At 35.6% G+C, this 72,089-nt stretch overlaps 3 protein-coding genes and 1 long non-coding RNA gene across 6 annotated transcripts; 2 read left to right on the top strand and 2 right to left on the bottom strand.

Moving 5' to 3' along the window:
- The first annotated feature begins 12,511 nt into the window (after positions 1-12,511).
- LOC104118259 (sulfite exporter TauE/SafE family protein 3-like) lies at positions 12,512-17,471 on the top strand. The gene is made up of 10 exons (XM_009629470.4): positions 12,512-13,126; positions 14,544-14,703; positions 15,003-15,268; positions 15,635-15,748; positions 15,828-15,914; positions 16,038-16,088; positions 16,190-16,411; positions 16,531-16,624; positions 16,823-16,963; positions 17,049-17,471. Exons 1-10 carry the CDS (start codon positions 12,911-12,913, stop codon positions 17,132-17,134), a joined length of 1,437 nt encoding a protein of 478 aa, XP_009627765.1. The 5' UTR covers positions 12,512-12,910; the 3' UTR covers positions 17,135-17,471.
- Positions 17,472-25,144: 7,673 nt separating this feature from the next.
- On the top strand, positions 25,145-31,152 carry LOC104118260 (8-hydroxygeraniol oxidoreductase-like). Its single transcript, XM_009629471.4, has 7 exons — positions 25,145-25,276; positions 25,546-25,688; positions 25,930-25,967; positions 27,885-28,287; positions 29,213-29,452; positions 30,476-30,634; positions 30,806-31,152. The coding sequence occupies exons 1-7, from the start codon at positions 25,240-25,242 to the stop codon at positions 30,914-30,916; spliced, it is 1,131 nt and encodes a 376-aa protein (XP_009627766.1). The 5' UTR covers positions 25,145-25,239; the 3' UTR covers positions 30,917-31,152.
- Positions 31,153-37,657: 6,505 nt separating this feature from the next.
- On the bottom strand, positions 37,658-48,350 carry LOC104118261 (transcription factor MYB3R-1-like). 3 transcript variants are annotated; one of them, XM_009629473.3, is made up of 12 exons: positions 48,264-48,350; positions 45,773-45,967; positions 45,106-45,154; positions 44,110-44,167; positions 43,412-43,506; positions 42,962-43,065; positions 42,217-42,345; positions 40,359-42,090; positions 39,328-39,644; positions 39,030-39,144; positions 38,701-38,898; positions 37,658-38,089 (listed from the first exon to the last, which is right to left on the bottom strand). In XM_009629473.3, exons 2-12 carry the CDS (start codon positions 45,844-45,846, stop codon positions 37,964-37,966), a joined length of 2,997 nt encoding a protein of 998 aa, XP_009627768.1. In that variant the 5' UTR covers positions 45,847-45,967; positions 48,264-48,350; the 3' UTR covers positions 37,658-37,963. The 3 variants fall into 3 exon arrangements, with proteins under 3 accessions (XP_009627768.1, XP_009627769.1, XP_033517709.1); XM_009629474.3 differs by having other exon boundaries at positions 45,773-45,962; positions 48,264-48,338; XM_033661818.2 differs by lacking the exon at positions 37,658-38,089 and adding an exon at positions 38,456-38,581.
- Positions 48,351-52,080: 3,730 nt separating this feature from the next.
- On the bottom strand, positions 52,081-54,073 carry LOC104118263 (uncharacterized). Its single transcript, XR_691233.2, has 3 exons — positions 53,943-54,073; positions 53,525-53,613; positions 52,081-52,545 (listed from the first exon to the last, which is right to left on the bottom strand). It is a non-coding gene; the product is annotated as an uncharacterized lncRNA (long non-coding RNA).
- Between the last annotated feature and the right edge of the window lie 18,016 nt (positions 54,074-72,089).

The raw sequence follows: 72,089 nt of genomic DNA, 5'->3' as shown, positions 1-72,089 counted from the left end.
GCGTGAGGCCGCCCAGAAATAGCGGATAGAAAGGTATTACAATAAAAGAGCTAACCTCCGATACTTCAATATCAAGGACTTGGTGTTAAGAAAAGTAACATTGCACACCCAGAACCCGAATGAGGGGAATCTGGGGCCAAATTGGGAAAGACCATATCGAGTCATCGGGATTAGCGGTAAAGGCTCACACAAACTCAAAGTAGGAAACAGTGCACAACTACCGAACAACTGGAACGTGACGCACTTATAGCGGTAATACTTCTAAGGTACGATCTCATTCACCTTCTTATAATATTGTGAATCGGACTAACACTTGCAGGCAACAATCAAAGCAGGATAATGTGACTATTAGGTCTGAAAGCACGTGTTGCACTCTTTTTCCCTTGAACCGATTTGTCCTAAATGGATTTTCCGGTAAGGTTTTTAAAGAGGCAATAGTAAATCGTGCTAACTTAGAATCGAAGATCGATTTTAAGTCGGAGTGAATGGTCTCATCAACAGTATTCGAACCCTCTCATGATTGACCTCGAAAATTGGGGGCCATCACCCTCGGGTCAAGTTTCTCAGCAAGGAAAGAAGGAAACTTTGTGCTTGAACAACCTAGGCTCGGTGGTTAGAATTTATTGTAAGGTCCAAACGGTTAAGTGAATCGTGTCCGCGTAGGCCACCTTAGCCATAATATAAGTTTTTACACGCTTTCAGTCTTGTACTTTACACACAAAAATGAGAAAAAGTTTCTACCTTGCTATTACATATTTTTGCCTCTTAAAGCACCGAGCCTAAGGGTTATCCCTACCCTGGGAATATCAAGTCCAAGGGCTACACCTACCTGATCCCAAGGGCAACCCTCACTCGGGGACTGTCATCCGAAATAAGTTCGGGCAACTCGGGTTATAAAAATCCAGAAGCACAAAACCTATTAGGTAGTGCCTAAACCTAAAATGCTTTGGCCGCCCTAAAAACGGTTCGAAGACGTCCGAAGCCCGTAATCAAAACATAAAGCCTTCAATAAATATTCAAAACCCGCTAAAAGGTTATCCTCGGCAAAAGCATCGCCTAAGAAAACTTAAGTATTTTTGAACAACTTCCGGTCACTCCAAGTTTTTAAAGCTTCGAGCAAATAAAAGCTTGCATCGAGGTCAGGTTCTGTTTGGACCTCCAAAAAATAGATGACCTATTACTATATTTGATTCTATGCTAAGACATCAGAATTATTTGCAAGAATGGAAAATGTGAAAAGATGCTAAAAAGTTAAAATTGCCAAAAGGAGAAATTTTATATATTCAAGAATATCTTTACAAAGGCCCAACAAAAATGGCCTCAAAATGAACAAAATATATATACAGAACACAAAAACTAAAAACCACCTATGACATTCATTCATGATCTTCACCGGAGCCTGATTCGTCACCAGAACCATCGGGGCCTTCAGATTCTTTGGAGCCTTCTTCACCTTCAGGTTTTGCTAGTTTCTTTGCCTCGGCCTCAAATCTTTTTTCGTCCTCGATCTCGATAGACAGGTCAAAGCCTCAGGCATGAATCTCTTCGAGGGTCTCCCTTCGAGCGAGATGCCTCACGTATTCGGCATTAGTCTTTAGGCGGGCCTCGACTGCTTCGACATCAGCCTTGTATTGGGCCACCATCTCTTCAGCATCGGCCGAGTTTGTCTCCAACTTGGACCTTGTTGCTTCGAGCTCTTTACCAAGGGCATCCCATTCTGTAATGGCCGAGCCCAGCTGTGCTCGGAGATCCTCATTTAGTTGAGCTCGCTTATTAGCTTTCTCCTTCGCCACCCAAATTTGAACCATTACTGAAGATAGCTTCGCCTGGGCAGTATCCTTCTCTGAGGCCAGTAGATCCATCTTTCTCTTCCAACCACCGACCATGACTTGGATCTCATCCATCTCCTTTCGGAGTTGGTCGATCTGGTCGATCTTTTGCTAGACCTGCGAGGTATTGTCGTTAGCCACTATGACGAGTTCCTTATTTCTAACTTCAAAGACCTTTACCTTTTCAACCAAGACGGCATGCTACCGCCTTAGGACCGATGCTTATTTCTGAGCCTTATCCAGCTCGGCCTGAAGGTTCTTAATGACCCTTTCTTGTTGCTCGCTGAGGAGCTTGTACATATCCCTTTTCTGGGCCAGCTCCTTGACCTAGAGCTCGAGTTGATTGACCTCGACCCGGTACCGAAGGAAGCTCTCGTGATGAAGTACCGAGACCTGCAAAAATATGAAAAGGTGAGAAATATCAAAACCTAAGTAAAGTTCAAAGGGACGTAATAATGCCTTACCCGGTTCAGCGCCTGCCGCGCCACATTGAAAAGGCGCAACACGTTCACTTCGTTCATTTTTTATTGGTCCTCCTCAGTCACCAGGCATCCAAGGTAGCTAGCAATCCCAACAGGAGTAGACAGAAATTGAGCATCCTCCGGGACAGTAAGAATAACCGATCTCTTGAGATCGGGGTCCACACTCGGAGCATGGAACTCAATAATCAATTTTGGGCTCGAACTCAGCCCGCCAAATTCGGAGGGTGTGTCCTTTTTTGGAACTTCCAGGTCACCCAACCCAGAAAAATCTTCCAAAACGGACAAGTCCACGCCATCGAAAAAGGAATAAAGGGGATCGCCCGTGCCATGGACCTCTTCATTGGACTTCTCCTTTCCCTCTTGAGCCTCCTCAATCATGGACTCAGTATAGGAGGGCGTCCCTATAATTTTTATTATACCAGGCGCTTCCTTCGAAGCAGAGATGATGTCTTGGAAAGTCCCACCCCGGGTCTCCATATCGACCTCTCAAGTCTGAGGGAGGCCAGCCTCACGAGTCTCTCCCTCGATTGCCTCCTGCCCCCCATGAAGGGTCATTTCGTGGGCGACGAAAATGAGGTCTTCTTCCGGCTCGTCTTTGAGCCGGAGAAGAGAATCAGAGTCTGGCACTCGGGAGCTAGAGCTCTTCCTGGACTTTCGAGCCACCCTCTTCTTTGGTTTCACCTCAGGGCCCGGGAAGCCCGAAGGTTTTCTCTTCCTTTTTTTCTTTTCCTCCACGGCATCCCCGGGCTGTCCAGTAATAAAGGGATCAATGGACAAGGACACGTCTTCGTCCCCCTCTGAAGGCCTAAGTTCGATGGTCTTAGGCAAACCTACAACAACAAAGGGGAAGGAAAGTCAGTATGATGAAAGTTAGAAGCATATTATTAACTATTCAGAGAGAGACCTTACTATGAGAACGGACCTCCTATCTTCCCTTCGAAATCTTGCGCCATGAGCGCTCAGAGTACGTCATCCGTGTACATATGCCCTCGATCCATTCTTTTAGCTGGGGGACCGCATTCGGAACCCGGGCGACAGCTACACAACCACAAATATGAATGAGAAGAAATAAATTGAAGAAAAACATTGGCGCTTAAGGAAAGACTACACTTACGAGATGCGTTCCACTTCTCAGGGAATAAAATGAACTCGGGGGGAATCAAGACTTCGGTCTTCAACTGATCGAAGCGTCCCTGCCAGCCCTGGTCTTTATCTTCATCAATGCTCGAAAAAGGGGCCTTACTGGCCCGACGAGCAAGCTTGATCAGTCCCCTTCGAAAAATTCGGGGACTATATAAATAGAGTAGATGATCGATGATGAACTGACGAGACTCGATCTTGTTCACGAAGTAACGAAGGATGATCACGATCCTCCATAGATATGGATGGATTTGCCCGAGGCACACCTCGTACCACTTGCAAAAATCCAGAACAATCGGGTCCATCAGGCCTAGCGTGAAGGGGTAAGTGTAAATACTTAAGTACCCCATCCACGTGGGTAGTAATGGCGTCCTCGGGCCCGGGGATTACTACATCCTTATCTTCCCAATTGCAGTCCTTTCAAACCACGGGAAGGACGTCTTCGATCACGGAACATATTTACTTTGATATTCCTTCACCCCGGTCCTGTTTGTGTGAGGGTTTCTCGACCTTAAAGTCGTTTGCAATTGAGCAATCCCTGGGAATAAACATTTTCAAGGGAGGCTCGAGGCCCAGTTCGTCGGCAGTCACCTCGGGAGAAGCCATTTCGAGGGCAACTACTTCAGGAGCAACCACCTCAATACCGACGACCGGTTAGGAAGATGAAGAGGCAACTTGTTGAGGAATAATTTTGGATGTTTTAGCCATTGTTATCTAGAGAAGTTTGAAATTTTAAAGAAAAAATACGAAGGTTTGAAAGAACGAATTTGAAGGATGAAGAATCGAGTATGGAGATTTGAAGGAAATCTGGGTAAAAAAAATATGGAAATCACTATGAATGATGAAGAACAAAGATGAAGATATGAAGGTTTGAAAGAAGTTTGATGATAAATGGGAAGCTCGAAGGAAAAAGCTTGGTCGAAAAGTAGAAAAAGAACAAATGATGGAAGCTTTTATAGCGAAGCAGGCGACACTTCGCATTTGGAGGCAACCAGCCGATGATTGACATCTATCGTTTTCCATCATTTTGGCAAACTTACTCTCTGAGAAATAAGGGGACTCTCTGTAAACGGGTAAAAATTGAGGCTGGTGAGTACCCTGATATACTTGTGAGGCAAACTAAGTAAGGACATAACTGCGGGGAATCAGAATCGAACCCAGGAGCCTCTTACATCGAGGCCCGAGCAAAACACCTGCCCTCAGAACCATCGAGACTGCGCCCTCCAGGTTCGGTTCGAGTCCCAAGACCTCGGGGAGCATTACCGAACGACCACACACGATTAACAAAGGGCCGTGATATCCGGTTAGACCGGATATCACGGCGTGAATCTCGGTCCGTATCAGCGGTAGATCATCAATTAGCGAAGAGGAAGATTTTTACCTTGTTTAGAATTGTACTTAGGGTAAAACTCCCCTACTATATATAGGGGAAGCTAATTATTTATTAGACACATTGTAACATGCATACCAAGGCAATATATATATATATATATATCTTTGTTTCTAAAGGTTGTTCAAAGTTCTTATTTTGATTCATAAGTTCTTCATAAACATAGGTTCGGAACCGAAGGCGAGCTTCTTGTTAAGCCTTTAATCGAGCTCGGATTCAATATCATCGTTGGTTTGGTTATTTACTCTGTCTTTTATTTGCTTATCTTACGTCATATATCATTTGTATTGGATTAATCCACATATTCCTAAAATCACGTATAAATTCAATTGTTATCCATTTTTTAGAGTAAACAATTATATTATCTCAATATTTTAAAATTAAATTTAGATATTTGAAGAGTATACTAAAAGTACTATAATTTGCAATAGCATATCAATATGATGAAAAATATATATTTTTATTGATCAAAGTTCACATAATTTGACTTTTGAATTGCGATTACTAGACGAAGACGGTGACTAAAGGAGTACTATCTAAAGGAATATATGATATGATGGCATAAAAATGCATATATATGCATATATAGTCTCTATAGAAATTTAAACCTCGATCTCTAACATTTACATCATTTTATTGACCATTAAATCAAACGTGCTAGTTCTACATGTTTGAAGCAAAAGGAAAGCATTTGTCATTTTTATGGAAATTAATAGAGGATATATGAATATTGAACAAACTTCAAAGTGTATGGAACTTCTACAGTGTGTTTATTTTTTTAATTCTCTAATAGCTCCAAAATGGAATCATTTCACATGTAGGAAAACATTAACAAAGACAATAAAACATTCACACATTCACATGTCTAAATTTTATATATATTACTAATTCAACTCAGATTCAAATCAAGAATGACAGGAAGGTTGGTCAAAATGTTCCATTTCCTAATAAACAATTACAATAAACTATAAAATTGTTTATTTTTGTAGGTCCAAACTTCTAGTTCAAACTTTCCAACCTTACACATTAGGATGAATTGCAGTCTCATCACCATTTATCTTTTTTTTTTGTCCAAAAGAAACTAGTTATATTAAGATAAAGAGTGTGTAATACAAGGAGCTAAAGTTGACATAGGCACAAGATACGACAGACCTGCATAAGTAAAGAACTACAGGGACGACCTCCTTGTGGGTCGTGACAAAAAGAGGGGAGGGGGTTTGAGCTAGAACTAGTTAAATCCTCGAGATGGGGTTTACAAAAAGAAGCGTCTGAGCAATACGTGTTACATACGGTAGCAGGTACAATGTGTCTAACAAAAATATTCCTAGCTTGTCTTCTTCCAAAGCCGTTTGTACTGAAATTGGCGGGTGTGTAAAGGTAGTGAAATCCGCAGAGTTGTCCAAAGTGCAACCAAAATTTGCAAGTATATCAGCCACCCGATTTTGCTCCATGTACGTGTCTAGTACGATCGGATCATCCAGTTGGCGAAGAAGGTACCTGCAATCCATAATAATATTGTTAAATAAGGGGTGGGAGTTGGATAGGAGAGGGAGTATTGGGTGATACCATTTATGCGATAAGAATGTGTCGCCTAGACTTAATGGCACATTATATAGGGTGGTGGTTAGACCGCCTATATTGTATGGAACTGAGTGTTGGCATGTCAAAAAGTCCCATGTCCAGAAAATGAGCATAGCTGAAATAAAGATGTTTAGATGGATGTATGGACATACCAGGAAAGACAAAATTAGAAATTAAGTTATTAGGGACAAGGTGGGAGTGGCATCCATAGAAGACAAGTTACGGGAATTGACTCTGCGATCGTTTGGGCATGTGAGAAGGAGAGACATATATGCCCCAGTCAGTAGGTATAAGAGGTTGACTATGACGACGGTGAGGAAGGGTAGGGGTAGACCAAAGAAGTATTGTAGAAAGATGATTATGCAGGACATATCGGTGCTTCACCTAACCAAGGACATGACAAACGATAGGAAGGTGTGGAAGTCGATGATTAAGGTGGTGAGTTGACATGTAGTTATGAGTTTCTCCTAGATTTACAAGTAGTACTAGTAATATTCTTGTTGTTGGTTGAAATATACTTTCTTTTAGTTTATTATTATATCTGGTACTTAGCAACAACATCCATTATTTTTTAAAATTGCTACCGAAAATATTTTCTCCCTGATTGTTACTATTTGATGTTATTTTTTTCCCCTTTTATTGAAATTTGTTGCTCCCTGATTGTTACTGTTTGATGCTACCCTCCTCCCCCACCTTTTCCTTATCGTCTTCTGTATCCCTCTTCTGTTTTTCTTCCCCCCATTCTCCTCCTCCTCTTCCTCCTTCTGCTCCTTCTCATTCTTCTTCTTCTTCTTCTTCTTCTTCTTCTTCTTCTTCTTTTCTACCTTTCTTGAGTCGAGGATCTATCGAAAACATTCTCTCTACCTCTCCAGGTAAGGGTAAGGTCTGCGTACACACTACCTTCCCCAGACCCCAACAATGAGATTATACTGGATATGTTGTTGTTGTTGTTGTTATTGTCACTTTTAACATATCAAGAGAAGACATTTTTTTCCCCGAGTTATACCCACAATATTAACTACTCATTTTAAATTATTTTCTCAAATCCATTAAAAATATGCATCAATTAATATGTGTATCATGGTAAATTATGCACTTTATTTATTATTTCTTAAGGGGTGTGCAAAGTTAATAGTGGACAAGTAAAAGCGAAAGAGGGAGTACTTGTCACTTTTCGCATATCAAGAGAAAAATAATATATTTTCCATGTTTTGCTCCTTAACATTAATTACTCATTCAAAATCATTTTTCAAATCCATTAAGACTATACACCAATTATATAGGTATCATGGTAAATTATGCACTTTATTTATTATTCTTAAGGGGTGTGCAAAGTCAATAGTGGACAAGTAAAAGTGAACGGAGGGAATATGAGTTAGGTGTGTCTTAAATAAAAAACGCTCCAAAATGATTACAATAATTCTTTAATACGTATGAAAACAACCAAAAATTCAATTAAAGTGAATCAGAGGGACTACGATAATTTGTTTGATTCTCGAGAATATGCTCCTAAAATAAATAAATAAATAAATAAATAAATAATTCTTACTCGTATTTATTTGAATTAATTAACCTAGGTATGTGTGTCTTAAATAAAATTGCTCCAAAATGATAACAATCACCATCTCCAAATACCTCAATAAGTGGATTTATTACGAAGCTTTGATTGTCAAATCACGTGGGCGACTTGGATCATCATCATCATCAGGTTTGAACGGTTGGATCTGGTAAGACTCGTTAACTTTGGTATTATTATCACTTTTAATCTGCGTCAGAAATTATTTATATTTGGTAGCCGTAAAAGTATATAAAATTTATATAATTTTGTATATAACATAAAGAATGTGTATATATACAAAAATATACAAATTTTATATATTATTTAGACAATTATTTTTACAGCGGCTATACAATGTCATTTTTCTTTAACTTTTCATAATAATCTTAATTAAAACATTAATAATATATTATATATAATATAATATATAATTTCTTTTTATCTACCTAAATTTTGGTGGATATATATCTGATATCTGTATATATTATGCACTATATAATATTAATTTTTTTTCTGCCTAAATTTTAATGGAACAATATCTATATTGATTTGTAGATACCATTTATCAAGTACTCGATAAAATATTCGACATAAATACAAGATGAGTCGAACATCCTCAAATATAGCACTAGCACGTAACTTGCATGTACAAGTTTTCGGTCAAATAATTATATAAATATGAATAATGGAAGGCAAGTTGATGCAAAGGCTTCTAGATTGAATTATAAGAAAAAATGGTACGTATATTTTTCAGCAAGTTGTCTCGATCTTAAATCTTTATATTACAAAATAAAATAAAACCTGACTAAGATGTGTTCGTTCAAACGTACGTAGATCTCAGTTAAATGAATATCTTATTAATAAAAATGGTAATATTATTCTTTTTTTCTCATTGCATGTGTCTAGATTCATGGGATATCTCCATATGGACAAGATCATTTTGATGCCACAAGTAAGGAAGTAGTATCCAATGATAAGTAACCAAAAAAGGGGGGAAAAAAAGAGTCCAAAATTATATATCTATTTTTTTTAATAATCTGTAAGCTGTATACGTCATCACTTTTAAGTAAAAAATTACTGTTCAAATCTAGAACAGGTACACTTAATTAGAAGCATCCAATAAGAATCAAACAAAAAAATGCAAGTTATTCTACTACGTATATATTATTGTCCGCTGCTTATATTAAACCTTGATATATTTACTACTTGATACAAAGAAAATGACAGACTAACTAAAGCTATTATCACTTTCATATATTTTAATATAGTTTTCTTCTTTTTATTTCTCTGATATTAACTTAGAATTTCAGAATTTTATGCACATACTTAAATGATCATTTTTCAATAATAGTTGTGAATATCGATTTGAGGTTGTTCCTTAAATTCTTGTCACATAAACTAATCTAAATCCTAACAACGAAATTCAACTCTATTTTAGCACATGAGAGGAGAGGGGTAGTATCATGTATCTCAACTTTAAAAGAAATTATAGTTGATTAAGCTGAATTTTATATTGTTCGATCTTCCTCAAAATAGTTTATTTTTAAAAGATTCAGTACGAGTGCAACGGTACTTTTCAAAAATCTGAAAAACATAGAAGTTAATAACTCTCAGTGGTAGTAAGTGAAGTCATGTGAAAAACTGTTTTAGCAGAAATAATAAGGATGCCACTGTCAATGATCATCTGCATTCCTGTTGGCTTGCTAAACTTGGAAAATTGGTATTCCTTCCGTCGTGGTTACTAAAATTAATCTATCTCAAATTATTTATCATTTTATAAGTTCAAGATAAAATTAATTTTTTTTTCATTTTTTCTCATAGTAATAATTATTCTTGAAGATAGAGATAACACATAAATATAATAAATATTATGAAAAAAGATTATATCTTAAGATACAAATAAGGATAGAATAGTCTAATTTCTTTCCTAATTAATATTTCTTAAGGGGCGTGTAAAAGAGAAACACGACACATAATATGAGACGGAAGGAGTATTGTATACCGGATGAAAAATTAATTTTTTTTTTGAAAGGATAATTGAGCTAGCCGAAAGTGAGTTTAGGATTTGGACTTTATATTCGGGTTAGAGTTTCATACCACGATTCATTTGATTTATTTTGGTTCAAAATAAACTATTGTATTTATTTAGTTAATTTTTCAATATAAATATAAGTTCGAGTCAAAACTAATGAATTTGGATGCACACATAACTTATCCATCTGGGGAGCTAGGTTCACGGGCTCTCACACACACACACACAGATATATATATATATATATATATATATATATATATATATATATATTTATTTATAAAGCCCAAATAATTGATGGACATGAAAAAAACTTACAAAGCAATCTTTTATTTATTTTGGCAAAAGATTCTAACATTCGTATAATTATTATCAAAGAAAATTGAAAAAGAATATTTTTACTTTTGGGCATAGTTAGTACCTAGTAGTAACATTTAATAAGGGAATATAAGGATGACATAGCTAGCAGCAGGTGAAAATGAAACTCGATTTTGAACAGTGCAATTTGAGTTATAACCTCTTGTCAGCTAAACTATTTTCTGTTAAATTATTTAATTAAAGAGAAAGATAAAAATGAGAGATCTGCCGTTCCGAAAATATTTATGATGATCATTTAATTTATAGAACCGCAAATATAATGATAGATGAAGCGTGTAGCTCTACCGCTAAATTATCACTTAAAGTTAGGCAATAATGGAGTTTTTTTATATGCATTGGAGTGATTTAGATATTATGGTGAAGCGGTAAACATTCCTTTGTTTTTAATTAGAATTCAAAATTTGGATACAGAATCAAATAATTATCGAATAACATCAGAAAAAAATATATAAAAAGGGGTGGGGGGTGGGGTGGGGATTGGAATCAAAATAAGGATTCTATGATTCATTAACAAAACATAAAGTGGGAAACCTTTTAAATAGAATCTTGGATGGAGAAAAAAGAAAACAAAATTAGTCAAACTGTATTTGTTAAATAAGATATTTTGATAATTTTCATATGTCAAGATCTAATTCAAATGTGACTCGACCATTACGTGTCTTAGCCAATTTATAATATGTTGTTTGTTGACTAAAAGTTGAACCACTTTTTAAGGATCCTGATCTCATTTGTAATTTGTATATTTACAAAATAAATTTAATAAAGTTAATTAGCTCACTCTTTCTTTTGGCCTTCTGCCTTTCCTTTTTTCTTTAGTAGTAACATCTCCTTTTAATTAGTTTTTGTTTTTGTTTTTGTGTTACGCCATTTTTTGAAGGTTTTGCATGTCTTATAAGAGTTATTTAATAGTATTATTTAAGAGTATTTATCTAAAAAAATTCATCTCGCCTAAAACGTGTCACTTAATTAATAAATATTTACTAATTGAAACACTAAGAATAGATTAAAAAAGAAGAAGATAATGAACAATTTTCTTAAAAAAATATCAAATATTTTAAAACAAACGCAATTTGTCAAAAATATTGATATTTAGCTCCGAAGGAAGTATTTCCTAGAAGACGAAAAAAAGTAAAAAAAAAATACTTTCGTTATCATTACGCTTTTTATGAATTTATTTTTATTTTTTTTTTGGTCAAAACTTTTTATGAAATTTCCCAAGTGGGGTGAAGTTGATAAGCTTCCAAATTTATGATGTTTCGTGATAAGGTCCATAAAAAGAGGCCTACTCCAATGATTCTCCCTCATCTATTACTCTAGATCAACTCCAAGATGTGAGAATTCAATTTTTTCCCCAACCAAAGGAGAAAAATAGTTAAAAGGGTTGAACCTTTTAACTAGTTGTACCTTTTAAAAGAGAAAAAAATTGTGGATCATGAAAAATAGTTGTACCTTTTCTTTTTTGGGAATATTTCTTAGAACAAATTTTGAGGAGGAGCATGCAACAACGGTAAAGTTATCTCGATTAATTAATATGTCACATATTCGAGTTGTTGAAATAGTCATTATATGCTTGCATTAGAATAAACTGCTTACATAACACCTTTGGGGTGCGATCCTTTCCCAAACGCGAGATACTTTGTGTATCGGGTTACCCTTATTAGAATAAATTTTCTTACCTTTTCTATTAAAATAGAAAATAAATGTGAAATTTGAAATAAGTGTGATTAATATAATCTACATAGTTTGTTCACCTTTTTCCTCTATCGATCACAATTTACTTGATATTTTCTTTCATTAAAAGTTAAACTAAAGTATAAAGCTGAATTAAAATTTTACATATCGAAATATATTAAAATAATGACAATTAGAAATAATTTAATAAAATATTAGCCAATTCTTTTCTTAAAATTGTCATTTTCAAAAACAAATAAGTTGAGACAACAAGCACTTGCAAGCCACTTACAAACCTTGTTGTTTAATGCACTTGTGAAGTTTCAATTCTTGTCCTAATTAGTAATTACCGCACTTTGGAATTTTTTTTAGGCAAGGCCAAAATCATGCCTCTCTTTCCTTAATTTCTTCATATATATTCATGCATTCGCTTCATTTCATTCAAATTTGACACTCAGAAAAAGACCAAAGATCCACCCTTTTCTACTCCTTTTCTCCTTCACCCTTTTCCCCTCCATTTTCTCCTCCTATTTTTACTCCCTTCTCACAATACTTCACTTTCATTTTTGGTTTGTAACTTCCCTCAGCAACCAATCAAATCTTTATTAATCCCCATTTTCCAAGTTTTTTTTTGTTTGTTTAACATACATTTTTCATTTCAAAATTCAATCTTGAAATTATAAGAAAAGAAAAGTTGAAAAGGGAGAATTTTTAAAACTTTTTTGCTTTTTTACTTTTTGGGTATTTTGAGTGTGGAGAAAATCTTTGCTTGAAAAGGGAGAATTTTTTTAAAACTTTTTTGATTTTTGGGGTTTTGGGTGTGGAGAAAAGGTGCAATCTTTATTTGGAATGGCGGGAGTTGGAGGAAAATTGAAGATTTTTAGGCCACTTTTGTCAATTTCATGGAGTTTTCTCTTAGCTGCAATATTTGTTTCAGCAGAAAGAAGCTTAAGAAGAGAAGCTATAGCCCAAAGTGCAACTGAGCTTTCAGATGCAGATTACCTTTCAACTGTTGTCAACTTTTTATGGAAGCCTAATGAATCTGGTTACCATCATGTTTGGCCGGTAAAATTCTGAATTTTTTAATTTAACTTTTTTTTTCCATGTTGATTTATGCTCTTTTGGAGTTGTTGTGACTTTTATAGCTTGAGTTAAAACTAACATTCATTTTTATGACTGAACAAGTTTTTAAGTACCTTTTTTTTTTTAAATAAGCTCTTTAAGTTGTTGAGGTCGAGAATTAGTCCTACCGGTAGTATTCCTGCTAGTCTAGTATTTTCGTATTCCTAGATCTTTGTTATTGCATGTTGTGCCACTTGCTTCTGTTGTCCTATTACCTTGTTGTTGCTATTATTTGTCTATTGCGTCCTTTTCACTGTTCTTGAGCCGAGTGTCTATCCTCTCTACCTTCATAAGGTATGAGTTAGGAGTAAATTATGCATACACATCACCCTCCCCAGAGCCCACTTGTGGTTTGTTGTATAAGCTCCTGAAGTCGAGCTAGATATTCTGACAAGGGGATTCAAAAAAATCTCAAAATGCAGTTTCCTTATGCTAACGGGATTCAAAATTTAGTATTATGTATAAAAAATGTTTTTACTATTTACGCAGTAACTTGGCGACGAATCATAGTATGTGGCTCGGCCACTGATAAACTCGAGACAAATTATTGGGTATTGGAATGAAACTGGTTACAAACGAATTGGAACGGATATTGAATATTCATATAGTCGATGTCAACTAGTTTGTGTTTAAAGTGTAGTTGTTGTAGCGTTTGTGAAATGTTGGTATCATATTTATTTGATCCGCAACACTAATTAATAGTTAGTAGTTGATGATTGTATATGATCTCATTTTATTGGATTTAGGTGGTCCACTAACTGATCAAATTATTAAATCTGGAATTTGAAGAAGATAAGCTCTATGAGCTACAAGAGAGTGAATGCAACCCATAACCAAACACATCAAAATGCTTACCGCACGGTATTCATTTCCCTTTTCTTCAGCAGGCATGGAACATGCATGTCACCTTACTCAACATCAAAAAGAAAGAAAAGAAATAGAGAATATTACTAGGATGTTAAAATAGAAATGAACAAAATTAGGAGACGACACATAAGGAATGAACATACATGTCACTGCACCCGAGGGTGTGGCCTAGTGATCAATGAGGTGGCTTTGAGAACTATAAGGTCTCAAGTTCAAATCCCAACGGAGGCAAAAAATAGTATGTGCTTTCTTTCCATCTGTCAAATCCTTGGTGGTCAGAGTTACTTGGTACGTGTTGCTGGTGGGAGATGGTATCTCGTGGAATTAGTCGAGGTTCCCGCAAACTAGTCCGGACACCATCGGACTAATAGCACTTTACGTTTATAACCTCCTTGAGCTCTGTGATATTTACAATACTCACATTTTTGCTTTTATGCAAGTGACTATGTTGTGAAATGGACATTTTTGAATATGTACTGTGGTGTCATTGCAGGATATGAAATTTGGATGGCAAATTGTTCTCGGTACCCTTATTGGATTCTTGGGCGCAGCATTTGGAAGTGTAGGTGGCGTTGGTGGTGGTGGCATATTCGTACCCATGCTTAGTCTTGTCGTTGGATTTGATCCAAAATCGTCTACGGCAATTTCAAAATGTAAGATCAGCGACTAATTTACATGACCTTTAGGAAATTCGTTTTCATGACTTGAATGGATTACTGAATTGCAATACTTACTGATTTCCAAATAAAGAAACTCACACAATATTAGCAGTAAACTGTAGTAGCAAGTCTTAATTTATGAATGTTCATCTTCTGTTATGAACATCCTACCCTCCCCAGACCCCACTTGTGGGATTATACTGGGTGGTTGTTGTTGTTGTTGTTGTCATCTTCTGTTATGAACTGTTTTCTCCTAGTTAAGGAACTCGTCAATTCTTTTTCTGGTTTTTCAGGTATGATTATGGGAGCTGCGGTCTCTACTGTTTACTATAACTTAAAGCTCAGGCATCCCACAATTGACATGCCTATTATCGATTATGACTTGGCTGTTCTCATCCAGCCAATGCTGATGCTCGGCATTAGTATCGGAGTTGCTTTCAATGTGGTATTTGCTGATTGGATGGTTACAGTTCTGCTAATTGTTCTCTTCCTTGGCACATCAACCAAGGCCTTTCTAAGAGGGGTTGAGACGTGGAAGAAAGAAACTATTATTAAAAAGGTTATCACCTTTATATTGTTGGAAGTTTCCTGCTTTTGAGATACTGTAATGTGTACACTACTTTGTGTTCTTCTCTAGCATGTTAGAATCTTTATTATTTTTTTTCCTCTCCATTCTAACATATGGATGCAAGTATCCAAAGATGATTTATCCGGCCGGATTCTAGCAAGACAATGTTAAATAAGTCATGCATGTGAATCTATGTTGCTTGGACTCTCCAAAAATGTCGCTGGGTGTGTGTCACATCCTCCAAAAGTAGTGCATTTTTGGAGGATCCGACACGAGTGCGACAACATTTAGGGGAGTCCGCACAACAGAGATGTGAATTGTTGGGTTTTGCTAATCATCTGTTATTTCTTACTTCAGGAGGCCGAGGCAGCGAAAACCTCAGGGACTGGTGAAGAAGCAGAATACAAGCTCCTTCCCAGCGGTCCCGCTAATGGCACTGAAAAGGACGCCAAGGTTTCTTCCGAACGAGAGGTGACTTTTCCTAACTCTGAAAGGAGAATATTATGCTTCTCCTGATTTCATAACTCTAAAAAATGCCATGTCATTTTAGGTTCCTGTTATGGAGAATGTTTGCTGGAAGGAATTCGGACTCCTCTGTTTTGTTTGGATTGCATTTCTAGCGCTGCAAATTGGAAAGGTTTTCACTTCTTATCTTTTTGGTTCAGTTCCCATGTATTACTTAGGAGGCGATCTGTAATTTTTGTCATTATTTTGGTTAGTGTTAATCTGTTAACTCACTGGCCTTGTGTGTTTGAAATAGATTTACACAGCTACTTGTTCGGTGTGGTATTGGGCGGTGAATTTATTGCAGGTTTGTATTTGGTTATGTCAAAATTATGTTTGAAGCAAACTTCAAAAGATCACGAAGTGATTCTAGCAATCCCGTTATGAACTCTTCTATTTGTTCTGCAGATCCCGGTTTCTGTAGGGGTATCTTCATTTGAAGCTATTAGTCTGTACAAAGGTTGGAGAAAGATTCAATCCAAGGGAGAAGACGGCACCAATTTCCGCGTGATGCAACTGATTGTTTATTGCTTCTTCGGTATACTTGCTGGTCTGGTTGGCGGACTTCTTGGTCTTGGCGGAGGGTTTATCATGGGTCCGCTCTTTTTGGAGCTCGGTGTCCCTCCTCAGGTCAGTTTGTGTGCTGTCGTGGCGTGACCACCCGTACGTCTGCCTTTTTTATTCACACCTTAACATGCAAAAATGCTACCAACTCACTGTCATTTCCCTGCTTGTGTTTCTGGTATTAGGTCTCAAGTGCCACTGCCACCTTTGCGATGATGTTCTCCTCATCAATGTCCGTGGTGGAGTATTACCTTCTAAAACGTTTCCCAGTTCCTTATGGTATGTGGCCATTCCCTTAAGTTAGTGAACTTAAAAAAAAAAATAGATTGTTCGGTTTCATTCTTTCCTTGAGCTGAGGGTTTATCGTAAACAACTTCTCTACAGACATCACTCGTAGGATTACTCTTGGATTTTTGTTGTTGTTGTTCGGTTTCATTCTTGTCTATGTCAGAACTGACAATTGTATGCTTCTTACAGCACTCTACTTTGTTGCTGTGGCAACTGTTGCTGCTTTCGTTGGGCAACACGTTGTGAGGAGGTTGATTGTTGTACTAGGACGAGCGTCTCTTATCATTTTCATCCTTGCCTTCACCATTTTTGTGAGCGCAATATCGCTAGGTGAGCATCTAGTTTCCCTCATTGGCTGCATTATGTCTTCTCGTTCGAATAGCTAAGTATTACAATTGCTTCTTCGTTTTTACAGGTGGGGTTGGAATCTCAAATATGATTGGGAAGATCCAGCGCCACGAGTATATGGGATTCGAGAACCTATGCAAATACGAGGTTTAATGGTGTGAAGCAAACTGGTCCTAATACATTACTGCTTCACTAATTTGAAGTCTCGGCCTCAAATTGGAGGCAAATTCTGGGCTTGGTGAATGGAAAATAACAGTCACCTCAAAGTTAGTTCCATTCTACATTAGCTATAGACCAACAGTAATTTTATACTGTTGGAGATTTTGCTCTGTAGCAAATTATGGGAATTAAAAGTAGAAATCTTGTTGTTTATGGATTTTTGTCGTTTTTCCCCTGTAATTCATTTTTGAGTTTCTCTATTTTCATGCTTTCATCAATTGAAATTCTGGAACATCTTAACACCAGGAATAATGGAGAAAAGATTGGAATAGGTTGATTTTTGTTTTGGTTATAATATTGTTTTGTTCACTCTGCCAGCAATATTAGTGAGCTTATTCATTCGTTGCTCTTTTTCTTTTCTTTTTGTAGAAATTTTTGTATTAATGTGTATAGCTATATATATGCATATAAAATATTAATGTGTACACCTTTTGTGTATAATTTTGGAGTGTGGCCCTGCCGGATCCTGCGTCAATACGGGGTGCTTCATGCACGGACATGTAAAAGAAACCTACTAATATGGCGAGTCATCACCTAACATTGGTGGTGACTCGCCGTATTAACTATGATCTTTTCTAGTAATTTGGTAAGGAGGCAAAGGTTGGGTAGCAATATCCAAGACCTGAATATCTTGCGAGTAGGGGTAAATCGATTAATCTTGTCTTCAGGCCGGATTTCTCTTTTGCCTGAAGCAATTCTTTTTTACTAGCTTTTTACAAGCTTAATAAAGGATAAATTAATAAAAAGAGAACGAGCGAGCTATTCTTACTCCATGTGTAAGACAAAGAAGTAAAAAGTGGAATCACAAAATCTTTGACTTTGCATTTATAACTATTGATAATATTGTTTTGTCCACTCTACCAGCAATATTGAGCTTATTCAATCATTGATTTTTTTTTTTAACAGAAAGTTTATGTGTATACCTATATATATATATATATAGATGCATGTAAAAGATACCTTGGGTTGCTGACTCTTTTCAGAATCTTGCGCACACGCGAGATATTTCGTGTACGGGCATATAAAAGAAACCTACTAATATGGTGAGTTACCATCTAATATTGGTGGTGACTCACCATATCTACTGTAGTTTTTTCTAGTAATTAGGTATGGATGCGACGGTTGGGTAGTAATAGCCAAGATCTGAATGTCTCGCACATAAGGGGTAAATCGATCAATTTTGCCTCAGGCCAATTTTTCATGTGCGCGAGATCACTCCCTTTTATTAGCTGTTTACAAGCCCCATGTAATTCAATATAAAGAAAAAAAAAAGAAATTATCCCTAATCCATATGTAAGACAAAGAAATAAAAAGTAAAAGGAACCATTAAGAAATGTTTGACTTTGCATTATAATAATAATATCAACATTTTGAAAGATTGGTCTTCTACTTTCTATTTTTTTAGTTTATGCTAGTATCCATCTCTCGAAAGTTTGAGGATATATAAAAGGACCTAGATTTTCATGATTTTTAGACGTTCCAAACTTTTGGTATACAGGTGTGAAAACAAAAATTTCTCAAAATTTTGTTCAAACATCATTTGAGTAAATTAATCAGACCTTTGTACTTTGAACTATGTCACATAATATGAAATGTGAGTAGTATGAATTGGTTAAATGATCTTGTACAAAAGGTAACATATAAGACATACCGTTAAATATTGTGATTTTAGACATGCTAGTCATTTGTAAGATGAAATGTTGTAACAAATACATGCTAGTAGGGGTGTTCATGGTTCGGTTTGGGTCGGGTTTTCCCTAAAAAGAAACCAAACCAAGTAAGTCGGTTTTTCAAATATTGGAACCAAACCAAACCAATTAAGTCGGTTTTTTATCGATTCGGTTTTTGTCGGTTTTTCGGTTTTTTCGGTTTTTTGTCGGTTTTTTTCTTAAATATGAGACATACACTACCAAACGCATATTCCGGCGAGTACATTTTCAACGTAACTCTATCAAATCAATTGCTCTTTGAGAAATCTATCATTTACCAAGATATATTGATGATAATTGACTCAAATAGTGATGAATAACTTAAGTACTCAATTAAAAATTGATTATTTTTAACATGAAATAAATTCTTGTACTTAATAAAAGAAAACTACCAATCAAACTAGAAGGCACAAAATTAGATTATTATAATAGCAAAGAACTAGACTAAAAATACAAATGACTAATATGTACCATAAAATTTTAGAAACTTTATATAAAAATATACATATATATAGGTGTAATAATAAATTTAAATAGCTACTTTTATAGTCGGTTTGGTTCGGTTTTTTTCTTATTAAAACCAAAACCAAACCAAATTTGATCGGTTTTTAAAATTTAAAACCAAAACCAAACCAAACCTAAAAATATCGGTTTTTTTGGTCGGTTTGGTTTGGTTTTCGGTTTGGTTCGATTTTTCGGATTTTTATGAACACCCCTACATGCTAGCATGAAAAATAAGTCATATAAATTGAATCGAGGAGAGTAGTTAAATGAGAGAGACCTAGATGGTAAAAACTTTTGTGCACCGGCTATTTATACCAAGCTATTAAGTACAAACATGTGTACTATATATCATTAAACCATCGTTAACTAATATGCATTTTTTATATGTGGGTAAATATTTACGGACCTAGCTATTGTTTCCATGACTTTCTTTTCAAAATTTAATTGTATCTAGCGAAAAGATTTTCTATGTATATTTTAGATTTGAAGTACAAATCGAAAATCTAGATTTGTGAAACGTTTGCCCCATATTTGGGGAACACTCATATAATTAATAGCACTATCAAATCCTTTCTCTTCTTAATTTAATGATTTGAAATTGATAGGTAGAATGATATTTGAAAGAAGAAAACAATGAGTTTTACATGTTTAATGTTTTGGCCCCTCAGTGGCCACTCCTTTTTAAAAAATTCATTTTAATCCTATTATTTTTTTAACACGTTTTAATAACTAAGCGCTATTATTACAGTCATGTACCTTTCTTTCAATTTTCAGCCACTATGTTTCTCGTGTCCGGGGGAGCCCCATTGCAGAATACTACGAATTCGGTTAAACCTAATAACTTTGATTTTGAGTTATGTATTTATTTTAAAATAATTTATTAAATATATATAAATTATTAAAATTAAATAACTTAAAATGATTAAAATCCTGTACTAATAAATTTGAAATCCTGACTCCACATCTGCTCGTGTCTCTTGCAATATATTATCCTTTTAAGTGAAAAAGAAACAAAAAGGGTGACAAATAGGATTATGTGAAATTTCGGATGATATTTTAATGATGACATACTCAGCGATATTCCATAAATGGGGTCTGGGAGGGTAGAGTGTATGCACCCTATCTTGTGTGAGATAGAAATGTTGTTGCTGATAGACCCTCGACTCAAAATTTTTTTTTAAAAATAGGTTTAAAAATATAAAAGTAAAAAATATATGATAAAAATATCGTATAAAAGAAAAATATTGACAACAAACATAGTTAATACGGACAATATTTGAGTGGACAAAATATGGACATGAGTTCGTGAAAATATAGCATTTTCTAACCTACACAGTCGTACTCATTTGTTTTTCATGTTAGGCCTCTCAATGTGGTCGCTTATGAATTTGCAAGAGTGAAAAAAGACTTGGTATTTTAATACTAAAGCTCACATCACTTTCTTTTTATTTAGAAAATAATAAGAATTGATACTATATATATATATATATATATATATTGTAACAAGTATTGATAAAAAGAAATAACTATTCATAACGAATTATTTTATTGTAAAATACATATTCACATGTTAAATTTATTATCCAAGTTTGCATTTTATGATATAAATTAAGATAGATAATGAAGAAGATCAATAGTGGAGCCACTTTTAGCCTAGAGCTAAATAATTTTTTTATATGTATTATCGTTGGATACTCTTTGCTTTTTCATGTATTTAATTTTTGTATTAATGCATTCGAATGTTTTTTTAAGTAGTTGGTTTATTACATTGTTTTTTTCATTTGCTTACTTTTCTCATATTGACATCGCCAACTTACAATCCTGTGTATCTTCTCCTATAACGAAGTGCCTAAGATATGTGGGACCAAGGTGATCTCTTGTTGAAGAATTTACACTGTCTAGTCCAATTAATTAAGAGAAATTACAACTAACACTAGGGTTGTTCAAAACGTAACCGTACATTGACCGAACAATAAAATTGACTTATTGATTTAATGGTATCGAGTTATCGAAGTAATAGTTGGTGAACGAATTGAGATTTTATAATTAACGGCTTAACAGTTTGGGGTCGAATTACTCAACTTCTTTATCAGATAAACTGTTAACCCGTTAAGAACTTTTATATTTACACTTTTATCTCTATATATATAAAGTATTATTTGAAACCCTATATCCATTTCATTAAGAATTTATGGGGAGACCAATAAGGATGACACACAGTAAAAGATTTCTGAGAGGAGAGAAAAAAGAATTTCCAGTCCCAAGAATTATCATTTGAATTAATCTCTGTGGCAGAATAAGCCAAAACTGTTGGAATTTGAAAGTTATTCTTGTGAGGAAGTGAGTTTCCATGACCCTTTGTTTGTATAGTAGAATCTAGATTGATATCTTGAAAACTTTGTGTATCAGAAATTTTAATATGGCTTCATATACGTTCCCAGTTTCTTTGTTGCCTATATTATCTTTGTTGCCTATATTATCCAGATCATGTTTCTATTTCCTATCTCTTCTTTTTGTTTTGTGGGGAGGACAAAATGTTTAATCAGGTATAAGTTTCAAGATAAATGTTCACTATGGTAATTGAATACAATTCAAAGATGACATATCCTAAATTTTTTTTTTATCTCTAATTCTCTAATTCTTTTTCATTGTCTAATTGATTTAACCGATAAACCGTCCGATAATCGCTAATCCGTTACCAATCATTTGGACCAGATTTTGTGACTTTTTTATTGGAGAATGAGCCTCAAACATTTAAAGAAGCTATGACTTCTTCGGAATCATTATTTTGGAAAGATGCAGTCAATAGTGAAATAGAATCAATATTGAACAACCATACATGGGAATTGGTTGATCTTCCTCCTGGAAATAAACCTTTGGGTTCTAAATGGATTTTTAAGAGAAAAATCAAAGATGATGGCACTATTGATAAATTCAAGGCAAGACTCGTAGTCAAAGGGTATAGACAACGAGAAGGTCTAGACTACTTTGATACATACTCTCCAGTTACAAGAATTACGTCCATACGGATGTTAGTAGCATTAGCTGCAGTGTATGGTCTTGAAATTCATCAAATGGATGTTAAGACGGCCTTCTTAAATGGAGAGTTGGAGGAAGAAATTTACATGGAATAACCTGAAGGGGTTGTGGTTCCAGGTAAAGAAAAGAAAGTATGTAGACTTGTTAAGTCTCTTTACAGACTAAAACAAGCACCCAAATAATGGCATGCGAAATTTGACCAAATAATATTGTCAAATAGTTTTAAGATAAATGAATGTGATAAATGTGTGTACATTAAAAATGTTCCAAATCACATAGTCATTGTTTGCCTATATGTGGATGATATGCTGATAATGAGTAATGACATTGCCAACATAAATGCTACTAAGCGTATGCTCAATAGCAAGTTTGATATGAAAGACTTGGGAGTTGCTGATTTAATTCTGGGAATTAAGATCCATAAGACTCCTCAAGGTCTGGCATTGTCACAATCTCATTATATTAAGACAGTACTTGAAAAATTCAAGCACTTGGGCTTTAAAGTTGCAAAGACTCCAATTGACGTGAATCTTGCATTAGCAAAGAATAAAGGCCAAAGCATATCACAATTGGATTATGCTCGTGTGTTGGGATGCTTAATGTATATCATGAATTGTACACGACCAGATATAGCTTGTGCTATAAGTAAACTTAGTCGATATACGAGCAATCCAGGCCAATCTCATTGGATGGAAATGAAACGAGTTTTGGGATATTTAGAACATACCCAGAACTTTGAGTTGCACTACAGTAAATTTCATGCGGTGATTGAGGGATACTGTGATGCAAATTGGATCACCGGTTCAACTGATTCTAAGTCCACGAGTGGATATGTATTCACTATTGGTAGAGGAGCGGTATCTTGGAAGTCGTCCAAACAAACATGTATTGCCCGCTCTACAATGGAGGCTGAATTCATAGCCTTAGATAAAGCCGGTGAAGAAGCTGAATGGCTCCAGAATTTCTTGGAAGACATTCTATTTTGGCCCAAATCGTTGGCACCAATATGCATACATTGTGATAGTCAAGCGGCAATTGGAAGGGCTGTGAGCGTTATGTATAACGGTAAATCTCGTCATATACGACGAAGACATAAAACCGTTAGGCAATTACTCTCTAGAAGAATTATCACGATTGACTATGTAAAGTCAAGTGATAATGTGTCGGATCCACTTACAAAAAGCCTAACTAGAGAGGTAGTTGAGAAATCATCAAGGGGAATGGGGCTATGGCCGAGAACAAGTCATTGTGGCAGTAACTCTACCTAGAAGACTGGAGATCCCAAGATCTAGGTTCAAGGAGATCAAACAAAGTCATTAATGACGGTTCAACATTGTCAAATAAAATTTTAGTCCGTTCTCGTGATGAGACAATGTTCAGTACCAAGGATAAAGTATTAAGGCTTTTTAATGATTTTTAAATTTGATACGGGGTATATCAAATAGTGTATCTACAGGATGACACGTTTAGGAATCACCTATGTAAGTGTGAAGTGTTAGCCGCTTCAAGGAGAACTTTGTAAGGCCAGTTCTCTACGCACTTATGAAACCAGGCGGTGTTCATGATTGAAACGAACACAACAATGAGAACCAAAGACGGTTAAGGGTTGATTGTGTGACTTATGGTTGTCTAGGTATACACCAAAGATCGACGGTTCAAAGATATCAAATCTACCGATTGACCGAGTATATCCGACATAAGTTCACTACGGAAATTTCAAAGGGAAACCTACTTATCCAGATGCAATTAATTATTGCTTGCAAATCACACAGTTTTTCCATGCATACTTCCGTGATATAGCCATTCCCCATTCATGTGGGGGATTGTTGAGGTTTTTGTTATTTAAGATAAAATAGTCTTAAAATGAGGGTGAATGGGAAACGGAGGAAAAAATAAAATTTTTGAGTAAAATTTTAAGTTTTCCTCTCTTGACAATGAGACATTGTCCCATATTGGAAGAGGAAAAGATTTTTGGTGGGTATATATATAATTGCTCTTCTTGTAGCTCTTAAAGAGTTAAGAAGAAAGCAAGCCTCGCGCCGTCGTCGTCGTCGCTCGGCTTCGGCTTCGGCTTCGGCTTCGGCTTCGGCTTCAGCTTCGGATTCGGACTTTGTGTTCGCTGAAACACTGGGGTTTGAAGTACCGCTACACTAGTGTGTGATTCGTTCTATTCTGGGAGGAAATAATCCATAACCTTGGGTACTAGGAGGGGATTAAATTCCTTAAGGAAACACTGTGAATTCAGTGGGCTCGAATTAATTACTGTTTCATTACGATAATTTATATTTCCCAGAATTATTGTTTACAAATACAGCAATATTAGCGGGACTAACAGTTCTGTGCGATAGAGTCAACCCAGAAGACATTGAGGGGAGATTCGATTTCAGGTGGATGATCACCCTCCAAACCAACTGAGCAATCCCGAAGGGTCAATTTTTTTAACTAGCGAATATAATTAACTTTTTGCCGGTCGACCAAATTTGTCGACCAAATTTGTAACTTGTCCTTTTTTTTCTTCGTTTCAGAGATATACCAAGTGAGTACTAGATTAGTTGCCAACTTTCATTTGTATCCGCAAAACAAATATGGTACTATTACAAAATCTTTTCTTCCAAAAAAGACATGCTTTTCTCATGCCAAAACACAAAACTCCCAACTTTAGCTCTGTTTAAATTCTCATAGCATTAGTTCCTTCACCAAGTCATTTGAACTAGTTATTTCAACAAGTCAAGTCCTCCTCCTCCTCTTCTTCTTCTCGAGTTCTCTCCTTTCTACTTCACCATAATAATGAATTCAGACAGTTACAGGGTCATTTCTTGTAAAGGTGAAATTTTCTCTCTACTTAATTATTAGGAAATAAAAAATAAAATATTTTTCTCTTCCAATGAGTGACAAAATCAGAAATTTTACTAAGGGGTGTTCATAATTTATAATATATATAATTTGACCTATATATACAACGGTATAATTTTCAACCAACCATCCTTGGCCGACCGAATGATTTCTCTACTTAGCGAGTAATTGGCTTTTTTTTTAAAAATTGTTTTGATAGTATATATTAATAGTTGATTTAATTTGCACCCAAAAATGCAGCTGCGGTAGTATGGAAATCAGGAGAGGAATTGAAATTGGAAGAGATAGAAGTGGATCCACCAAATTCCACAGAAGTTAGAATTAAGATGATGTATGCAAGTCTGTGTGGAACTGATGTTCTATGCTGCAATGGCTTTCCAAAGGTGGGTTTGTTTGCACTCTTCAAAAATATCAGTGTGCATGTAAGATCCTCCAAAAGTACTCGATGCTTTTTTGGAGGACCCGACACGGATGCGATAATATATTTGAAAAGTCCAAGTAACGTAACCTATGACAATTTTTTTATAAGTAACCTTTGTCATATTACACACATATATTAATTTCTAACAATTATTTTCTTTCTTTCTTCCCTTTTTGGTTCTTTTTTGTTGTCTCAATTCCCAGCCTTTGTTTCCTCGCATTCCTGGGCATGAAGGAGTTGGGTAAATCTCTCTCTCACTCAACAAATGCAAACACATTTTTTATATTTTTTATTTTTCATTCAGTGTTCGGAAACTCGTATTTGGTCTCGATTAATCCAAAATCATGTCGCGTAATAAGGCTCATTTTAAAGGGGGAAGTGCTCCCTACTAAAAAAACAATTTCCATTCATAGGGATCGAACCCTAGAACTAGGGGTGTACATAGACCAGGTTGGTTCGGTTTTTATCAAAGCCAAACCAAACCAACTATATCGGTTTGGATTGGTTCGGTTTTGTCGGACTTTTCGTGGTTTTCGGGTATTTTGATACTTAAATATTATTTCAATCTTACTTTGTTAAATTTTTGATAAGAAAATATATGTTTAGTAAAAATATAAAAAATTAACAAACATATTATCTATTAAAGTATTCGTATGACAAAATTTTCTTAGTAACACATAATAGTTTTAATCATCTGTCAATAATGTTTCGTTGATGTATACTTTTAAGGTTAACCGAATTTAGTAATTAAACATAAAAATCAATATGATACCTTAATAATAATAATCACTTCACATTCGAAAAAGATATAACAATTTAATAGATCTTAACATATGATATGAATATGGAATAACAAATTAGAGATTGGCGTGACCATACAATCAATTACTTAAGGCTAATAAATATAGAGCACTACATATATTATTAAATATTATATCCCGCAAGAGAATCCCAAATATTTTTAGACATTTAAAAAAAAATTATATATAAAATCTTAAAAGTATATATAAAAATTATATATTTATATGTCGGTTTAGTTCGGTTTTTTACTCAATATCAAATCAAATCAAACCTAGTCGGGTTATTTAATCGATTTGATTTGACTTTTCGGTTTGGTACGTTTTTTCCATTCGTTTTTAAATGATTTGTATTACAACATTTAATCTCATTTTTGTCTTGTACCCAGCGAGCTGCCGATTATCTATTTAAAGTTGTTTCATTGTGCTTTATTGATAAAGATTGGGTACTTTTTATGAATCAAAATCAATGTTAAACTATAGTACAAAGATCAAATTTTCTCATAACTAACTATTATTTATATGAAATTGTTTCTTAGCTAGCTGAATAGCAATCGCTGATCTAAATAATTACAAACCCAATCATGCATGCTCTTAAATTATTGTCATGTGTTACTTTTCAAAAATGACTTTTTTGGGCAAATCTTGCAAAACGATATAACAACATATACCCAAGGGCGTGACTTAGTGGTTAATAAAGTAGGTTAAGAACTATGATATCTTAGGTTCCAAATCTCAGCAGAGGCAAAAGTATTCGGTGATTTTTTCCCATGAGAATATTTACACAAATAGCCGGTCGAATTCACTATTTACCTTTTCTAGCCAATATACATCAATCATATAATGATTGTACACGATTATGTATATAATGTACGTGGATTATTCATATATTATACATACATCGGTTATTTTAAGTTTAAGCGCTTGGATAGGCGGTTATTTAAGTTAAAAAGAATTAACCCAAATAGCCGCTCACCCAACCGCTTAAATTTAAAATAGTCGGTTGAGGTATATATGCATAATTTATATATTATATGTGTATAATAATCAATATATAATCTATGTATATAGTTAGAAAAAGAAAACAATGAATATCTCTGATTACTTGTGTAAAGATCCCTTAAGTTAATTCTTCTATGTCGAGACCTTGGTGGATAGAGCTACCCGGTACTTATACTGGTGGAAGAAAGCAAGTACTATCTGAAATTAGTCAAGGTGCGCGCAAGCTGGTTGAACACCGCAACTATAAAAAAAATGTACTTAACAACATGAAAATTTCTTCCAAGTTAATATTGTGTATTTTTTAACTGAAATTCCTTTTTTTTTTCTTTTTGTTATTGTTGTTGTTGCTGTTGCTGCAGTGTGATAGAAAGTGTGGGTGAAAAGGTCAAAATTTTGAAAGAAGGAGACATAGTGATACCACATTTCTTAGGAGAATGTGGAGATTGTCCCAATTGCAAGTCTAAAAAGTCCAATTTATGCCACAAATACCCTTTGAATTTCAGTGGATTATTGTTAGATGGAACATCAAGAATGTCAATTAAAGGGCAAAGGATTTACCACCATGTTAGCTGCTCAACATTATCAGAATACCTAGTTCTTGATCAAAATTATGTTATTAAGATTGATCCTAGGCTCCCTATTGAACATGCTGCTTTCCTTTGTTGTGCATTTACAACTGGATTTGGATCAACATTTAAGGATGTCAATATTGAAAAAGGATCAACTGTTGCTGTCCTTGGTCTTGGAGGTGTTGGACTTGGCGTAAGTATATTCGCTAAATAATTTCGTTATTATTTAATGACTCTATTATTATAGTTCCGAGATATATAACAACTTCTCCAACCAAACGACCCCTAAGTGTTCTGAATCTACACTATTAGGGCATAGACACCTTGTTCCAAGCGGTGTCACGTGACAACACTTTGTCGAATTATTTTTCATAATATGTATATATAAATAATAATTAAAAATTAGGTATAAATATAATAAATAATACCGCTTGTTGTTACAGTAATTTATTCATTTGCTCAATTCTTCAAATATTGGCACCACTTACTAAAATTCTCGCATATGTCCTTGAGTTTTTTGAACACTAAGTGATCGATTTTCCAAAAGGTAATAGTTTGTATTTAAAGTAAATTTCTCATTCCCCATCCTAACTAATAGCCAAAAAGGGGGGAACATTGAAAAGTAAAAATTTGTGAGAAATTATTTTAAATAATAGTAGCTTTGTTAACAAAAGCTACTGAGAGGGGAGGTATTTGTTTCCAAAGCCTGATCAAAACACTTATTTAGTTATTTGGTAGTTTATTTATAAGCTTTTTAAATATGCACGGATACTTCCAAAAAAATAACACTACCAATATAATTTAACATGTTATTTACCAATTACACTATCAATTGCTAATAGTATATACTTATCATAGAGATGTACCTATAGCCAATACTTCTTTTCTTTAGCCGAGGGTCTATCCAAAATAATGGTTTGTTATTGTTGTTGTTATTGTATAGAAATATATCTATAATTATTGTATTATAACCTGATTGTGTAAGTATCTTTATACTGTTAGTGTTTAGAAGGTAAACTCTTTTCTTAAATAACATGGAGTAATTCATTTCTCCCTTTTCTCTTTTTTCTTTTCTTACGATTTCTAAATTAAGGAAATTTTGTTTCTTGAAAATACAGGTAGTAGAAGGTGCTAGACAAAAAGAGGCAGCCAAAATCATTGGGATTGATATACACGAAATAAAGAGTGAAAAAGCAAAGATTTTTGGGGTTACTGATTTTATAAATATTAAGGTCAGTGAAAAATCAGTTTCAGAATTAGTTAAAGAAGCCACTGGTGGACTTGGTGTTGACTACTTCTTTGAGTGTACAAATGTGCCTGACCTTATGATCAATGAAGCCATTCAATCCACAAGAATGGTATGTTTACAAAACTCTCCAAAATATTATCAAATTTTACAATATATCTAGAGCGGAAATATAATTTTTCTTAAAGAAATTAAGTATAAGTTCTAGAATTTAGTAAAATGATTCGGCAGATCATATACTTTATGCTAGAATTTCAGAGGCTTTTTAGTAGGCGTTTGGAGATAAAAATTATAATTTTTGAAAAAAGTAATATTTGGCGATAAGTTGAAAAATTGTATTTGGAATTTGAAATTATGTTTGAACATGTATTTCACTTGAAAAATACTGCAGTTTTGTGACTGGGGAAAAAATTTCTAAACTTTTTGAATAAGTGGTTTGGAAAACTCATTTTCGATTTTTTTTAAAAAACTTGTAAAATTTTATGGACAAACACATTTTTAAATTTTTTAAAATTTTATTTTATGGACAAACGGGCTTTAAGAGAAAGACGGCAGTAGATTTTTTTTTTTTTTGGCTCTAATATGACGTGAACATGGGAATTGCATTGTCGAGCAGAGGGTAAAAAGGAATTTGATATTGCAAGTTTGATGACCGAGAGGGTTGAAAAATTATTGATTGGTTTGTGCAAAAATATCCCTTTAGAGGCTCTTATATAAATTTGTCCAAAAATCTAATTATATAATAGCTACGCACACATCGTAAAAATGACACCAGATAAGCACTCAAAAGGGATGCTATTTAAAAATTAGCCAGCGTGTCCTGAATTACAGTTTTTCTGAACAACTTTTTGTCCTGAAATTAAGATTATTAGTTTAAAATTCAGGACAAAATAGTATTGGCTAATCTCTAAATAGCATTCCTGAGAATGACGTCCCCTAGGCATAGCTTAAAATCTTTAATTAAAGCCTCTTTAAATGCAGTTATGTACCAAATATGTTTGTATGTTACATTGTATAATTTCACTTTTGAAATTTAAAAACATAGTTTTTAATTTTCCATTTTGTAGTTAATTTTACTTTGTTTAAATAACTATGTTTGTGTGAGTTGAATAATATTGGGACAACCAATTATTAGGGTTATGGCACAGTGATATTGCTTGGGGCTGGACTTGAATTAGATTGGCAAATGAGTTATGTTCCTCTCATGCTTGGTCGGACACTCAAAGGATCCATCTATGGTGGCATTAGAACTCGCACAGACCTTCCATATATATTTGACAAATGTATTAACAAGGTACGAATACTAAAAAATATTTGCTATTTGAGAACGAGGGTTAAATCATCTAATTTTTAATGTAAATTTAAATATCATTTCATCTATTTTTTTAAAATAAAACTTATATATTTAAAGTTACGAATAAATTGCTAATTAATCTTGATTTGCGTACGCACTCTGAATATGCAGGAGATCAAACTAGATGAATTATTGACTCATGAAGTTTCACTAAACGATGTAAACAAGGCATTTGAGTACTTGAAAGAACCAAATTGCGTGAAGGTTCTTATTAAGTTTTAAGCTCTACAACAATAAAGAAGTGTCAGTTAAGGGTCTAATGAAAATAATCTCTTTACCTCACAAGGTAAAAATAAGGTTTGTTATTGTCGTTGTTGTTGTAACAATAATGTAATGTGGAGCATGATCAAGCTTGTACTGTTCTTTGCCTTTTTTTTCCTTTAGATATTTGTAGTTAGGATTTGATTGAGGATCATTTGACTCTGAAACACAAAGTAACAAGTCAATAATTGTAACGATTTGGCCGATCGTTTTGAGTGTATTAGCTCCGATTCCCTATTTACTGTTTCCCCAGTACCTTTTTCTGCTTATGTGACTTGCCGAGAGGTTTTGTTTTTGGGTTTCAGAGTGTTTTGGGACACTTAGTTCCTAAAACGGGAGTTTAAGTCTTAGAATTTTGACCGTAGTCGGAACTGTGTGAAGACGACTCCATAATGGAGTTTCGTCGGTTTTGTTAGCTCCGTTGGGTGATTTTGGACTTAGGGGCGTATACGGATTGTGTTTTGGAGGTCTGTAGCTCATATATGCTTGAAATGGCGAAAATTGACTTTTTGGAGATTTGGACTGGTAGTGAAAATTTTGATATCGGGATCGGATTCCGATTTCAGAAGTTGGAGTAGGTCCGTAATGTTGAATATGACTTGTGTGCAAAATTTGAGGTCAATCGGGCGTGGTTTGGTTGGTTTCGGCATCAGTTGTCGAATTTGGAAGTTTCAAGTTCTTTGGTTGATTAAGGACATGTATGATGGGGCTAAGACTCAGGTTAGGAGAGTAGAAGGCGACTCTGAGCATTTTCCGATTGTAATGGGGTTACACCAAGGTTCTGCGCTCAGTCCGTTCTTATTCGCCCTTGTGACGGACGCGTTGACACACAATATTCAAGGGGAAGTGCCATGGTGCATGCTATTCGCCGATGACATAGTTCTGATTGATGAGTTGCGAGCCGATGTTAACGAGAGGCTGGAGGTTTGGAGACAGGCTCTTGAGTCTAAGGGTTTCAAGCTGAGCAGGACGAAGACGGAATACCTGGAGTGTAAGTTCAGCACTGAGCCAAGGGAAGTAAGTATGAATGTGAGGCTTGATTCGTAGGTCATCCCGAGTGGAGGCAGCTCCAAGTACCTTGGTTCAATTATCTAGGGGGGAGAGGAGATCGACGAGGATGTCACACACCGTATTGGGGTAGAATGGATGAAGTGGAGGTTGGCATCTGAAGTCCTGTGTGACAAGAGAGTGCCACCGATACTCAAAGGTAAGCTCTATAAAGCGGTGGTTAGACCGGCCATGATGTATGGGGCTGAGTGTTAGCCTGTTAAGAACTCACATATCCAGAAGATGAAAGTAGCAGAAATGAGGATGTTGCGGTGGATGTGCGAGCACACTAGGATAGATAAGATTAGGAATGATGATATTCGGAAGAAAGTGCACGTGGCTTCCATTGATGACAAGATGCGGGAAGCGAGGCTTAGATGGTTTAGACATGTTCAGAGAAGAAGTCCAGATACTCCGGTATGGAGGTGTGAGCGGCTGGTTGTGGAGAGCACGAGAAGAGGTAGAGGGCGACCTAAAAAGTATTGGGAAGAGGTGATCAGGCAGGATATGGCGAGGCTCCAGATTTCCGAGGACATGGCACTTGATAGGAAGATGTGGAGGTCAAGTATTAGGGTTGTAGGTTAGGAGGTAGTTGAGTCGTGCCTTACTTCGTACCATTGTGGGACTAGCCATGTAGGATTTTTTTCTAAGATAGCTAGTGTCAATGTTGTATCTTACTATTTCGCTTTTTAGTGCATGCCCTATTTATTAGCTATCGCTTTTGCTTTGCATCTTTCTTCTGGATTTCATATTGTTCCTATTTTTCTTATGATTGATGTGGTGATACTAATATTGTTTTCCTTTGCTTTGCATCTTTTTTCTAGATTTCATGGTGTTCCTATTTTTCCTATGATTGTTGTGGGGATACTAATATTGTCTACTTTTGTCCTTTTGTCTTTTTTGTTTTCTTGAGCCGAAGGTCTTTCGGAAATAGCCTCTCTACTCCTTCGGAGTAGGGGTAAGGTCTGCGTATACACTACCCTCCCCAGCCCCCATTAGTGGGATTTTACTGAGTTGTTGTTGTTGTTGCAAGTTCTTTAAGTTTGAATCGGAGGATGATTTATAATTTTAGCGTTGTTTGATGTGGTTTGAGGGCTCGACTAAGTTCGTATGGTATTTTAGGATTGGTTGGTATGTTTGGTCGAGGTCTCGGGGGCCTCGGGTGAGTTTCAGGTGCTTAACAGATTGAGTTAGGGACTTATGCAATTGCTGGAGCTGCTGCACCTGGTGTAATCGCACTTGCGCACACTTTGGACCGCAGATGCGGACTCAGTCCCCCATAAGTGATTTCACACATGCGATGGAATTTCCGCATGTGCGGTACTGCAAGTGCGGTTGACGGCTCGCAGAAGCGAAACTTCTAGGCAGAAAAGAGGAAAAATCGAGGGTTTAATTCATTTCTTCATTTTTGGACTTGGGAGCTCGGGAATTGGCAATTTTTCGAGAGATTTTCAGAGAGAGCTTTGGGGTAACGATTCCTAACTCCTTTTTGGTTGTATTTCATTAATCTATAGTTGTTTTCTCTATTTAATTTCGGATTTGGATTGAAAAGTTGGAGAAATGGGGGAAAAGTTCCCTAACCAAATTTATGAGTCTTGATTGGGATTTAGACATCAGATTTGGATAACTTTGGTACGAGTGAACTCGTGAGTGAATGGGTGTTCGTATTTTGTGACTTTTACCCGATTTGGAGACGTGAGCCCTCGTCGACGTTTTAGGGCGAATTTCAGAATTTTTGTTAAAATATTGATTTCATTAATTAGATGAGTCTATTATGGTTGTATTCATGATATACAATTGTGTTTGGCTAGATTTGGGCCATTCAGAGTCAAATAATCGAGAAAAGAGCATTTTTACGGATTGATTGAGCTTGACTCGAGGTAAGTGACTTGCCTAACTTTGTGTGGGGGAAATTCTCTTAGGATTTGGGACTATTGTGATATGTGAGCGCCATGTACGTGAGGTGACGAGTACGTACACGAGCTAGTTATTGTAAAACCCGATTTTGTTTACTGAGCAGCAACCTGTTTTTCTTTTATTTTGAGTTATACCGCGTTTCTATGCTCCGGAAGTATCATGGTGATCCGGCTAATGTATTGGATTTCTGCTCAGTCCAATTGAACAAGGATATATCTTATGCTGAGTAGCTAGTGGCTATTTTAGACAAGTAGGTCAGAAAGCTAAGGTCAAAGAACATTGCTTATGTGAAGGTTCAATTGAGGGGACAACCGGTCGAGGAGGCGACTTGGGAGACCGAACAGGATATGCACAATCGTTATCCTCATCTTTTCACCACTTTAGGTATGTCTCTATGCTCGTTCGAGGACAAACGATTGTTTTAAAAGGGGGATGATGCAACGACCCGGCTGGTCGTTTTGAGTGTAATAGCCCCGATCCCCTATTTACTGTTTTTCCGTACCTTTTTCTACTTATGTGACTTGCCGGGAGGTTTTATTTTTGGGTTTCAGAGTGTTTTGGGACACTTAGTTCCTAACACGGGAGCTTAAGTCTTAGGATTTTGACCGCAGTCGAAACTGTGTGAAGACGACTCCGGAATGGAGTTTCGTTGATTCTGTTAGCTCCGTTGGGTGATTTTGGACATAGGGGCATGTCCGGATTGTGTTTTGGAGGTCTGTAGCTAATTTAGGCTTGAAATGACGAAAATCGAATTTTTGGAGATTTGGACTGGTAGTGGAAATTTTGGTACGAGTGAACTCGTGAGTGAATGAGTGTTCGTATTTTGTGACTTTTACCCAATTTGGAGACATGAGCCCTCGTCGATGTTTTAAGGCGAATTTCAGATTTTTTGTTAAAATATTGATTTTATTAATTAGATGAGTCTATTATGGTTGTATTCATGATATGCAATTGTGTTTGGATAGATTTGGGTCATTCAGAGTCGGATAATCGAGGAAAGGCCATTCTTACAGATTGATTGAGCTTGACTCGAGGTAAGTCACTTGCCTAACTTTGTGTGGGGGAAATCCCCTTAAGATTTGGGACTATTGTGATATGTGAGCGCCGTATACGTGAGGTGACGAGTACGTACACGGGCTAGTTGTTGTAAAATCGATTGTTTTTACTGAGCAACAATCTATTTTCCTTTTATTTTGAGTTATACCACATTTCTATGCTCCGAAAGTATCATGGTGATCCGGCTCATGTATTGGATTTCAGCTCAGTCTAATTGGGCAAGGATCTATCTTATGTTGAGGAGCCAGTGGCTATTTTAGACAGGTAGGTCAGAAAGCTAAGGTCAAAGAACATTGCTTATGTAAAGGTTCAATGGAGGGGACAACTGGTCGAGGAGGCGACTTGGGAGATCGAGCAGGATATGTGCAACCGTTATCCTCATCTTTTCACCACTTCAGGTATGTCTCTATGCTCGTTCGAGGACGAACAATTGTTTTAAAAGGGGGATGATGTAACGACCCGGCCGATCGTTTTGAGTGTATTAGCTCTGATCCCCTATTTACTGTTTTCCCCGTACCTTTTTCTACTTATGTGACTTGCCGGGAGGTTTTATTTTTGGATTTCAGAGTATTTTGGGACACTTAGTTCCTAAAACGGGAGCTTAAGTCTTAGGATTTTGACCGCAGTCGGAACTGTGTGAAGAATACTCCGGAATGGAGTTTCGTTGATTCCGTTAGCTCCATTGGGTGAATTTGGACTTAGGGGCATGTCCGGATTGTGTTTTGGAGGTCTGTAGCTCATTTAGGCTTGAAATGACAAAAATCAATTTTTTGGAGATTTGGACCGGTAGTGAAAATTTTGGTATGAGTGAACTCGTGAGTGAATGTGTGTTCGTATTTTGTGACTTTTACCCGATTCTGAGATGTGAGCCCGGGTCGACTTTTTAGGGTGAATTTCAGAATTTTTGTTGAAATATTGATTTCATTAATTAGATGAGTCTATTATGGTTGTATTCATGATATGCAATTGTGTTTGGCTAGATTTGGGCCGTTCAGAGTCGGATAATCGAGGAAAGGCCATTCTTACGGATTGATTGAGATTGATTTGAGGTAAGTGACTTGCCTAACTTTGTGTGGGGGAAATCCCCTTAGGATTTGAGACTATTGTGATATGTGAGCACCGTGTACATGAGGTGACGAGTACGTACACGGGCTAGTTGTTGTAAAACCCAATTGTTTTTACTGAGCATCAATCTGTTTTCCTTTATTTTGAGTTATACCATTTTAATGAGTATTAATCTGTTTTCATTCTTAATTGAGTTATTCCAATATGTGTAGCTATCATGTTTAGTCTAATATCGCATGTTTACGTGCTTTAACTGCTTACTTGAACTCTGTGAAGCATGCCTAATTGATTTTCCTGCTTTTTCCTTGTTCTTTATCAGTATAACCGTAGAAATCTTATTGTTAACTGTTGTATTTGTCGTTTGATCGGTGTATTTACTTTTGAGACTACGAAGTGGTTCCTCGGGAGTTCTCCCTGTCTTACATATTTACTTTGGAACTACGGAACGGTAATCCGGGAGTTCTCTCTGTCTTGCATATTTACTTTGGGACTATGGAACGGTAATCCGGGAGATCCCCTTGTCTTGCATATTTACGTTGGGACTACGAAATGGTATTCCGGGAGATCCCCCCTGTCTTGCGTATTTACTTTGGGACTATGGAATGGTATTTCGGGAGATCCCCCTGCACATTTACGTTTGGGACTACGAGACAGTATCTCGGGAGATCCCCTGTTGTATTTATGTGTATTGAGTTGTTACCTTCTATGATTTCATTCTTGTAAATTTCAGCCTTTATTTTTACTGCGGTATTACACTCTATCTTGTTTTATTATATATTTACCAGTAGGGCCCTGACCTGATTTTGTCACTACTCGACCGAGGTTAGGCTTGGTACTTACTGGGTACAGATTGTGGTGTACTCATGCTACTCTCTACACATATTTTTCGTGTGCAGATCGAGGTACTCCTTATCAGCCGCACTATCAGTGAGCCGGGACAGCTTTGGAAACTTCAAAGTATATCTACCGCGTCCGCAGACCTCGGAGTCCCCTTCTACTCTTTCTCATGTCCATTATCTTCTGTATTTTTTTTTTGTTAGACTCTGATGTATAGAGACACTAGATTTTCCTTTTGTAGTTTGTGATTCACGATATTTTGGGTTTTGAGATTGCTGTGTATTTTTGAACAGTTAGTTGTTAAATTTATGTTTTTATTTCATTATTCCGCAATATTAGGCTTACCTAGTCGTAGAGATTAGGTGTCGTCACAACGTCATACAGAGGGGAAATTTGGGTCGTGACAATAACCATGTGCCCCTCCTTTAAGGTTGCAATCCATCACCCTCATATCTAGCTTATTCGTGGTTTCAAGGCAAGAGATGGTCTTCGGCAACCAATCGGGCTCGTGGAGCCGGCCAATTACCCTAACCGTGCCCTCCATAATAGAAGTATGTCGAAACTTTGATCTGTTTACTTCCTACTTTAGTAAGAACGAGATGAGGAGTGATCTTTTAATGGACCTCGGGGATCGACTTAAACCTGAAACAAATTCTATTTTTTATGATGAATAATGAACTTAGGGGTCATTTGGTATGTGGGATAAGCGATAACAATCCCGGGATTATGACCTCAACAAGCTATAGGTAACTGAAAGATGATCATGTCTAGCAGAGTATAAACAACAATGATAAAGATCCACATTTTAGGAGTAACTTCAATTGGTACCCTCAAATATATAGTTAGAGACAAATGTCCTCCATTCATTTGTTCGCCAGTTTTTCCTGTTGCAGTTGTCTCAACTTACTGCTGACAAAAGAGCCAATCTTAAATGGCCAACTCAGGGGAAACTCGACCGCCAAACGTTTTCACAATAACATTAGCAACAAGCACAGATGTTGCCACTTCCGTGATACAATATATATATGCACACGCATGTAAATCTTAAAAATGTTACAGCCGAAAGTTCTACCTTAAAAACACTTGTTATCTGCAATATTTCAACAGGTAGGAGGAAGGACTTGAAAAACTGTTGTTGCTGCCAAATTTGGTAGTTTCCTTTCCCTTTCCTGGTGTTCCACATTCATTGAAATCGAGTGTGCGTCTCTCACTCTGTAGAGGGAAAGATATATAATCAGATACACATATCCTAGTTTGTCATTCTGCTGCTATAATGCGAGACAGGGATAACTATGTTCCGCGTGACATTTGAGAGAAGAGATTTTACTATATTAAAGACTATATGAAGCTACAAGAAAGCTGTGTTCCTAATAAGTCATAACTTACAGTAGAATGATAATGATGGTCAAGTGTTTTAAGTAAAAAACTGCAAGGTTATTGTTTAAAACATGCCAATAAATTAGTATAGGATATAAAAGATTAGATAGAAAATGAGGAAAAGAAATATTTAAATAGATTAAATTAAGGGCAGCCAGTGTATGAAGCATCTCGCGTTTATGCAGGGTCCGGTGAAGGTCCGCACCCTAAGAGGATGTGATGTAGGCAGCCTACCCTTATGCAAGCACCAGTGGCTGATTCTACGGCTCGAATCCGTGGCCTATAGGTCACACGGAGACAACTTTACCATTGCTTCAAGGCTCATTACTGTATTTAAACATAAGGATTTTGTAAAAATAACAATATGTATGGGATATGAAAGACGCGTTATCAGATCATTTAGTATAAAAAATTCGTAATCATGCTGACATTGGGACCAGACGTACCGTTGCATTTGAAGCCTTACAAATTTCATCTGCTTTCTGTTTTTTGGAATTCCTTTTCGACAAATTTGTTTCTGGAGTTTCACTTCCCAAGATCTGATGGGCATCTGCAATTGAAGCTGCTGTCTGCTCACTTAATTGCTTCATTAACCCAATAGCATCATAGCTTCTGTCACCAGGGCTCATAAAACGCGCAAGATCCTACCAAGTGAAAAGAAAAAACAAATCAAAGCACTAAAATATGAGCACAGAAATGCACCGTTATCAATCAAAAACAAAAGAGCATGAATACATAAATGTGAAAAGAACTGACAAACACATAATGTATATACCTCAAATGCAAGTTCTGTATCATATCTTGTGCTTGGCGGAAAAGAATTCATGAACCATGGAGATTTCCATGCTGAAGGAGATTCAAAACTCCTTTTATAAGGTGTCTCTCCAGATCTGTAAACCAATCATTAGGTCAATGGATCATTAGAAACGAATGTTCAGAAAAAATCCTTTTAAATCAATCATTAGGTAAAATGGACGGATAGGAAAAACTTTGTAGGCAAGAAATGCTATATTATCGAGAAGTGAGACAAAACAGAACAGAAAGCAACGGAACAAAACATTCAGTACTCTTACATGCTTAAAGTCTCAGTACCAAATCTATTTTCAGAATCTTCAGCTGTATTCCCCAATGCAGCTGATGTAGCTAGGACAACACTGCTTCTACGCTTCCCACGTATGTCAGGAGAGCAAACAACAGAAAAGCATGAAGTCTCGAAAGAGGACGAAACAGTAACTTGATTTGATGCAGCTTCAAGTCGTCTAGCATACTGCTTACCCAGAGCTTTATTACTTAGACTTGTAGCTCTATCACACTTGATCAAGAAACTATCAGGAGATAAGAACAGGTCATTTGAGCTAAGCTCAACCAGAACTCCAGGAGGCTGTTTTACCTGATATCAGGAATCAGAACTCAAAAGCTGTAATTAAGTTAAAAAGAGGATACAACAACAACAACTACGCCTCAATCCCAAATAAGTTGAGGTCGGCTATATGAATCCTCACTTTTTCAGTTAAGCTCAACTCATCTCATGATACTAAATAAAATAAAAGTGAAAAAGAAGGTTAGTTTTATATATATATATATATATATATATATATAAACAATAGTAACAATAATAGTATTAGAAGTTCTAACACAATAACAAGTCTAAAATCTATTCCCAACTAGTAGATGTCACCTATTTCGTCCATCCTCTAAGTTAAAAACGAGGATGCTTTGCCTAAGTAAGCTGAATGGGTTATATAAACCACATGGAGAATCAGCCAAGAGCAAATTTGTCTGAATCACATTAAAAAACTTAAAAATTGACTTTGAAAGAAATGCAAATAGCAGAAACAGAAGTGATGAATATCGAATTATTCAGCATCCCAAGACTATATCTGTAACCAAGAAAATGTAGCCCGTGGAGAGCTCTGATAGTAACTAGAGACTTCATTCACCATGTGAGATTTAGTATTCCGACTGTGAAATTGTGGGGATATACTTCTTTACAGAAAAACACTATCTTGAATGGAGGTCCTCAACTGTCATGCCATCACCCCATTCCCAAAAACAAAAAGAGTGATGCCAGAGAAGAAAAATATAATGACAAATTTTAACTCACCTTTCCCATTGCATCATTGGCTCCAGAAATTTCACCCTCCTCTTTTCTTCCATCTTCTGAGGATGGTAGATTTTCTCCGTCTTCCATAGACGCTTTTTCATTTGCTGACTCATCAAACATATCGTCTAGTCGGGAAAAGTTTGAAGTCATATTAGAGAATGATTCCTGATTGAGATCGCTTTCAAGCCTTTTCTCACATCTCTTTTCTGACAAAGGCGACAGTAAATGACGATGTCGCTTCTTTAGTATAGAAGGTGTCCCTGTAAAAGTTTTGGCAGCACTTTTCAAGATAGCATCTGGACTATCATCTCTTGATGGTGAATCCCACAACCTTAATGGAGTAAGGCAGTTCGCTGAAGTCATCATCAACTGCCGGATGCCAAAAGGGCTATACTCTTCCTGTGTATCTGAACCAGATTGCATAAGATCACAACAAAAGAAAGGAACATCTGAGCTTGGAAAACGAGGAGGGTCGTAGCATAAACCTCCTCCATCTTTCTGCTTTTCTTGTACAAATGATTTTTCATTCAGCAGACATGTTTGAACAGTGTTTGATGTAGTTGAGCCAAGATCATTCACAGGAACTATCCTTGAGGAATCTTTCATATGATCTGGGCTTTCAAGCGGAGGATTATGGAACTGATTTAAAACAAGGTCAAACACAGGCGATCTATCCTCTGAAGAAAATTGTAAAGGAACAGAAAAAGGCTGATGGGATGAAGCTTCAAAATCATCAAAACTTAAAGCATTGCAGTTTTGTGGAACCATATCTCCTACTTCAGGGATCTGATAGTTTGATGATCGGTAAAATAAAGAATATGCAGGTTGACCACAGCCATTAACCCCAGTTTCAGAGGAGCATTGAGGAATTCCTTCCTCAGGGTATACCATCATGCAACTGTCCACACAAACAAACATTTCGTTGGGATTATATGGACCCTCAACCACGTTTCCTACATTAGTAGTTGCTTCCATGTCATGGTTTTCATTGCCATTTAAACAGTGCACGGAAATCCCTGAAGATTCCTGAATTAGCTCGGGAGGAGAAATATTAGGTATGTCATCCCTATTAAACTGCCAATCTTCTTCCATGGAATTGCCCCCGTCATGTGATAAATTATGCTCAAGGAACTTGGAATCCACAAGTTCACTAGGAACTTTTAGCATTGAACAAGAAACATCTTGAAAAACCGGGTTATAGTTCCTACAACATGGAGCAGTGCTGGAGGTTGCATCCTTTTTACAAATTGATTCCTCCGACATCCCACCATTCTCTCTTACATGCACAAATGTGTTGCCCAAGTCACTTGTAGACTGAGAACAGCCAGCAAAAGTAGAGCCTTGACTGCATTCAGGCACTTCCTCTGCTTCCGTTCCTTCTTTGTGAACGCTTTCATCTTCACTATTTTGTTGCAACGTCATAGAAGAAGAAGGGACTGATTGGTTCTGATGGTTGACATTAGGCAGAGCAGGGAACTGTCCAAGTAGACCTGATGCCAAATATGAGTCCAGTTTCTTTTTAACAAAACTATCCTCCGCTTCTGTTCCTTGTTTGTGAACGCTTTCATCTTCACTATTTTGTTGCAACGTCATAGAAGAAGAAGGGACTGATTGGTTCTGATGGTTGACATTAGGTAGAGCAGGGAACTGTGCAAGTAAACCTGATGCCAAATACGAGTCCAGTTTCTTTTTAACAGAACTATGCCAATGATTCTTTATTGCATTGTCAGACCTGAAATTGACCATAAGATTTTCCATGTCATAAGGAGCTTTGAAAGAACTCTCTGAACAAGAACTCAAAAGAAAATCAAGACGGAAACAAACTCTTGTCAGCATAAAAGTAACACCTCAAAAATACCTTCCATGCAAAACTTTTGCTAACTCTGCCCACTTGTTTCCATAAACTTGATGGGCACGAATTAGAGTCAATTCCTCCTCTTGCGTCCAAGGTTCTTTGTTTATTGAAGGATTCAGATGATTGTGCCACCTGAAAAGATCACTCATAAAAGTTATTATAACATTCTTAATCATATAAGCAGATGAATTAAAAGCTTATTCTTTCAGGGAGTAATTTGCAACCTCTATGTCAATAAATCAAAGGAAGTAGAAAAAATGTGACACCAACAGAAGTCCTATGAAATCAATGGATACACATTACGAATTTATATTTTGGGAAATAAGAAGTAACAAATATTCTTGAACAGCAAGTGGCAGTAGTTATCTGCCTCCAGCTTGTCATGCCATCAGCATGCATATATTTAAGTTTTTAGGAGGTTTGTTTAGTCATTTAGCCGAGGAACAGCATCTAACCACTTAGTGAAAAGGGTTCGGATATGAAGTCACACAAACACTTGAAAAATGAAAGTTCTTTCTGGGAAGACTGCATAAAAGTGAGCTTGTGATGTTAAAAGAGCAGCTACGAATGCAAAATTCTCAATAGAGTGAGTGAGACCATAATGTCAAATTAGTAAGCAGAAACTCCACAAGCAACAGCTCTTGACATTTCACTTGCCGAACATATTCTGAAAACTTTGGAACTTTATCATAGAAGAAGAAAAAGAATACATTGAATCATTAGATAAACAGAAAACTGCCGTGCTTACCTTTCCCGACATTGCTTTCCAATACGTCCTGCTAACTCTTGTGCAATGGTGGACCATTTTTTGGGGCCATATCTGTTCACTAATTCGATTAGTTTATCATCCTCCTGCATATAATTCAAAAGAGTTAAATTAGCATACATAAGGACATGGATTACAAGTTCTCAAGAATTGCACTTCCTCTGCCCCAAAAATAAAACGCTGGTCAAAACATCTAATTTCCATTCTCAATTCTGTCAATGGTTTCAGAATTTTAAAAAAAAATAAAATTTAGGTATTTGAAATCTACATCTGAAAAGTAATACAAGTCATATATTGTATAATTATAAGTTTTAGAAATTGTTTGAATAATATCATAGTTTGACTCCCAAAATAGTATAGTGTCATATAAAACGGGACCAAAGGAGTACTAAAATATGATTCAAATAGGCTAATAGGAATACACTGTTTTACCTCCTTAGTCCATGAGCCTTTGACAAGTTCGGGATCAAGAACTTTCTGCCACCTGTGCAAGCATTGCACATCTGTCCGGTCCTTAAAACATTCCGCTGCAAGTTAAGTCTTAGATTTTAAGCAATCAACGTTTATTATTTTTCATGAAAAATATGACTAGCTAAATGAGTAGAACAAATAGGGCAAGTTAGCAATGAATAGTTGTTGCAGAAGCTGATAGCACCACAAGTCTTAAGCTATCAGATGTTTATGATTCTGGCCTGAGTTGGAGTTGGTTTCCAACCTGCAACTGTCAGTTTTAACAAGTAACACTTACTAAGAAAGGATAGAAAGTGCATTATTGCATGTCAAATGGAGAAAAAAATGTGGATGCTACAAGTTACTTTATGTTTTGAAGTATTGTTATAGGAAAAGATCGAAGAATTGTCCAAAGCAAAGATGGAGTTTCCCTTCCAGGAAAGGAGGCATTGTTTTTTAAATGATCCTTACAGAAAAGAAAGAGGCATTCAATTTGGGAAAGGAGAAAAAGAAACACAGAAAAATCAAAAGAATTGAATAAACATAAAATGAAACCTCTAAGTTTTAATCCCTCTATCACTCATTTGAGAGAACTCTAGATCTTAGTGAAAATATGAGCAGTACGCCCCTAGAGTGTAAGACGTAGTAGGTTAAAGAGAAGAAAGAAACAATGTTTTTACCAATCCTTTTCCAGCTTTTCCCCTTAAACAGTTGGACAGCTTGACGCAAGATTTCATCCTGAAAGGGATAAAGAAATTCGCACTGTAATACAACATAATTGAGATTTGAAATGCACACTCAAAATAATGCATGGTCTCTGAAATGTACTTCACCACATTAAAAGTTTAAAGAGACACTAACTTCATAAGAAGGAAGAGCTCAGCCTAGGGTTTAGAAGTGAACCATAAAAGTCCAGAACTAATACATTCAGAAAAAGTTACTAAGATGAGCTTGTAAAAGCTTTTGACAGATTTTGGCTTCTGCTTATTCTAAACTCATGACTTTGCAGTTACTACTAGCCAACGCATTTTCCAGCATGTTTTCTTGGGCCTTGATCTACATTCATTGAGATCATTAATGTAAGGCAAAAGAGAACTAGAGTGGCTCAATACCCCTCGACCAAGAAACAATTCCGGTACAAAATTGAATGCTATAACAAATACAAAACAAACAGAATTAAGTAGCAATAGATTCATAGACTAACCCATCTCATTAATCAGTTTGCACAAGAAAAATTCTGAACTTTGGTTTGAAGCATCATTGATTTCTCCTCAAAGTCTATGCTGCTCGGACTCTCCGAAAATGTCTCCAGGTGCGTGTCGGATCCTCCAAAAGTAGTGCATTTTTGGAGGATCCAACACGTGTGGTAGCATTTCGGAGAGTCCATTCAACATAGCTCAAAGACGATAGACAAGTAGTTTCAATCGGCTACCAGCATTATGCAATGTTCATATGTCATGGTGTTCTGAATTTCCATACTAGGAACGAATTACCACCCTCCTCCCCCCTAAAATCAGATAGAGCTAAACTATTTGAATCCTTAACACAGCATATTACATTACACATACACAAAAAGTGGGGGAAAAAAGAAGAAAAGAACATAAAACCAAAAAGAAAAACACTGAACAAATGCACATGTTTGCTAATTCATTAGGAAAAGCCTGCTTAGAGCTTACCTCCTCAGGAGTCCACTGACTGGAACGTCTCTTAGGACCACTCGTCCTCCTGCAAAATTCACAAGAAATAATGAAAAATTCCACAAACTGTTTAAGTGAACTCTTCTGAAGTTCAAAATGACAACAGAAAGGGTGAATATAATAACCCTCCCAAAGCTCACAATCAAGTATAATTTTCAATACAGTTCAATCTAATTTCATGGAAAGTATAGAACAAAGTTAACTGAACTGACTAGTAATATTCAGGCAAATAGATAGATCATCAAATGTCCCCAACATGCATCCAAACTAGACAGCCAAGTTATGAGAAGAACTATCAACCTTTAATGGGTCTCATGAAGCACCAGAATTCCTAGTGTACTCTGTCAAAGATTAGCAAAGTGTCGACTAAATTATACTAGAAAGTTGAATTATCTTTAAAAATGATTTAATTCAGAGCAAAAAGGCTGCGTTACCTTGACCCTTAAATTGAACACTAGGAAGTCATTTTTCGAAAATTATAGATAATAGTGAAAATTATATCTTGTCTGAATATATGTTACAGAGGTAACACAACAAACTTATTCTGGCTTCTTCTCCTACATTTCCATCTACTTGTTTTGATGCATCTCTGATTTCTAACTACCTTGGAAAAGTCAAAGAAAGTCGATGTAACTTGATGAATTACCCGTTCAAAGGCTGAACTCTTTGCAGACTACTGATATCATCTGAAGGAGTCGTGCTGGTTTTATCACTTTCCATGGTCGCTTGAGACAAAGGCAAATCTGGATAATCCAATATCCAAAGGTCGAAAACTCTGTCCAAAATGTCTTCCCAAATTCATTATGTGTCACACCTTAAGATGTAAGAGATCCTACCTGATCTAATGACAAAATAAGATGAACTGTTAAAGCACAGCAGATAACGTGATAGCTGCTATGAAGCTGATCTAACAAAGCATGAAATAAAAACATTTGTAGAATTTTCTAGGAGGAAAAATGAGAGAGGAAAATAATTTATAATCCCATCATTACAATGGTTTCATACGAGCTAAATTTTTAGAATCAGTAACCTGGATTACCACAAAAAAACTTAAACAAAACAAGGAAAGTCCTTATTCCTAGCACCAGAAAGTAGTCTAGGCAATGAATTTTTTTCTCGAAATTCAGAACTAAAGCCAAAAGATACTCTTAGCCTCTGATTATGCACATGTGTTAACATTTCCAATTTAACAGAAACACAAATCTCCATTTATCCATCCCTTTCCTGCTCATCTATTGATCAGAAAACCTCAAATTTGTGTAATAAAAAACTACAAGGCAGAATCAAGCAAGCAGAATATATCAAATACAAGAACATTCAGGAGCATTTTAGTGTCCTCGAAATACGAGCTAAATCTTTAAAATGAACTCTCATAAATTATAACAAAAGGTCAACAGTAAACCAGGAAAGCTACTTAATCGCTGGTCTCTACAGCTAAATCGCTGGTCTCTACATCTAAACGCAGGCTGCACAAACCACAAAGGCCCTTTTTCCAACACTCAAGAGCTAACACCAAACAAGAAACTATTCATCCCCTATCACAGAACATGTGGATAAAATTTGCATAAATAAAAGATTACAAGGCGCAAGTCAGCTGTACAGAATTTTGCAAATATTCTGAGTCATCTGAACACTAGTATGTGACACCCCAATTGAGCCGACATATTTGATCTAAGACACTAAAAAAAAGAATCTCGTGGGTGCACCAAACTAACTAAGAATAATAGATCATTCCTCACATGTATCCCTCAAAAACTCTGCTATTTCCCTCCTTTCACATGATTCACATGTTTGCAACGGGGCAATGTTGGATGTCCTTTCACTAGGCCAGCCAACAACCATAACCAGTTTAATTTAATTCATCACATACGTGTAGCCACCTGGCAATGTAACAACCGGTGAGCACATCTTTGTTTAAACATCTACACAAAGAGCACTAGCTAATATAAGTAATCTTTCTCTTTCTCAAGTTCTCAATGTCTGAGTCGCTCCCCTTACTATCAAGCAAACGAAGAAGTTCACCTGCGCTCACTAGGAATCCAAACTGAAACATACGGGAAGCCCAACTCCTCCCTCACAAAAAGCCTATGATAATATAATTTAGCTAGAATGTGTAATCACTTCTCAACCCCCTAGTGAGTATCTTTTGTTGTTTGTAGAGTGTTTTCACCAATCTCACAAAATGTCTATAATGAGATAAAGATTATGGACTTAGGATCAATAAACTATTCAAAATTGAAGTTTAATGGAACGAAGTAAAAAATATAATTTTAATCTATAAATTTCCCCATCAATTAGGTAACACTCTTTCCGCATCCCAACTAATATTGACATTTCATCCTTTTTTTCCTCTTCTGATAATAAAATTAAAATCTTACCTTCATATGCCACTACCACACCAACGTAAAGCCAAAGCTTTCTTAAAAAGCTAATGTTGCTTCATTCTTCTTAGCTTAAAGCTGAAAAAGATGAGCAACTTATACTGTCATCAGAACCATATTTTATAGGACGATTGCACTAAGCCGAAGACTAACGTAAAAATAGTTTGATTATAAATGAATCCTCTAAATGGTGAATTCGGCGGGCTATGAAATGGACATGAATAGAGTGGAATTGATAAAAGAACTTAAGCTCTATAAACTGACGTTGTAATAAATATTTACACAATTAGGTCACTTGAAAATTATTTACACATTCAGCTCACTTAAAAGTTTGCGATTGAGGCTTAAGTTGATTGATCGATTTGATCTGATGGGCAAGTAAAATTAGAACTCAAATTTGAGACAAAAAGAAAGAAAAGTAATTACATATGTGAGACACTAACCTGAATCAACAAAAAACACAAAAATTTAAGCCATCAACAGAAAACCCAAACAGAAAAGTAAAACACTTAATCAAACTAAAATCAGATCACTTCACTGGGTATTATTTAATTCAATCACAAACTCAAAGTTGGGTTCAAGAAGCAAATTTTATATGAAAACTATGCAAAGATTTGACCTTTTCTTTTTCAAGAATGCAAGAAATCATCAAGAATAATTCGAACGACAATAATAAAGCAATTAACTTCAATCAAAAACACCAAGAATATATACAGAGAAACATTTAAAATGGTATTTAAAAAAAGGTGTACTCACCGATGGTACGATGAACTCGGTGAACATTAGAGAGAGAATACGTGTGTGAGAGAGAGAGAGAGGGAGACTAAGAAGAAATGGTCCTAGGAATTCAAATTGTTAGGACCGGTTGACGGTAAATTATTTGTAGATGAGATAATCTCAGCCGTTTGATTGTTTCTATATTTGGTAACTATTTCAAAATATTTAAGTGCAACGGTAATGTTCTACTTGCTACCGGTTACCTGTCATCTTTTTTTCTTTTTCGTTTGAAGGAAAATGATCTAAATTTTGGTTTAAATACGAATATTGATTTCTTAATTGTTTAAAGGAATAAGAATTTCTCTATTGTTAAAAGATTTTATTGCAAAATATTTGGCAAAAATCTTATTCAAAGGACAATCTTGAATCTTGATGGTTTTCGCGGCATATGTTTATCAAATATTACAAAAGGAACTTCTCAAATGAATTGATCAAACATAAACTCTTATTTTTCAAAAGTATTTTTTCGAAAAGTACTTATAAAAAACTTTTTAAAATAAGTAATTTTTGGAAGTTTTACTAAACTGGTTGTTAGTGATAGTCAATTTCCGTTGATAAACATCAAAAACTTGTTGTTAAACCTATTTAATCGACGGATTATAAAAATCTTATCTTTTATCCATTTTTCTTTTTGGCAATGAAATGAAATTGGGTCGAAATAGGAAAAAATGATTATAAAGGATTGATATAGACAATCTGCGGCGTCCTTGATTAATTGTATTATGTAATCTTAGGACAATTATCTCTTTCTAAAAGACATTATATCAAGTAGGCAAAGATAATTGGGTCAAATCTCACTGTAACTCATCATTAATGTAAAGTAGACAAAACCACCGATGCCCAAAAAAAGTTCTTTTTCTAACTTAACTTATTTGGTAAAACTACCAACAATAATATACACAGTATTATCCCACACTGTGAGGTCTGAAGAGGATAGTGTGTACACAAATCTTACCTCTACCTTGTGAACAACAAGACGTGTAATTTGCACCATAGATGTTATCCCAAAATTATTACAGATATAGAGTGAATCAAGTAATGAACCAAATGGAAATGAGTCAGTTGCTGCAGCATTTAAAAGAAGCCAAAATTTCCTCCGAGATCGAGTTCACCATTCTAACAATACTTTTGGGTAAAGCTCAATACATGACTTAGGAAGTTTATCAAATGCTTAGTACGGAAAACATTACACAAAAGAATTGGTCAAATAATTTCGACGATGGAATTACTTGGTCTAACAATAACATTTCTAGCTATGAAAACCATAACTTGTCTCAACATTTAAATACAAGTTCTCAAATTATACATCATGATGGAGAAGTTTATAAGGGTATATGTGAGGATCGGGAATCCGGATAGTGCGAAATTTAGCCAAACAACGGTATAATGATAATAACAAAGACAATTGAAGTTGATAACAACAACAATTAAAGTATATAAAGAAGACACCAATTTAACATGGTTCGGTCAAAGTGACCTACGTCCACAAGCGGAGAGGAATAATTTCACTATACCAATAAGAGTACAAAAGAGAGTACAAAATTAGAGTAAATACTCTAACTAATCCCAAATACCCTAAGAGAATAATCTCACAAGATCACTCCAAAGAAAGGGTTCACACAAGTGCTTCCCAACACTCAACTCTCATACAAAACACTCTTAATAAAAGAGGAAAGAAAAAAACAAGAAATGAAGACTCAAGTCTTGTTGGTGTGTATAAAATGAACTAATGGCCTTACCTTTTATAGGCAAAAAAGTCTTGGCTCTTTAGGTGTAAAAGAAGAGATACAACTTGTGCAAATGATCTCCACCACACAATGCAATATTTTTGGGTCCCAAAGAATATTGCCAACAAAGTCTACACTTTGCAAAGATGCTTATGCTTATGTGAGATGGACTCCATTAGCCAAAATATTGGCCATAATTACAAATCTCCATCTTGGCCTAATTTTGGCTGATATAGTAAATTTGCTCCACCTTCTCCGCAAAAGCCCCAATGGGCATATGTCAAAATTTAATGCCATCAAAATCAGACAAGTTGTCTGATACCGAAACTGTAGTAAGGCCTATAAAAGTGGATCCCAATAAAGTATACAACGAACCAGATCTGTGTGCTTTCATGATCACAAGAGCACCATGAGAAACTTTCAGAACTCCACATTCACTTGTGTACTTGCACCCAAGAGATTTTAGATTGCCCAAAGAGATGAGATTTTTTTTCAAGTCAGGAACATGTCTAACATCAGTGAGAATTCTCACCACACCATCGTGCATTTTGATTCGGACTGTATCTTTTTCAAAAACTTTGCAGGTAGCATTGTTGCTCATCAAGACAACTCCACCTCCAATAGATTCATATGTAGTAAATAAATACCGATTGTGACACATATGATAAGAACAACCCGAATCTAAAATTCACTCATTGTTAGATTTGAAACTATTATTAGTTGCTAAAAAAAATAGTTCAATCAGTCTCATCAGCAACTACACTTGCTTCGGCAGTGCCAGTATTTTTGTGCTCATTTTTCCTTTCCTTATGCTTTTCTTTATTTTTCAGCTTATAGCATTCGGAGATATTGTGGCATTTCTTATGACAATAGCGACACTCTAAATTATTGCATCTGGATATGGAGTCAGATTTGTCCCTAACAAACAAGCCAACTTCCGCTTGAGTTCCACTAGCTTCCCCAGTAATATCACTATCTATTTGTTCTTTTGATTTTAAAATAGATTTAATATTCTTATAAGAGATATTATCCTTTGCATAAAGTATAGTATCTCTTATATGCTTAAAAGATGGAGGTAGAGAACAAAGCAATAACACGGCTTGATCCTCATCTTTAATTTCAGCTTCTATATTACTCAAATCCATAAGAATGGAATCAAAGGTATCAAGATGAGAGAGAATAGAGGTATCTTCACCTATACGAACTGTATAAAGCTTCTGCTTAAGGTAAAGTCTATTTTGAGAGATTTAAAATGATACCTGCTTTTGTCTTTTTGTCTATGATGGCAAACTCCTCGTCCGTCATTTTATCCGGCTTCTTCTCCTTTCCTTGTAACGCCAAGTCTAAGCCATCCTGAATTAGGATAGCTTCCATCTTTAATTGCCACATTCCAAAGTTTGCCCTTCGGTCAAATTTCTCAACATAGGTCTTTGTTAGAGTCATTTTGGCTATTGAAACTAACCCGGTTAGATCCGGCTCTGATACCAATTTGTTAGGATCGGGAACCCGGATAATACAGAATTTAGCCAAACAACGGTATAATGACAATAATAAAGACAATCGAAGTTGATAACAACAACAATTAAAGTATATAAAGAAGACATCAATTTAACGTGGTTCGGTCAAAGTGACCTACGTCCACAAGCGGAGAGGAATAATTTCACTATACCAATAAGAGTACAAAAGAGAGTACAAAATTAGAGTAAATACTCTAACTAATCCCAAATACCCTAAGAGAATAATCTCACAAGATCACTCCAAAGAAAGGGTTCACACAAGTGCTTCCCAACACTCAACTCTCATACAAAACACTCTTAATAAAAGAGGAAAGAAAAAAACAAGAAATGAAGACTCAAGTCTTGTTGGTGTGTATAAAATGAACTAATGGCCTTACCTTTTATAGGCAAAAAAGTCTTGGCTCTTTAGGTGTAAAAGAAGAGATACAACTTGTGCAAATGATCTCCACCACACAATGCAATATTTTTGGGTCCCAAAGAATATTGCCAACAAAGTCTACACTTTGCAAAGATGCTTATGCTTATGTGAGATGGACTCCATTAGCCAAAATATTGGCCATAATTACAGCATATTCATAAAGGGAGTTTTCTAGGTAAAACTTTAAAAGAGGAAGAAGATACTACTGGGCATCAAGCACTATCATCAGAAGGGGCATAAAATGGCAAAGATATATTAAAGCATATGACAATAAGCCAGCAATATACCTACTCCAACTCCTGACTCTACTCAAGTCATTTTCAAATTTCAGTCTCAATCATCTTTCAACCAAATATATCAACAATTTACTAAAATCCAGAAATGAAATAGGAATTAATGCTCATGATAGAACTTGCATTTTAAGTTGTCTTTCATTTGGTGCTTCAATCAAAAACTAAATTCTCATGCCGCAACAATATTGAAATGGTGATGGCTAAGTGTTAGGGGCTGCTGTTTCACCCTCAGGACCCGAGTCGGTTTGACCCTGCTTGACAAGCCAAGCTTGTCTTGATGTCTCTCCAACTTGAACATTCAAAACCCTGCATACTTTCAACTGATTATTAAGCAGGAAAAAAATCGAATTACCTCCAAATCTAAAGACATTGCATCCATTATCCTGCAGTTGATAGGATATAACAGAAAATACATTTCTGTAATAAGGTTAATCTAGTTCTACTGGACTCTTCAATTGCTTAAATTCAAGCTAGAACTCCGTCAATGACATGGGCAAATATAACAACAAGAGTATAAATGGATCAACAGTTTAGCAAGAACATATTTAAGCAATTTCTGATAGCACGGGGCAAAATTTAACTATCAAGATAAGCTGCTTCTACATGGAATATACTCCTAGTTTTTCAAGCAATGTTGGTCCTTTAAGTTTGTCAAAAGTGAGTGTTTTTTGGCATCCGTCATATTTAACATACTTTGTTTGTTAAATTTAACATGAACTGTGAAATTGTTATATTTAATTTTCTCTAAATTCTGCCAACCAATATCTACCTTCCCTTTTTTATCTCCTGCAGTGAGTCCAAGCATACACAGTTCCGCAGCCTTAAAGAAAAAGGAATGAGTTCTGTCGAATTCTCTTCTCAAAGATATTGTTTGGAAACTTTTGTAACTTGTTCTGAAATCCATAGGGGAATATCATTCTACATGAGCGACAAGGAGCAAAGCGACCAAACAACTATAGCATTGCAAACTGTTACAGTGAGCATGTTAACAAGGGCATGCAAGATCCCACTCTTGCTTTATCCTAGATCAATATAAAAAGTAAACATGTAAGTTTGTTTAATATACTGCATGAGCAATTTAATGAGTTTTATTTCCTTGAACCGAGTAAAATATACCTTTCCTTTCGATTTTTTATCTCCCACCAAACTGAGCAACTAATTGTAGTGATAAAAATTAAGGACAAGATAATTATATTGCACAATTGTACATAGGTGTTTCAGGTTTCACAATTATCAGAGGATTGCATAATTATGTTTTGATTATTGCAGTATAGTGTTGATTTACCTGCCAATAAATGCGTCTGATAATCGTTGAAGAAATGACCAGGAAAATCTAGCCTCATCAAAGTTATCATCGCCTCCATCAACCGAAAACTGTGATTATGCACAAGATTAGCCAGTTTTCTCAAATTGTACAAGTAGGTCTTATCATGAAATCGTAAGTTCAGTTAAAACACAGAGAACCAGGTTGATGGAATTATCTGTTATCATGAAAAGCAAGCACATGCCGTATTTTGGTTCCATTTCATTCAGAACCAAAATAGCAAAGAGATGCATTTTGAGCAACACATCTAGCTAGGATCCTGTAATCAACTTTAGACTCAACATTAATTTTGGAAATGGCAACTGAATGTTAAACAACTACTTCCTCCATTTCAATATTTGAGGATAATAAATAAGCAAAAACAAACAAACAAACAAACCTCAGGCTCAGGGCTACAGTTGGTGTGGGTCAAATCAAGTGTGGATTTCTCCTTCGTAAGACCGCCGTCGACGACAGAGAACAAGGCTAATAAGCTTAATTGACCTTCGACTCATAAATGTAAAAAGACGTCTCTTCTTTGCACCTAATTTTCTTATGCCTATGAATCAATATCTTTTGACTCTAAGACAATAAATTACTTAATACTCTTCTATAGATAGAAAGATTAAATTTATCAGAAATAATATTTTACCTATAGACACTGAAGTTTTAAAAAAATGCCGACAAAGGGTATTTAATATGTGCTATATACCTCTAAAACATAATATTTTACCTACATATACAGTGTAATTTTCGACGAAGTATGACCATGTGGCTTCGCCACTGCCTATAGACACCATTTAATTTTTACAGGAAAGGGTGTTAGACTGACCACCCTTTAACCACTGCGCCATTGCGTGTAGTCACTACTGGAATACTCAACTTGCATGATGCAGTCCGTTTGGCCATGAATTTTTTTTTATTTTTTTCGATATCGGTGTTTGGCCATAAAATTTTCACTTGAAGATGAATTTTAAAATTTTTCGCAAATTTGAAAAGCTTCAAAAAAACTATTTATCAAAATTCACTCAGATCACTCACAAAAATTCAAAAACAACCCAAAATTATATTCATGTTGAAACACACATCTAATTTTCAAATACCATTTTCACTTAAATTTTTTTTTTTTACTTTTAAAAAAAAAAAAAACAATTCTTTATGTTCAAACGTCCACTAGGAGTGAAGTGCACCGGTTCCTCATTTTCTTTTTCTTTTTCTTTTTTCTTTTTTCTTTTTCTTCTTTGAGGGAAATATATTTAATTTTTGGTATAAATATGATGATTCATTTTTTAATTTTCCAAGCAAATCACAATTCTACACAAGTTTTTTCAATTAAAAAAAACGTCTTGCAAGTTGAAATATGGTGTTTTTCAGCTTGTCAGAAATCTTGCACAAAGTGTTTAATCTTTTAAGTTTCTGAAGCTTCCAATATACATTAAATCCTTTTTGCATCCTTTTCCCCTAAACCAATACTATTACTTTTTACTTTTTACCAAAAACACCATATCCTCCGGTCCCAAATCACGATACGGACCCATCGGGACCGTCAAAATACGGATCCGGCTCCGTTTACTCAAAACTTTGACCGAAGTAAACTCAAAAGAATTTTTGAAGCAAAATTTCATAGTTTATTAGTTTTTAACATAAAAGCCTTTCGAAAAAATATCCGGACTACGCACGCAAATCGAAAAAGACTTAAAGAAGCTATTGGAGGTTTCGAAACACAGAATTAGATTCTAAAACTCTAGATGACCTATCGGGTCATCACACTAAATCTGAACTTTTGTGTGATTGAAATACTTTTGCTGTTGAAATTCGTTAAATCATGTTATTTGTTGTGTAAATTGTATTGTTAACACTGATTTACGAAGATCAGTTGTAAGAAAAACCAAATCCACTATTGAATGACCTTGAAGCTTAAACTCATAAACTGAATAAACTGAGTTTGTTGAGTTTGTAGTTATTTCAATCCGATTTTGAGTATAATATTTTTTGAAATGTTGATTAGAGGTTGTAGACAAAATTTTAAGTCCATTTGGTGGAGATTTTGAAGTATAGTTTTGACTTTTGGGTTGAAATTGAGTTACACTAGTAAAGAAGACGATTTTGTACTTTATACCAAAATGATATGCTATATACCAATTTGATATATACTAATAATTAATTCAACAATATATAATTAATTACAATCGTTAAGATATACAATATAATATAACAACATACTGTTGAACGAAGAATACGAAATATTAGTTTAATATATTGCATGCCATTTTGGTATACAATATATACTTTAACAGTATACAGTTTATTGCAATAGTATATCATTATAATATACAACATAATGTAACTATATATTGTTATAATTGGATCCTTTCTCAGTTTTTCGAAATTTCCAGGTCACCATGCATTTTACAGTTTTCTTTCTTAAAAAAAAATATTTGATGAAGTTCCATGAATGTGTTATTCACTATATTAGAAGTTGATGTAGGACAGAAAATAGTAAAATACCTACATATTTATATACCATGCTAATATACTACTGTGCAAAATATTTTATAATAATGTTTGACATTAATATGTTATTTTATTATATTAATATATCATTTTATTATACTAATATAATTTTTAATATACGATATGCCAGAATTTTTTGTGCTAATAAATAATATAAACAAGAAAATTTTAAAAATAAATAAGGTGAAAAAAGTATACTGTAGTTTCTATAGAGATAGAGAAGAAGGAAAAAAAGAAAAAAAATCATTTGAAAAGGAGCAAAAAAAATAAATGGAATCAAATTAAGGAAATAAATAAAAACTATAATTTGTAAAAAATGAATGGAATCCGAAAAGGAGAAAAAAAGAAAGAATAAAAAAAAGGAAAAAATGGATTTGGCTTAATCGATACAGGAAAAGTTATGCAACACATTAAATATTTATACTGTATTTATCATTCGTAACTATACTTTCACCAGTTTTACCATTCATAGCTATGTGAACTTTATAACAAATATATGAAACAAGAGATTAATTGTTTTGAATTCAATCTTAGACATATGTGGGAAACAAAAAGAGAAAAAAAGCAATATAATAGTTTAAAGAGTCTAGCTATTATGTACTCACTAGGGGTGGACGTCGGCCGGTTCACTTCGGTTTTCATGAAGTTCTGTTTGGTTTGTTCGATTTTTGGTTTTCTATTTGGTGCACAAATAATCGAACCAAAAATAGTTCGGGTTTTTCGGTTTTTACTATTTCGGTTCGGTCGATTTCGGTTCAATTCGGTCGGTTTGATCTTGTCGTATTGAGCTTTTAAATTGGACTTTTTCTGCAAAAAATATGATTAATTTCATATTTTAGTGCTAAAACTCGAAAACGCGATATTTATAATATGATTAGCCAAGTCATTTAGTTGATGTAGGAAATATAAATTTATTTGACAAATATTACTTATAATATAACTATCTCGCAGAGACTAGACAATCATCTAGAACCATAATATAAGCAAAAGTTCAAATTAGAATAGGATTAGTATCTATTATATAAAATATTTTCTACTTTATATCTCACACTTCCCATGAAACATAAACAAATATTAGGCAAATTAAATTATATAGCAGGAATACTGTTATCTTCCATTTCAGCAATAATTTTTTCTTCTAAAGATTGAAAGAGACGACGGCAAATAAAGATGAATGTCATTATACCACAGCAACATCGGCGATTCACAAGCAAACAACGATATGAAAAATGCATTGGCAAATAAAAAAGGATAATTTTTAAAACGGCAAATGACCAAATATACTCATTTCTTTCGAAAATTGTTTAAGAATATCTCTCATTATACTATTGTGTTATCTATATCTTTCTCATTATACTTTGGAATAAATATACCCTTATTTTGGATGGTGTGTCACGTGGCAGCACTAGATGAAAACGACCCATTTTTTTTACCCGATCCGTTTTTAAAAACCCACCACCCGACCCGTTTTAAAATTCAGTTTTTCAGTTTTTTTAAAGCACATATTTTGTAAAAACTGGAATTGTTTTTGTAAAAACTGGAAAAAAAAATTATAAAATATATATTTTTAAGTCTTTTCAGTTTTGTTAAAGTATTTTTTTTGTAAAACCTGAATTTTGTTTTGTAAAAACTGAAAAAAAAAAAAAAAAAAGACTCTCCTAAAGCAGTGGACTACATATGCATTAGTTTTTAAAAAATGAAAATATTTTGCAAAGTCTTTTGTTTTTCAATTTTTACAAAAACAATTCTTTAAAAAACTGAAATATATATATATTGCAAATTCCTTCTTTCTTTTTTTTCATTTTTACAAAAAAAAATTTTTTTTAAAACAAATGCTTTAAAAACTGAAATATATATATTTCAGTTTTGTCACTTTTTTAAAGTATTATTTTTGTAAAAACTGAAAAAAAAAGACTTTGCAAAATATTTTTATTTTTTTAAAACTAATGCATATGTAGTCCACTGCTTTAGGAGAGTCTTTGTTTTTTCAGCTTTTACAAAAAAGTATTTTTTTTCTTCAGTTTTTTATAAAAATAATACTTTAAAAAAACTGAAAAGACTTAAAAATATATATTTTGTAATTTTATTTTTTCAGTTTTTACAAAAATAAATTTCAGTTTTTACAAAATATATGCTTTAAAAAAATTGAAAAACTGAATTTTAAAACGGGTCGGGTGGTGGGTTTTTAAAAACGGACCGGGTAAAAAAAAAGGTCATTTTCATCTCGTGCTGCCACGTGACACTCCATCCAAAATAAGGGTATATTTGTTCCAAAGTATGATGGGAAAAGTATAGATAACCCAATAGTATAACGAGGGATATTCTTAGACCATTTTCGAAAGTACATGGGTATATATTGGCCCTTCGCCGTTTTTAAAACGTGGGACTTTATTTGGGTTTGAGCTTCAAATTTCATAATTTAAATATGTGAAAAAGTTAGGCTAAGCAACTCAAGAGGACTCTAGAGGCTAGGACCCATATTAAACAACTTCAGTTTTACAGTTGCAAAAACGAGCACCGAACCTAACACCGAAATTATAGGAAACATAAATCGCAAACCGATCGAATAAGCCGAAAAATCGATGTTCACGGTTCCGTCGGTAGTATGCCAATAGCATGTTTGGCCAAACTTCTCCAAACCCAAAAGTACTTTTTTTCAAAGTTGAAGTATTTAGCCAAGCTTTTAGAAGAAAAAAAGTGTTTTTGAGTAGAAGAAGAAACAGTTTTGAGAAACAGAAAAATATAGCTTCTCCCCAAAGCATTTTTTTGAAAAATACTTTTGAGAAAAATACACTTAGAAGCACTTTCTAAAAGTTTGATCAAACACTAATTGTTGCTCAGAAGTATTTTTCAAATTAATTAACCAAACACAAACTACTTCTTATCAAAAGTACTTATGAATAAAACACTTTTTGAAAAAAATATTTTTTTTCAAAATAAGCTGATTTTAGAAGCTCCGTGTTGCTCCATATATAACCTATTATAAATCCACAACAAAGCAAGCTAACATGTGGAAGAGCAATCCTAGCATCATCAACCTTGATTATGTAATTGACATCAATAACTATATATTGTGACCAAGTAGAACAACTAAGATGATGGTATAATACTTGGACTGATCCATTATTAATTGACATTCTTGGGTTGATTCAGTGGTGAGCACCCTCCACTTTCAACCAAGAAGTTGTGAGTTTGAGTCACCCCAAGAGTAACGTGAAGAGTTCTTGGAGGGAGGATGTTACATCCCGTACTTTTCTACAGAGGATTTGTGACCATAAGACCCCGTAAGTTTAACAACCTTGATACCATTAGATACATTTTGATATGGTATTTATATTGAGTGGAACATTTTTGTAAAAAGTTTGAAAAATATGATTTTATATAATTATTAATATTACTACTTTCAATTATACACATAATATGAGAAAGTTTGTGAGATTTTCTTTGTTGTAAAGATAGAAATTATTTTCTCACAAGAAAAGAAGGATATCTTTTTATCATTTTAAGAATTTAGCGTACGAAATTTTTTTCTCTTTATATGAGATTAGGAAAATTATAAGTTAGAGAAAATATATGTATTTTTACATGGATGTTTTAATGAAATAATAATGTATGTATTGATTTTATATGGTACCACATGACCATGATAGTAAATTATATAAAGTATGTTAAAAGTGAGTAGTATTTTACGTAATTTGAGATAATTCTTAATTATGTGGATAATTATTTATTAATGATTTTTGTGAAAGATTAGTTAGTTAATTATAAATTTTTGGACAAGTCTTTGAGCCCCCAACGTGGCAGCCCTACATGATTAACTAAATGACTCACAAATCTTGTTGAAAGGTGGCAAAATAAAGTCTTAAACACAAGACACCACATTCTTCAGTTACGTGTAAAGACATGCTTAGAAGATTTGTATTTTGCTTCATTTGGTCTTAAGATGTTCAAGTGAATAATTTCATAATGTTCTTTCCGTTAAAAACACAAGTTAGAATGTATTAAGAGAATACATAACTTTTTCCTCTTACAACACCCACGATGGAGCACTTGATTTCATAGCGTCTTAAGCGACATGAGATTTTGCGATTCTTATTTTGCGATTCTAAAAGAGTACGGTGCAACCTTTTCCAAAAATATCATACGGATTTTTTTCTACTCCGAGTATGTTAAGGTTATCCTTTCTTTTTTTTGCATGATCCACTCATGATCCTCAAATTCGTTTCTCTGCCTAAGAGTCATATGTAGCACTATACTTGTATGGGATTTGATATCAATTAGTACAACTAGTTCTAAAGGTATATCCATTTTAGAGACTTACCAAGGAGGAATTAATACGCAGATATTGGATCATGTTCAGCAGTAAGGTGAATGTTAGATTTTTCATGTCTTAGGAAAATATTTCCCAAGAAATACAGAAGATGCTTGAGATATTTTCTTCAGTGTCTATTTTTATTAAACATTATCACATTAAGGTGGTGTTATGTGAGCCCTTCCCCGTTAAACATCTTTACTTTACTTTACAAAATTTTCACCATCCTCTCCATCGAGCATGCATAGAAGGTGTTGGTCTAAATGAATTACCAATAGCCATCCTCTGACTAGGGATGTCTGGGATTAGGACTTTCGAGAAATCGAGGTCTCCTTGGCATGATCCAAGTAACGATACGTAAACGTAATGATATTTCATAAGTGTTTCTACTCTTAGCAGTTAAGGATGTCTATGTTATTCATTCTGGTAAAATGATATTCAAGCATGTCCAAGTATGTCCCTAAGTCCCTAATGTGATATATGATAGAGATGTTAATGTTAATAATCTAGTGATACATGTATACGCATCTTCATGCATATTCATTTACTACCGTGCTACGGCCGGTTGGGCAGTTACCGCCAGTTGAGCAGTTATGTATCATTACTTATCGTCGATTGGGCAGACATGCATATTCATTTACCACCGAGCTACAGTCGGTCGGGTAGTCATGCATTTACCACCGAGCTACGGCCGGTTGGGCAGCTACGCATTTACTACCGAGCTACGGCCGGTCGGGCAGTCATGCATTTACCACCGCGCTACGACCGGTCGGGCAGTTACCACTGATCAGTTGGGCAGTCATGCATCATACGATATAGATAATAGAAATAGTCTCAAAGAGAAGCATTATATATGTAAGTATAATAAGTATGCATATACAGTGGCACTTCAGAAATTCAGGTTGATTTTTATATGTCTTTAAAGTAATGTGGACTTATTGTTATGTTTCAGTTCTGCCTTACATACTCAGTACATTATTCGTATTGACGTCCTTTTGTTGGGGACATGGCATTCATGCCTGCAAGTATAGATAATCAGTTTGACGAGCCCTCATAGTAGACGAGATTGGCATTCAGCAAAGGATCGGTAAGACTCCACCTCATTCGGAGTGCAGCCGAGTCTATGAGTTATCGTGTCAGAGTTTTGCTAAAGACTTATGGGTAGGCCGGTGTCACACCTCCTTTTTTCCCGAAGGGATAGGGGATAAGGGAGTTTTTCCAATTAAAGTGACATTGTTCGAAATGAGATTATTTATTTATTCAGAGTCGACACTTGAAATAATTTATGGTGTCCCAAGTCACCGGTTTATTTTAAATCCCAAATCGAGAAAATTTGACTCTTATTTATGGTCCGCGAACACAGAAGATCGGATAAGGAATTCTGTTAACCCGGGAGAAGGTGTGAGGCACTCCTGAGTTTTGTGGTTTTAGCACGGTCGCTTAACTATTATTAATTTGCCTAATTATTTGATTTGTTATATATTTAAAACATATTGTGCATTTTTACTTTTCAATCGCTTTTAATTATGTATGAAATTATTTCTGGAACAAGTCACGATATCGTACACTTGTCGTTTTGGCGCTCGTCGCAAATCGCACCACATGAAATGCACCCGCGAGTTACGACATGCTTATTTTATTATTGTTTGGAGTTATGGTCGGGTCACATGAAATGCACACCCGAATGGACTTTACGTATCGTGACCACGCCACGAGAACCGTACCCATAATCACGATGATTTATTAATCACGCCTAAAGCAACTAGCGCGTGTTCGTAAGTTATTTATTTTCTAAGATTTGAAGTTTGTTGTGAGGTAATGACTTATGGAATGGAATTATTGTGGAAAAATATATGATTAGTTAATGGAATAAATAGGTTAGCATGTACCAAAACTCTGTAACCCAACAACTAAAGCCAGATATTTATTATAAGGTTCAAATCTTCCAATATTAAATCAAAGACTAAATAATGTGACCCATTTTGTCACGCCAACAAACCTTTAAGATCAAGCTTACTAAATAGCCCATGTAATTCAATGAACAATGTAAAGATTTGCCTCAAATAAATTATTTAACAGAAGAGAGCAACTAATAAACGTAGAATCAACCAATGTGAAGTATGGCTGTCCAACGGGATGGGATGGGACAGGACAGAATTAACGGGACGGGATGGGACGGTACGGGACAGAATTAACGGGATGGGACGGGACGATATTTAGCCGGGACGGTGACGGGATGGGACGGGACGATATTTAGCCGGGACGGTGACGGGATGGGACGGAACGAAATGGGACGGGACAAACGGGACGAAACGGTAGTCCCATCCCGTCCCGCTAACAAACGGGACGGGACGGGATGGGACGGGACGAACGGTAGGCCCACCCCGTCCCGCTAACAAACGGGATGAGACGGGACGGGACGGGTTCGCGGTCCTTAAGTGTCGTTTTAAAAAAAAATTATTTAAGCATTGAGTTTGGAAACCGTTATTCTTTTGACAATGACTAAGTTTTTAAAGTTTGCAACAACTAGTTTTTTGAGTTATTTAATAAGCTTAAAAATTAAACGGAAATTAGAAAACTAAGTAGAAAATTATAAAATATTAAAACAAAAGACTTGTAATGAAATATTCTAGTAATTATAAATTTATAATAGAGTTATAATTTATTTAATATAATTTTAAGCCATTAAGTAACTAAGTAAGAGTGTAAGACAATTCATAAAAATAATTCAACGCTTAGAGCCTTTTATTTTATTAATAGAACTTTCAAATCTCACATACAAATATAATTCTTTTGAAAAGCACCTAATCTACGGCTCTACGCAGCCACCTTCTAGGAAGGGTTCTATTTGAACTAGGCCTCTTAGTAGCCAATTACAAATTATCATACTAATATTTGTAAGCTCCTATATAACTTCATTGTAAGTTGTAATTTATCTATAATTTCTCTCGGACATTGTTCTTGAATTGGCAATGTTGATTGATGTTCCATGCCGTCATAGCTCTCGGTGCTAAGTATCTCATTGTATTCTTCTTCTTCCCTAGTTTCACCACTTGGTATTTCCATAGATTTATATTTATCAAACATAAGAATATATGTTAGCTGACAGTCTTCGAGAGATGGTTGTTCATTTTCTTGAATTGCTAAATTCTCATAAATTTTACGAACAAGTCCATTTGTACCTCTTAATTTTAAAGATGGATTAAGTATAGTAGAAACTAAATAAACTTGGGGAATAGGAAAAAAATACTTTTTAAATTTTACAATCATTTCATTAATGGTCGGTGCATAAGTTGGATTAATTTTGCAATCATTTCATTAAGCTAGTTGTTGTAGTTGTGTTAGCACTTAGCAGAAGCATTATCTAAGGTGATAGTTAAAACTTTATCAATGAGTCCATAAAAATCAACAATTTATAGAACAGTAGTTGCAATATATGCTCCACTATGTCTTGAATCAACAAATTTATAACCAATAATACATTTTTGCATGTTCCAGTGATGATCAACTCAATGACATGTAACAGTTAAATAATCACAACCATTAGGACTATGACCTATATCGTAAGTGATAGGCATTTTACAATCTAAGTGAAACAATACACAACGAATATACTGAAGATATTCGATTTGAAATTTAAAAACATCATTTCTAACAGTGGTCTTAGAAAAACCTTCAAAAGCAAGATTATAAGTTTTTTGTATATAATGTACACAAAAATAGGACGCGGGACAGGCGGGACGGGACCGGACGAGATGAGACGGGACGGAACAAGACGAAATGGCCATTCCGTGTCCCGTTTAACATGGGCCCATCCCGTTTAGAATTAAGCGGGAAGGGACGAGACGGTATGGGACGCGGGACGGGACCGGGACGGGACGTCACGTTGGACAGCCTTAATATGAAGGCATCCAAATGCTCAACAGTTTAAATAACAATTTCAAAGCAAATCAACCATAAAATGAGATTGGAAAAGAAAGAACCTCTGTGAAAACTTTTTTGTGTATTTATAAAGGACCTTCAAACCAAAGCTTGGTTCAGCAACAAAAGTCGTTCAACTAGCAAACAGAACCCGACGACAAACACCGAAAAATGCGAACAAGACCGAACAAAACCACGACTCGAAAAGCTCGACGTTGACCTTGACTTTATTTGAACTAAGACCCTCGACTTGACTCGAAACTTTAGCTATTTTCAAGTAGTATTTTGAGGTGAGAAGCTAGGTTTCAATGGCCATTTTTGAAGCTGTTTTCATGGAGTTTCACATGGTAAAAACATAGGTTTTACATGGTGAAGAAAATGAAGTGATGAAGTCCCTTTTTTTTTAGAGTGTCGTGTGTGTCGAGTGAAGAAGAAGAAGGCGCAGCAACTGCTTCTCTCTTCTCTCGCCACTGCTGTCCGCTTTTTCCCTAAAGCTCTAGGGTTTCCACCATTATTTTTGTGCTCTCCCCCCTCTCTGTATTTTCAGATCTATTCCTCCTTTACCCTTTCGTGTGTCTGTGTGTTTGTCTAGGCTAGGTGTTATTTGTAGGAAATTGCTAGGAAAGTGCATGTAAATTAGTTATCATATGATAGTCTAGGCTAGGTGTTATTTGTAGGAAATTGCTAGGAAAGTGCATGTAAATTAGTTATCATATGATAATAAGAGAGAATCTTTTGCCATGTGACAATTTTTTATTGGCTCCTTTTTTTTATCTTTTTTTTTTTTAAGGTAATCTAAAAATTTAAATTACTATACTAATATTTTAAACTAGATAAAATATAAGAAACTACTAAGAAAAGTTATAAAATTACCAAATTAAAAGAAACATATATTTTTTGTAAATTTTCTTTTCTTTTTGCAAATAAAACACAACTAATATCTAAAAATGTGACTCTTTTTGTATGATTTCAATTTTATCAAATAAACCTACTAAAATAAGTAAAATAAAGGTTAAAATATGTAGATTAAACTTAAAATTATTAACAACTAAAAAGTGTTGAAAAATCTCAAATATAGTCAAAAATTAGGTGATCGCAGCCGGTACCCTGACCCATTTGATGTCAAATAATCTTAGAGGCTTTGTAGAGAGAGGTTCATTTTGTACAGTATGTCAGAGGCCTTGACGACCCATATGTATTCATGTTTTAAGAAAAATGATTTAGTGATACGGTGTTTTTCCCACTTACACTTATACATTATGAGTTGTGGCCATATCGGCCCATGATAATTACAAAAGGAATGAGTTCAGCCAACTCGACCTATGTATGTTCTAGTTTTGGTCGAATGATCATGAGTTACAGAGTGGTTCGCTCGGGCCAGCTCGGCACCGGGTGCCAGCCACGCCTCCCCAGGTTTGGGGCGTGACAGAGGAAGCCGAAGGTCTATCGAAAACAGCCTCTCTACCCCACGGTAGAGGTAAGGTCTGCGTGCACACTACTCTCCCCATACCCAACTAGTGAAATTATACTGAGTTGTTGTTGTTGTTGATGTGTCATCTAACACTGGATCAGTCAAGGTAAAAGGGATATTTGTGACGTAGATTAGACCTTCCCCACTTGCAATTTGGGCACTTAAATTAAAAATAGCTAACACATATATAATTATCAAATATAATCAGTATATATATATATATATATATATATATATATATATATATAACGGTAAAAAAAGAAGAAAGTAAATAGTGAACTCAGATGGACATTCGTGTAAAGATCCCGTCATTTTTCACAAACAATGCTGACAAATAGTGTTGTGATATCTAATTCTATTTAAAAAATAATTAAGTTCTATGCAAGGATAGTGTAAAAGCATTTTAACATTATTAGGTCATGTAAAAGTTAAATCAATGCATGTAATTATTCATAATAAGTGAAGTTTGTAGCTTGATAAAAGGCAAATAACATGATATAAAATGTTAAATAATACTGATTATGCCAAAAAATTCAGTATCGATATATATAAATTAAGTTCTTAAAAATATAAGCCGGCTACAATGGATATGAAAACTCCAAAAGAAAAGTTGTAAAACATATAGAACCAAATGAGACATGAATTAAAATTAGGAAAGAGAAGATTTTCCCGTTTAAAAGGGAGAAAAAGATAGTTACCCAACTTCTTCATGACCAGGAACTCGAGGAAATAAAGGCTGCTAACATAAAGATCGAAATCAGTATTGCAAAAAAAATAAAATATATATATATATATATATATTTTTTTTTTTTTTTTTTTGAGGATAAAATGAGAGAAAATCTCTTATTTGGAGAACTTACAGAAAGACTTTCCCAAAAAAAAATAAAACTTTCTCCCCTTGCTTCCATACCATGGCAGCTGCAATCATGTATATTCCATTCATAGTTCTCTATCTTAACGTAATATTTTCGACGCAGAATATATATTAATGTATAAAAATTATTTAAATTTGTATTCAATAGTAGGTCTAAACCCATAATCTTTACGATATACCAATTCAATGCTAAAAATCTTAAAATTTAAGCTGAAAGAGCGTAGATTCATAGTCCGACTCTATCTAAACGTAAGTAATTATAAAAATACTACAAACAAAAAAACCCCTTTAATTTCCATGATTAGAATATATATATATATATATATATATATATATATATATATATATATATATATATATATATATACCTTTGCACTATGATTCCACACGAGAAGCTGCTCTCAAAATTATCAATTCCAACATTATATAGGTCCTAGTGGGACGTCACCAATAAAATTGCCGAAAGAATTTTTATTTCATGAATGAATTGTTTGTCTAATCAATCGGCAAGTCAGTTTCTTGTATTATTTTCCAATATTTAGTAGCGAATAAAAAAAATATTTGTTAGTTAAGAATGACAATAATATCAGTAAATGTGTTGTGTTTGCTGAAATTTCTTAGTATTAATTAAAGATGAAGTATAATGTATAAGTATTGGTAGAACAAGTAATTTGGAGTAAGAGTTCATATATAGTTGTAAAAGAAAAAAAAACTATCTGACCATAAACTATATATGAAAGTAAGTTTTCCTTTTTTATAGCGAAAATTTTCAATTAATCAAACAACAAAATATAATTACTTCCTGTAATTTATTTGTTTACCCGAAAAATTGGATAGAGTTAAATTTGTGTATGGTTCTAAGGATATGTGATATAATTTGATACAAATCGTATAGAGAAATAGAAATACGTATATTCTTGACTATGAGAATGAGAATAGTGAGCAAGAAGAACGAATAAGATAAAGTGAAATAAACATAAGGGGATATCTTTCAATATGAGAAGAAATCTTTTGTTACAATGTGTCCCTCTGCTTACAATCCATTCCATCCTTATAGTAGATGGATCATACTTTATATACAATAAAAATACGTAGTGGAGAGCCCATGATGTATTGTCTTTTCCCTAATTCCAGTCAGGATTCTCTCCCTTAGTGCGATTGTAATGGCATTGTCTGTGAGTTTCGATACTGACTCGAACTAGATATCGGGTCGAGCCATCGACCTTGACTCGAGCTCGATCCTGACTCGGAGTCTTGATATTCGGGGTGGGTGTTGGTCGGTCTGTGCATCTCTGACAACTTTTTGCCTCGTGGTTCGATTTGGTCATGGGCCCGATAATGATACCGAACTGATCCTTGATCGGACTTGGAGCTCGAATCCCGAAGCCCTTTCTTCGGACCTCGACCTGACCTTACGTAGATACCTTTCGATCGAAGTATTGTTATCTCGATTAGTCCGTACGACTGACTTAATAGGTTTCAACCGCATACAGATAGTCCCCTCATTTTTTGGAAAGGATGTGACGAGAAACAACATGATTTCCCATGGTATGATTAGACATATATTAACATCAGTATCGAGTCTGACCATAACGTACGAGATAGCTGTCCTGTCGGTTCAGCTTACCGAGGCATTTAATGCGTGTCAGTCGATGCCGGCCATTATGTGAGAATGAACCGCCTCTGTTTAGCCCATAAATAGCCCATCCTAAATCAAACTTAATCTGTTACCCTAATAAAAAAAAACCCAAAATTTCTTACTCTTTCCGCCTTCATTTCGCCGTTGGTAGAGCCACCTCCATCAGCGTTTGACACCATAATCCTTTTATCTTCCTTTGCTTTTCTTATACTTATACCTTATGGCAAAAACTTCAAAAATCATACCGTAGAAGGAGAAAGCTTCTTCTTCCCGGTCGTCCGGCAACAAGGCGCCGGCGGAATCGCTTCCCCATGAGTATGTTCCTGGCCCGTATATTCTAAAAGCCGATTTTAAGGTTGATAATCCTTCGTCAGTTCCGGGCCGATGTGAACATGTGTCGATGTATATGTGCTCGATAATAGAGGGTCATCTCGAGGCCGTGAGGAAGGACTGCAACTGGGGTCCCGAGGTTGTGCTGCAAATTCCTTCTCCCGAAGAGAGCATCATCACTCACGTTGAGGGCTTTTTAAGTGTTTACACTTATCCCTTCACGTTGGGTCCCGTCGATCCTGTGATCATTGATTTTTGCAGAAGATATCAGGTCACCCTCGGTTAAATTCATCCTTCTTTATGGCGCATAGTAATCTTACTTCGCTTCTTCTCCAACAAGGTCGGGGAGCTGGATTTCACCCTAAATCACCTCATACGGTTGTATCAGCATCAAATCTTTCGAGGACTAATCAGGCTCCACCGTCGGGCATCGAAAGCTTTAATGTCGAGCATCGACGAATACAAGGATCGGGGTTGGATAGGCCGTTATATTCGAGCATGGACCCGTGACCTTATCCCGGAAGAGAAGATGTCGTTCCCTGTGGAATGGAATTTCGACCGTAAATGATTTTCATATGGCGTTGCTTTTCGTACCTTTCTATGACTCTATCTGATATCTCCCTCTAATATACAGCTGCCCCTTGGATGCCAAAAGCGGTACCCGACCTCGAGGATTGGGTTCGGAAGTTAGCCTCGACTTCCTCTTATGCCGAACGTGCTTGGTGTGATTTGGCGAAAGGTAGGTGGGAGGCCAAGAATCACGGTAAGGGTCACTTCTCATGTTTTTCGAAACATTTTTGTGCTCCATTCGTTACTGACTTCCTTTCATGCAGGCGTGACCAAGGATGCCGTTTTGAGGCCTTCTAGTAGTGAGGAAGGAACCAAGTCCCTGGTTCCGAAACCGGGGAAAGATAGAAAACGGAAAACTGCCTCTCAGTCTGAGGACCCTAAACCCAAAACTCGAAGGGTGAAGAAAAAGGTAACCGTTCTTACGATGGACTAGGTCCAACGACTGAGAGATGAAGAAGAAGAAGTAGAAGAAGAAGATTTGGCACTCGACGTCGTCAGACCTTCCAAGCTGATGACAGCTACACCGGACGGGGCCGATTCTGATAGCCCGAGGGTCGATCAGCGCGTCTCGAGCGATTTGCTCGGGACCATGACATTGGGCCACTTGCCTTTTCTTCCGACCTTTTCCGAGGAAGCGTTAAGGGAAGATCGAGATTTGAAAAACCCCGATATGGGCGGAGGCTCTAGTGTAGGGGACCCTTTTCGGGGTTGCTTTGCTGGAGTCGATGATGACTCCGATATTAATGACGCTTTAATTCTCCTAGAAGAGGCCCAAAGTTTCATTTCTCGGGTAATGATTTTACTGCGCTTGGTTTCTTCGTTCTTTTCTAAACATGACTTGCATTTTGTTTCCCTTTTATGTAGGCCCTTAGCAAGTTTCGAGCCAATCTCAGCCAGTGTAAGGTCGAGCTTCAAAAGGTCTCGGGGGAGAGAGATGCTCTGAAGCTTCTTTGTGGCCAAAAGGAAGAGGTTATAAAGGACCTCCAAGCAGATTTGGCCAAGGCTCGTGAATAAGAGGCCGAACTGGATAAACAAGTGAGCATCGTTCTTTTAGAGTATGGATTCGACCCAACTGTGGAAGCTAACCCTTCGTTATCTCAGCTGCAACAAAAGTTTGAGAAGATCGGGTTGCTTCGGGGAGAAGTCGATCAGATCAAGGCTGAGTGTGATTGGTGGAAGGCGACTATGGACAACCTAGCTGCAGAAAAGGAAACCATCTTGGCCAAACTATTATCGGCCGATGTTCAACTTCGGGGTGTCAAGAAAAAAGGTTCAGCCTAGGCTAGGAGGATCGAGGAGCTTGAGACAGGGCTTGCTGAGGCCAAGGTGGAGATCGAGTCGTTAAAAGTCATGGCTGACAAGTCCATTGCTGTGTATCGGGTCGATGCCGAGGCTGCTCAAATGCAGCTAAGGGAGGCTTCTGATCAGGAGCAACGAGTTACTGACTTGGCAAAGTGCCAATCTCGGAGAGAAACCCTCGAGGAAATCCACACTCAAGGTTTTGAACTTTTCGAGGAGATCGCCCGAGCTAAGGCACTCGAAGTTGAAGCCATGCAGCTTGTCTCTTTTGACGACGACAATGATGATGAAGAAGGTAGTCGGGGCGGGTCCGATGAAAAGCCTGAAGAAGAATCGGCTCCCGAAGGAGATATTGACACCGGCCACAGTTAGGACTTAGTTTCTCTTTTGCAAACTTTTGACCGACCTCTTTGTACATACCCCATTTTGTTAATAATAGAGCTTCTTTTGAATGTCTTCTCATTTTCATGCTCGAACGTGTTTTTGATTTTGTGAAGATTTTGTTATTTCTCGAACGCATTATCTTGAATTTTGGAGTAATGGAACCTTTTTGGTCTGTTCTAAGCGAGAACAGAGCCTCAAACTCTAGTTGTGTTGGTCCCTAAGCTTAATAATTTCGTGAGTGATTATTCTGAGCTTGAAGTAAGATAGCCTTAGGCTAAATGATTGAGTGAGTGATTGCTTCGCTCTCGAACTCGATGTATCTTAGACCGTAGGTCTTTTATGACCGAGTGAGTGGTTCGCTCGAACTCGATGTAAGATAGCCCTTAGGCTTAATGATTGAGTGAGTGTTTGCTTTAAACTCGAACTCAAAGTATCTTAGCCCGTAGGCTTTTTTATGATCGGGTGAGCGTTTCGCTCAAACTCGATGTAAGATAGCCCTTAGGCTTAGTGATTGAGTGAGTGTTTGCTTCAAACTCGAACTCAAAGTATCTTAGCCCGTAGGCTTTTTATGATCGGGTGAGCGGTTTGCTCGAACTCGATGTAAGATAGCCTTTAGGCTTAATGATTGAGTGAGTGATTATTTCGAACTCGAACTCGATGTAAGATAGCCCTTAAGCTTAATGATTGAGTGAGCGTTTGCATCGAACTCAAACTCAAAGTATCTTAGCCCGTAGGCTTTTTATGATCGAGTGAGTGGTTCGCTCAAACTCGATGTAAGATAGCCATTAGGCTTAATGATTGAGTGAGTGTTTGCTTCGAACTCGAACTCAAAGCATCTTAGCCCGTAGACTTTTTATGATCGGGTGAGCGGTTCGCTCGAACTCGATGTAAGATAGCCCTTAGGCTTAATGATTGAGTGAGTGATTGCTTCGAACTCGAACTCAAAATATCATAGCCCGTAGGTCTTTTAATGGTGGTTGACCCTTAGGCCTGTTTGAATAATGATGTTGAAGATCTTTTCAAAGTAAGAGATATCTAAAAAGAAGAAGTTTTCCTTTACAAGTCATTATACATATGTTTGTATCTTGTGCCAGAGTTCGAGCAAAAGTACATGGGCATGGTTCGTTTTGACCATTTGGCCCTTACACTTTTCTTTATCGAGACACTACTCGACATGAATTTGATATGAAATAACTTTCTTGTGTCGAACTTGATATATTTGACGGTAGCCCC

Source organism: Nicotiana tomentosiformis, chromosome 1 (assembly GCF_000390325.3).
Source record: "Nicotiana tomentosiformis chromosome 1, ASM39032v3, whole genome shotgun sequence".
NCBI classification, from domain to species: domain Eukaryota; kingdom Viridiplantae; phylum Streptophyta; class Magnoliopsida; order Solanales; family Solanaceae; genus Nicotiana; species Nicotiana tomentosiformis.
Note: the sequence above shows the minus strand (reverse complement) of the source record. Positions and strands in the feature narration are given on the sequence as shown.

Coding starts and splice junctions, on each gene's coding strand:
- LOC104118259 (XM_009629470.4), top strand. CDS start 12,911: ATGGCGGGAGTTGGAGGAAAATTGAAGATTTTTAGGCCACTTTTGTCA. Junction 13,127..14,543: donor GTTACCATCATGTTTGGCCG/GTAAAATTCTGA, acceptor GTGTCATTGCAG/GATATGAAATTTGGATGGCA. Junction 15,269..15,634: donor AAGAAACTATTATTAAAAAG/GTTATCACCTTT, acceptor TTCTTACTTCAG/GAGGCCGAGGCAGCGAAAAC.
- LOC104118260 (XM_009629471.4), top strand. CDS start 25,240: ATGAATTCAGACAGTTACAGGGTCATTTCTTGTAAAG. Junction 25,277..25,545: donor CAGGGTCATTTCTTGTAAAG/GTGAAATTTTCT, acceptor CCAAAAATGCAG/CTGCGGTAGTATGGAAATCA. Junction 28,288..29,212: donor TTGGAGGTGTTGGACTTGGC/GTAAGTATATTC, acceptor TTGAAAATACAG/GTAGTAGAAGGTGCTAGACA.
- LOC104118261 (XM_009629473.3), bottom strand. CDS start 45,846: ATGGAAAGTGATAAAACCAGCACGACTCCTTCAGATGATATCAGTAGT. Junction 45,155..45,772: donor AGAGTTCAGCCTTTGAACGG/GTAATTCATCAA, acceptor TGAATTTTGCAG/GAGGACGAGTGGTCCTAAGA. Junction 42,346..42,961: donor GGAAAGCAATGTCGGGAAAG/GTAAGCACGGCA, acceptor TGATCTTTTCAG/GTGGCACAATCATCTGAATC.